The sequence below is a fragment of the Rattus rattus genome, chromosome 8 (genome assembly GCF_011064425.1).
Source record: "Rattus rattus isolate New Zealand chromosome 8, Rrattus_CSIRO_v1, whole genome shotgun sequence".
Classification (NCBI taxonomy): Eukaryota; Metazoa; Chordata; class Mammalia; order Rodentia; family Muridae; genus Rattus; species Rattus rattus.
In genome coordinates, this window is record NC_046161.1 from 29,438,634 (window position 1) to 29,510,722 (window position 72,089).

A 72,089-nucleotide genomic window follows, 5' to 3' on the forward strand; every position below is an offset into this window, starting at 1 on the left:
TGACCCTAAACAAAGGAAATTAAAATTGCCCCAAGGGTTGGCATACGATGTCTTAACTTTTAATTTTATTGTGGTTGTCCTCAAAATAATTTAATACAGTCCCATGAATGTTTTTCTACAGATTTCAAAACTGTATTAGGCATTAGTGATGCCAATCTGTGAATTTCAAACACAGACTATGAGCACAGATTCTTAAAATAGATCGTTGTGGGGACTGAGATGATGGCTCAGGCAGGGGAGTTCGTGATAATAAGCACAGAGAACTGATTTCAGATCCTCAGCACTGAGAAGAAAAAGTTGTGCATACTGCCTCCATGTGTCTGAGACCCTGAACTGATGGACCACCGGGGCTCACTGGGCAGCTAGCCTGACCAAGTCAGCCAGCTCCAGGTTCTGTTAGAGACACTGTCTCAGAAAAGAAACTGTAGAGAGATCAATGAGGATACCCAACCTATGTATTCCATATACACACACATATGTGTACATGCACTCACTCTCACATGTGCATAAGTCCATATGCACATAGACTTACCCCACCCGATACATCACTATTAGTTAATACAGCACTTTCATAAATGGAAATTTCTATAAAAATATATTTTGTTAATTGTGTGTCACTTAGCAAAAGCCATTTTAGAATGTGAACTTCAGTAAAGAGTAAACACTATGTCCTGGGTCCATCTAAGAAAATATCTTTTTGGCCATTCCTGGAAAGTTTTGCATATCGTCTAGGAAGAGTTTTATCTCTGCCTGCAGTGTAAACCAGTGTGTATGTTATTGAAAGTTGCACTATAACCTCTATTTACTTTGAGGGCACATTTCTCGACATAAGAAAGGAGAACGTGTGGGGTAAAGTTTCTACAGAATTACAATTTGGAAGTCTTTGATTGAAGGGGAATAATAGATACTATAAAGTATATATCAATGAAGCCCGTTTGAAAACGACTCTTTGTTAGCTGCATAAAATTATGCAGTGTGGGCAGGGCGATGGAAATAGCAGTCAGAAGTGTTGAACAGTCAGCTGTTTCTTGTCTATTCCGCTGTAGCAACACAGAGATTAACTAAGATTAACTTGTGGCAAAGAAATTATCTACATTGCATTAAGCACTCTAAGAGGACCTGTTCAGGATGCAAGCACAGTCCCGGATGGTCAGATTCAAAAACCTTTGAACTGGCTTCAGAAGTAGACAAAGTGGACAGAGGCTTTCTTTGTCAAAGGGAACAAATGGTCAGATACAAGGATAAAACAAACTCCAAGCAGTGGAAATGGTATCATAGAGTTAGACCAGAATTTGCTGGTGAGCACCTCAACTACCACAGGAAATAGATATCAATAACTGAGATAGAAAACCTATAAACAACTCAAGGCAATTCTTCAGAAGCTGGCTAAGGGGCTGGGGAGATGGCCTAGTGGTTAACAGCACTGACTGCTATTACAGAGGACTCAGGTTCCTAGTCCCAGCGCCTACGTGGCATCTCACAACTGCCTGCATCTCCTGCTTCATGGGATCTGACATCCTCACATAGTCAGGCAAAATACCAATGCGCATAAAATAAAATTTCCCACAATCCAGCTGTACTGTTTGAAGGAAAGAAATAATGCATTATGGGTCCTATCTTGAATTATAACGAATATTTTACTTAGTAAAACTTTTTTGAAATATCCAGAAAGCCAGCATGAAGGTTCAAGAGCACTCCCCAAAATTTTCCTTTTAAAACTGGAAATAAAGAAGCTAAGTAAGAAGCACTCAGATGTCCAAGACATCAAGGGCTGCATGGCAGAGAACACCAAAGCCCGTGATTGTATAGTATGCTCATAGCTTTGACCACAGAGGGGACTTCACCTTTCCACTGAATGGACAAAGCAAATGTAAATGTGTTCTCCATCACAATGCATTCAGTATTAAATTTAGTAGGAGAAAATTGCAGTAAGAGCTGAATTTTAGACTTGCCTCTCTGATACTTTTTTCCCTCTTTCACCCCCTGGAATTGATCAGCTCAAAGTGAGAGCTCATGACTGGGAAAATGACAGAGTCTGCTGTTGCCTTGTTTCCAATTTTAATGGTGCCCGGAGCCCACTCTGACACTAATTTTACAGTCACTGTTCCTTCTGATTGCCTAGCAGGAACCAGCATTCTTCTATTGCTTCCCTGTGAGCAAGGCAGCTGTTATGCAGCACCATTTAGTGTTACTCATCACGCTTTTCAAGCTAGTCACATACATATGAAATAGACTGTCCACAGAATGAGGAATACTGATTATTTTGGAAAATATGAAAATGTAGAACATCTCCTGTAGAGGCTCTTTCTAATATTCTAACATCTTCCACCTCTTCCTCTTGCTCCTCCTCCTCCTGTTCCTCCTTCTTCCCTCTCTCTTTCCTTTTCTTCCTCCCTGTCCTCCTCCTCTTCACTATGGAAACAGAATTATAAGGATGAGACTAATAATACTTTTTTCCATACCGATCACAAAATACTTCAGGAACATAGTGAGCTTGATACAGTGTACTTGAAATGGCTTCCTAGACATTAATCAGGCTTAAGACATGTAGTTAACTGTCCTGTTGTGTGATTGTCTCTGATAGACTCCTGGTGGTGACAGAGAACAAACATGACAATCTGAGTCAGGATGTGCACATACCCCAGATCTACATCAGCTCAGTGATTCTGCAAAAGGCCCCAGCTCATATCTTCCCTCTAGAAAGGACGTGCAAGGACTGGACATGTATTGGGGGTTACTACTTGTACAAGTGTTCCCTGAAGAACAGACTTTTGTCTTTCCTGTCTTAAAGCGCAGATATCTGTCACAGAGTAAACCTGTAGAGGGTCCAGAGAACACATGTGAAAATTCAAAGCAGTGTTTGGAAACTCAGGACAGCTCTTCTTTTACCTCACACAAAACCAGCAGCAGGGGTGGGAGGTACTTTAAAGATAACAATAAAAAGCCCAGCTGCCAGGGGAGATGAAGGTTGAGTCATAGATGTTCTGATTTTTCTAGTGGATACTCAGAGGTTTGACATTTGTTTTACCTCAGAGTAAAGAAGGCCCGGATGCTCTGGGGTTGCCAGGGATCTCTAGTCACAACAGCCATTATGCTAGCAAAGACTATCAAAAGGAATCACACAACCTTTTGGTAGCAGATGAGTAAGGGTCTCCTATGTAATATTAACCTGTGAAAGATGGAAGGCAGTTTAGGTTTGTTTTCCCGATGAATAAATATCAACACAGAATCAAGGAAAAGAAGCGAGACAGGACTCAAACAAGCCAGAGTGGATATCCAATAATCAATGCATATGACATGAAGGTATTTTAATTACATGTTGAGATTTTTTTTAGATACCCTGTATGAAAACATGAAAGGAGCACAGGGACACAGTGAGTTTCTGTGGTAAGAACTTCGCTCGGAAGGAAATCTCAAGAGGAGCCACTTAAGTCTTACCACAATAAAGTACATGCATTAAGGAAAGTCTTATTACAAGTACATGCACTAAATGGAAGAGCTAAAAAGAGGCCAAACAGCATGCTCTGTCAGAGAGGAGACAGTCCATTTGCTCAGAGCCTGGTCATTTGAGATGATCCTGACAGTTTAGCTAGAAAGGAACAATAAAGAATAAAGGTAACTTCTGTATCCTTGGGTGTTATCAAGTAGACCAATACATACATCATGGGAATTCCAGAAAGAAACAATAAAAAAGGTGAAACAGTTTTTCCAATTAATAATAGAAAAAAGCTCCACAAATCTGGATAAGGAAAAGGACCTTCAGACAGAGGAATTCTCACCTTCACCCCAAAACCCTGCAAACCAGATGAATGTAAAGCCATCACCATAAAAATGGGTGGTAAATATCATACAGGAAAGAATACTAGTTAGTCATAAAAACGACAGGCACCCATTATTCATAACAATGTAAATGAAAATGGAGATCATTGAATTCACTGAAATAGGCTAGCAACAGAAAGGCAAGCACAGCGTGATTTGCTTCCCTCATGGACACCTAAAATACAAAGATACAAAGAGCCTGACAAGAGGAGTGACAGGGTGGAGCATGGTTCATTAATTCTTGGATGGGTAGAGTCACCATTACATAGGAAGCCTGGTGTGGGATTGCATAGTAGACTGTTTCATGGTGTGTTATATGTTTCTAAGAGAAAGGAGGTTTCTACCATGAATAAATGATTGGTGCATGACGCATGGTGTGTTTTAAATACACAAGGTTCCAGGTGTGACTCCTGGTGCCCACAGAACAAAGGTGCTCTGAAGAGACCCTTACCCATATCCGTAAGATCCAGGCAGACACTGGACCTAACACCAGAGCTGAGAAGACTTGTAGCCTCTTGTGTCTCTTCAGGATGGTCTTCACACAGACTGCAGTCGTCACACTGTTCAAAATTATTATGTTGACTAGCTGACTTGAACTGGAGGGACTGATTGTTGTAAGTATTAAATGAGAGACAAGCCAAGAGACTATTTGTGTAAATCACAAATGCTTAAACGTCTCTTTAGAGCAACTCCGTGCTCATGGAAATTGGCTGATTGATTGATCTTCCTGTTATTTTCCTGTGATATCCTTCAGTTCTTACAGAGAATCTAACTCTCTCATACATCTGGCATTGTGTGTGTGTGTGTGTGTGTGTGTGTGTGTGTGTGTGTGTGTGTGTGTGTGTAGAAATTTTAAAAATAATGAGGCTCACAATTCGTTTCTGAGAAGCCGTTAATCCTCACAGATGTTAGATGCAGCTTTCCTTCAGCAATGTGTAATTGAGTGGCGCTCATCACCAGATCTCAAGGGTTAGTTTAATATTTAACCCCCAGCAACATTTTCAATGCCACTGACTTCGACAGATTTACAGTGTCTAAAATATAAAAGCCTATGTGGAGAGCTTGAAATTTATCCTGTTGGTGCATTTGATAAAGATTACATAAAAGAGAATGTAAATCCAGCCTTCACTGCAGCCTTTTCTGTAACAATGTGTTAAGAGTCTCATGGTACCATGGACTTTTTACAACATGTCTGTGCCCATAAGTCACCAGACCTTTCATCATTCCCTTGAGTTAGTAAGGAAGTTGTTTTCCTTCTGAACTGAGAAAAGAGAGGAATGAAGTCATTAATTAACTTATACCACCATATTTGTCAAATAGTTACCAAGCATATTCTAAACAAGCCTATGAGTTAAATGGTTTTACTTAAATGTTACCTTTAAGAAAGAGTGAAATGATAGAACTGGGAAATATTATACTGGGTAAGGGAACACAGAAGGACAACCTAACTTGACCCCCCAAATCTGCTCAAACTTATTTTTCAATTGTGTGTGGATATTAGTTAGAGATATCTTCTGGGTTAGGGATACAGGAATATGTCCACTTCTCCTCTCAGCACTGAGACCTTATCTTGCCCAGACCTCTGCAAACCCTGTGCAGGCTACCTCAGTCTCAGTGAGTTCATACATGGGTCAGTTTAGAAGGCCTTTTTACTTGGGATCCCCCATCCATGCTCAGTTTTTCAATCTTTCCATCTTATCCTCTGCTGGATTCCCTGATCTCTGAAGGGAGGGGATTCGATGTAGACATCCCATTTAGGACAAAGTATTCCAATGTCTCTCACTCTCTGTACATTGTTCATTTATAGGTCTCTGTGTTTGTTCCAATTTAATGCAGGAGGAAGCTTCTCTGATGATGGTGTGCATCTATGAGCATAGAAGAAGGGCATCGGGAACCATATTGTTACTACAATTCTTCAGCAGAATGGTAGTCTTTCATTTTTTCCTAGGTTCATAGCCTATTTAGTTTCAAGACTTGGCCATCTAAGCAGTGTCAGCGATGGATTTCATCTCATAGTGTGCATATGCCATATATGCATACAAGTAATATTATACAGATAGAGCAAGTGGTATTTATATTTTAAGGAATACACACATGTACAAGCATCTGTGCATGAACACACACACGCTGGCCGACATGCATGGACATATGTAACAAAAATTAAAAAGGAGACATAAATTTGAAAGAGAGCATGAGGGCTTAGATGCAGAAAAGGGAAAATGAAATGGTTATCATTATAATGTAATCAAAAATGTAAAACTTATTTTTAATAAAATCATTGCAGCAGAGAGGGAAAGATGGAAATGATATAGAGTACTTGTGTTCAATGTTCTCAAAAAATAATTTAAAAAATAAATTTTAATAATGAAATGAGGTTGAGGTGGGAGATGGATTAATGAGTAAAGAAAAACTCTTGTGTTGTAAATTAAAGACCTAATGTAAAGGTCAGCATGGGAGATCTCAGACATAATCTCAGTGTTTTCGCAGTGATATGAAAGTCAGAGACAGGAGGATTCCTGAAAGCTCGTGAGCCAGACAGTGTGACATATATACTATGGCAAATAGGAAGGAGATTTGTCTCTAAAAACATAAGAAGCAAAGACTGAACGATGTGGTTGTCTTTTGACTTCCACATATGTGTCTGTGCACAGACACCCACACAGAGACACACACCCACCACCACACCCACACACAAAGACACCTACTGACACAGACACACATGCACATACACACACATGTGCACATATATGCCCACACACACTATACAAGAACTCACTATGCATGAGAAGACCTTTGTATTGTAAAACTACCCTGAGAAGAATATTATATGTGAGCCTCAATTTCTCTGCAAAATTGAACTGCAGTTAGAAGTCGGCGAGAGTCCATGGAGTTTGAGTATTTTTGTTTGCAGCCTGCTCTTCCCATTTATGGTCTCACTAATCTTGATCTTGTCCCTGAACTCTTTGTATTTCTTCCTCAGAAAAAGGAGAAAGTGGTACCATGTCATAGCTATCTGGGGTTTTAATGAACTAAAGCTGTGCCATTCTTGTTGCCTACGATACCAGGAAGCATTATTTGCCATCATTATTGTAACTATTAATAGCATATTTGGAAACACACACACACAAAAGGTTTGACTGACATGAAGACACTGAGTAGGTTTGAACAACGGTTTGAGGTTTGATTGGCATGGAGAGAGAACAAGGCAAGACTTGAAATAAAAGACACACTTGAGCACTAAGCCACCACTGCAGGGACTCAGATGCTGTCAGCAAGGAAACTGAACAGTATTTAATTGGAATAATATCAAGGACCTTTGATGGTCGATTAGGAGAGTATAGTTAACATGGCAGATATCCAGGAATCTCTGGTGAATTCTCACCAACAATTACTATTGTTAGAATCTAGAAGTGTGCAAAATGATTCATGCACAGTTATACTTGTGGTTTTATTTTTTCTCACTTTCCAATGAAGTTAGGAAAGTTTTTAGATATAGATTTTACATATATATTTTCTATATAGATTTTACATATAGATTGTCAATATCCTTATAACCTGCTATAGTGATTTGAATATGAAAGACCCAATAAGCATTTTAAAATGATTTGATTTCATTTTTTTTTTGTGTATTTGTATTTTCTCTGCCTGGATGTATACCATATGTGTTTGGTATACAGAGGCCAGAAAAGGACATTAGATCCCCTGAAACTGGAATTAGAGGTGCTCGTGAAGCACCATGTGGGTGCTGTGACTCAAAGGTGGGTCCTCTAGAAGAGCAGTGAGCACTTTTAATCACTAAGTCACCTCTTCACACAGACTCAACCTTAGTAAGCAGCTACTGACTAAATTAGTAAGTAGATGAGTCCTAGATGTGTTCCTCATCCACAGCATCAAAAGCTCTTCTAATTGTCACATACAGAAATACTGTCTGTGCTGCTTAAGCCAATGTGTCAGAGAGAGAATCTCATGCCCAAATCTATAACAAGGGAGCACAGGAGGTGAAACCATGGCGCAGAGAATTCAGCTGTGCATATGGAAGTCATCAGAAAGAAGATAGAAGTTGTCACTGAAGTTGTAGTGATCAGCCCTCTTTTCTGGTTCCAGAGTCACAGGACACTCACCTAAGGTTACTAGAGTCTCTTAGAATCCTAACCAATTTCATGTTCAGAAAAAAAGTCTTAAATATTACAGGCAATCTAAAAATAAAATTTGACTATATGCTGAACAAGCAGTTAGAGGTATAAGCTGCCACTGTTAAGTTCTAGGATTTAGGAAATGGGGGAATGTTCTATTTCTCCTACCAATCCAAAATGGGATGATCCCAGGAAAGCAACCTGAAGGTTAATATTGATGCACCACTCTGCTCAAATGGAAAGCCTCAAACAGGCCTATATTCCCATCAAGTATGCATTTATGACTTCAAATTACACTGAAGATTTAAGAGAGCTAATGCCTCTCTAAACATTTTACTTAATGATCTTCTTGTCTCTTGCCTCTCTCCTTTCAGTTCTTCTTTACTATGAGTTTAATTAACTGACTGGGGAGAACGCAGTGCATTAGAAGTGAGCTTTAAGTGATTGGGTGTGGAAGGGGAATATACCAGCTTATATAAAACCTCACCCAAACAAAATTTCATAATGTAAGCTAATTGAATGAGTTTAAGTTATTTAAGGACATTTGCAAAAGTAATAATTTTATTTCATAGTGAACTATCATTTAAAAATTTGTTCTTTGTGTACATTTATGCTTATCTGTGCTTATATATGTAGTGCGTGTGCATATATGAGTGTGCATGTGCATGATGTGTGTGTGTGTGTGTGTGTGTGTGTGTGTGTGTGTGTCTGTGTGTCTGTGTCTGCAGAGACAAGAAGAGTGTAGAGGATTCCCTGGAGCAATAGTTACAGGGACTTGAGAACCCTGATATAAATGCTGAGAACCAAACTCAGGTCCTCTGGTAGAAAAGCAAGTGGTCTTGACCACTGAGTCACCTTCCAATCTCTGAATTATTTTTTTAAGAATTTTATTTCATTACATCATACACTTTCTTCTATATATGAACATAGGTTAAAGAACATGTGATTTTACTCTAATTCACCCTGTCATAGCAAAGAATGCATTTACTGTTGGGATGACTGCCTGCTGTCTAGAGAACCTCAGGCCTCTCCATCTTATGCATCCATCTCCTGATCAATTCAAGAGGCAAGGGATTATTTCTTAACCACCATTACCTCAAAGTCAGCAGTTGGTGTATGTTATATATAAGGTTGTCTATTACCTCCACCTATCAATTTGATAGTCTATATTGCCTAGAAAAATGTCTGATCCAGAGTAGGTGATCAATAAATATTTAATAAATGCCCTGTAGCCACAATCTCAATCTCACTTGGAAGATTTTATGGCCAAAGGAAGAATAGTTTAGACATGCAAGATGTGGAAGTCTGCTTTACTGGTTATGTCACTGTGTGTGTAATCACCACACGTTTCCTGGGAGTCACACCTCCACATCTCCCAACCAGGTGGCCAAAAAGAGAGGCAGTGGGGCAGAATGTGGCATATGGGGTTGATGGGATGGCTCAGCAAGTAAGCAGCTTAATGATCTGTGTTCAATCCCTGGAACCCACATTGTGAAAGAACTCTTAAAATATCCTCTGACCTCCACACATACCCTGTATCATATAGGTGCCTACATACATACACACACACACACACACACACACACACACACACACACACACACAAAACACACAAAGACTATGCTCATGCATACCCACACACATGATGATGACGATGACGATGATGATAATCAGAATAATAGTAACAACAATAATAATAAATTCATAGAAAAGAATTAAGAGATGTGCCTGGGGGTTGGGGATTTAGCTCAGTGGTAGAGCACTTGCCTAGCAAGCGCAAGGCCCTGGGTTCGGTCCCCAGCTCCGAAAAATAGAAAAGAAAAAAAAAAGAGATGTGCCTGACTGGTGGAAGTGAATATTGGCCTGCTGATCACAAGCTGAGAAGACAGACCTCATGTTGGGGGGTAAGTACCTAAAACATCTGTGTAGATTCATTTGAAAAGACTTCCTTTGGAATTTGGGGAAATTTGGGTTAATTTAATTGAAGCAAATATTGGTCTTCTACGAACAAATTTACTTTTTTGTTTATGTTGCCTTCCTGGAATCTTGTGTGGAACAATTTTCTCCTAACTGAAACATTCCATTAGGAGGGAATTTCATTAATATATGGAAAGTAAAGAACTCAGAAGTCTCAGGAAGATCTTGAAACTTACAGGATTTACATGACCCTTCCCTTTTCCAGGTTATATTAGCAGTAAGTACTGCTGAAAAGAAGAAATTCTCCAATTTGAGGAGCTTCCTCCCAACCATGCAGAGAGTTTTAGTGTTCCTAAATTCATGTACACTAATGTTACTGATTTGAAGTCCTCCATGCTCCTATAAAGCAAACCCTAACTTATATATTTGTACATAGTCCCAGTATACTCATTTGTTCACCAAACTGAGCTTTGTGGTTATCTTTACTTGGGTTTGTTGCCAGATCTCAATCTAGGGTAAGTAGATATTTGTTTATATCTTTTCAGAAATACATCATATTGCAAGACCCTGTAAATTAGGCTGAAAAGCTCCCATTTAATCCTCCAAAGATCAATCTAAACATGAACTGAATTCATAGAGGATCTTCTCCCATCATAGGGTCCCAATACATTCTCCCAATTTTTATTCTTTGATACATAATAATCACATGTCATGATGTGAGGTCAATAAATTCAGGTGAAATATTATACTTAAACACAGATTTATTTATAATCCAATTCTCCAAACTGCCATCCCCCAGTTGGCTCATAGTTACTATGACCTTAGAAGCATCAATGCTCGTAGAGCAGATATACCACTTTAGAATATCATTTCACTGCTGGTGTGGTTGGATCCTCCACTAAATAATCAAAATCAATGTACTCCATACATAACACATCTCGTGTATGTCCAACATTCATGTATAAGAAAGACTTTAACTAAGAACATATGCTTGTGTTGTATTTTTGTTAATTTGATTAAAATTAGTTTTAGAAAATATTTTTAAATAAGGTAAATAAGATATTTTTAATTCTATATACCATCTTCAAATTAAAATTTCTGTATTATACCCTAGCAAATGACCACAGATTTCATAATTAGATGAAAGTAAGATACCAAAAATTGTTGAAAAATCCTTGATAATAGATGCAAAAAAATTTAAAAAAAATTAAAAAAAAACTTTCTGAAAGAATAGCAAGAGTTCATGAGAGGAAGAGCCTAGCAAGAAGAGACCTCACTGCTACTTGTGTGTGGTGACCCTCCTGAATTGTTTACTTTCAGCTCCCTCTGAAGGAGTCTGGCCACGCCAGGCCCATGCCAAGTCATCATCAATGGCCAGATGAAGGGCAGGATAACAAAGATAAAAGCTATAAGAGCAACAGCCACCTACTTTTATGTCCAACACCTAAATAAGCCATAGTTTTGTGATTTTTGTTACCTGGAGATTTACTTGTTATGACTGAAATTCTCATAGTCATATCTGATATAAATGAAAACAGTACAATGCTTCTATAAGTCTATTTCTCATCAAAATATTTACATCTGAGTATACATAAAATGAGTTGGGAGATATAAAAATGAACACATGAATCTATTGAGATATGTCATGTATATTTTTAGCCCCTATACAAAACAGGTATTTAATCATTTTAATTACAAAGAAGGAAAGGCCCCAAAATGTTGTCTGATTTCAAGAACACTGAAAAAGCCTCCAATGTTGTCAATCACACCTACATGTCCTATTCCATGAAAAGAAGGAAGATTAGATAAATTTCATAGTTTGAATGTAAGGCATATATTGCTACCATCAGTTCCACCCCCACAGCATTAGTTGTGTTGGAAATGATATTCACACTGAGTTGATGAACATCTTTATGCCCGAGTGAGGCTATCTTTGTAAAGCAAACCATACCAAGGTGAGTGTCTCCTAAAGACTTGTGTGTTAATATCTTGACTCTTGTCCCTGGAAATGGTATAATTTTTAAGAGGCAGAATTTTGTAGGTAAATTTTCTTTTAGTCTTTGTGGAAGACTGGGTGAATACAAAGGGAATTCTGGGACTGGTCTCTTCATAAACCTTCATATCACCTTCTCACCTGCCACAGGAAATGTCTTGTTCTGGAATGTGCTCCCTTCAACCCCCAGAGGTGTCTTCTCACCAACTCCCAAAAACACTGGACCAAATGACAATTGTGATTGTCTAAAACTGAAAGCCAAACTAAGCCTTTCCTCTTGATAGAGTTAGGAGATGCTCCCAAGTTTGTGTGTACAATCAAGGCAAGTCACTTAAGCTCAGTCAGAATTATCCACAGAAATCACAATGTCTGTATACTTAAGTAATGGTGGGAGTATTATAAACAATGACTTATTCAATGATATGGAATAAACACGACCTACTATAGTGCCTGACATTTGACAAATAACCACTATCATCTGACTGTGATTATTTCTATTACTGTTGATGATATATGTAGAAGATGGTCCACAGAGTAACACTAAAGAAACTGAGTAAGGTACTCTGGGATGAAAGATAAAAAATATCTTTTTAATGTGTAGATTTAGTGAGGATGACATGGAGAAAAGGTGGACACTAATTCTTACTAAGTTTCACGAGGACATGAAGACAACATGCTACAATTCGTGTGATAAGAATAGACTCCTTTTCAGATTGAAAAGTGGCACAGCTTAAAAAATAGAGACTGACTTTAAAAAAAAAAGAGGCAGCGTAGAGGATCTAGGAGATGAGAGAAATTGACACATTTATGGATGCTCGGTGACACAGCCTGTATTTAGCCCCTCTGCTGCCTTGTGCCAGTTGATTAAGGCTGGGAACATTTTCCCAAGTTGTGTGAGAGAAGTACAGCTGTCGTGTTCAGGAACTTGAGCGAGGAACGTCTGCTTCCTGCCAAGCTTTCACTGGGTAAAAGCTCACGGCTTCACAAAAACAGAACGGTTTCAAAAATGATTGGAAAGATTCACTCGCACTGACAGATGGAAAGTATCAGAGATTAAGGAAGTGTGTCTGTGTATGCATGCACATATGTGTAAATGTGTGTGAGTTCACCCACACTCCCACACATGCATTCGCAAAGGGAGCTGTCAATAAAACTCATAAATTCAATTAAGCAGGTTGGGCTCTTCTGTTACCAACGTGTTTTCTCAGAAATCAATTTTCTCTAATGAATAATAATTTCAGCTATTTTCTTACCATCCTATGTGTTTCAGGACAAGGATTTCCCTTGGTTTTGGCAAATATATAGTGTAAGGGTTTGAAAAACCTGCGTCAAATATTTATCTGTGTCTCTGTGTGTGCACAAAAGCATGTGTGCCTCTACACACACACACACACACACACACACACACACACACACACACACACACCCCACATGTGTATGGGTGTCCATGGAGACCAGAAGAGTGACAGATTCTCTGGAGCAAGAGCTGGAAGCCACCCAACATGGGTATTTAAACCTAACTCCATCCCTCTGTAAGAGCAGCAAGTACTATTAACTACTGAGCCAGTTCCTGTTTCAAACATTTCATACACACACACACACACACACACACACACACACACACACACACACACATTTGTCCTCTTCTCATTAGAAACTCATAAAATGGCATACACTAAACCAAGGAAAGGGGAACTAGTTGGTGGCTCTAAAAGATAATTAGGAATTTATCATTTAAAATGGAAACAGATGGTTTTTCTCCATGTTTTGCTAGTCTTTGGATATTTTAATCTCACCTCCCATTGTGGGATCATTGGAACTATCAAGTAACTACAGCAACAGTCAAGAGCTATACGCTTGCCCGAATGCTGACCAATAGCAGAATATACCCCTGCCCTCCTGCCTGTTTGCACAGATAGAACCAGGTAATATAGAGTTACAGGTTTGACATGTCTACTATGATTGAGGACCCTTCCAAAGGAGAGTATTCACTTTATTGAAAATTTGGAACTAAGTCAGAGAGCAGAATATTAGCGTTCCTGAAGTCAGAAACTGCAAGTACATGTGTGATCTTATCATCAATCACCTTTGAATAAATTTTCTGGCAGCCTGGTAGATGCTAGAGCATCAGTGACTGCATGTCAATGACGAGACGCAGTACCTATTATCAGTCTAATAAAACTGTAAAGAGCTGAAATAGGGTGTGTTGGTGGTTATAAGCATCGTCCTCTTGCCTGTGAAGCTAAACATACCACTTGCGTTAGTGGGATTAAAACTGTCACTTTGGCTTTTCAAAGAGCTAATGAGAAGAAGAATAAATTTATATGGCCTATGAAGAAGGAATATTTCAGATTTGAAAACTTGGATTTGATCCTCCAACCCTAGGGCAAAAAGATATGGACAAGAAAATCATAATGATTTATGGCTGTCAATGGTAGGCACAGTCCTCTATCTCTCTCACCTCTGCAGATGACAGCTCCAAAGAGATGAGAAATAGCCGAACACAAGTAGACTGATAGTAGCTAAAACTTAAACCTACCAGTCCTCTACATATTAAGATATTATATATATATATGTATATGTATATATACATATATAATATATATGTGTGTGTGTGTGTGTGTGTGTGTGTGTGTGTGTGTGTGTGTGAGAGAGAGAGAGAGAGAGATGTTATTCAAGAAAGGGGCACATGAGAGGGGCCAGAAAAAGAGAAATGAAAGGAGAAATGATGTAATTATATTTTAATTTGAATTAAATTTAAAGAGGCTCAACTTTCATTCTGTCTGCTTAGTAGGAGAGAAAAACAACTCCTCATGAATATAATTATTTGATATCTGTACAGTTCTTTTTAAATATAAAAGTCAAGTTTAGACACTGCAGATGCAGCAGTGAATAAGGTCATTTTCTCTGGAAACACGAGAATGTGAGTTCAAATCCACGCATACCAATGTAAAAACTCGACCCAGTTATATGTGCCCACAAGGCCAGCATTGTAGGCAGAGACAGACAGATTCCAACAGGTCACAGACAAGTTGGTCTAACTGAAATCGACCTGTTTGGAGGACTTTCTGTTTAATGACAGATCCCATCTTGAGGCAATAAGGTGGGGCATGGCAATGGAAGACACCAGAAATCTTCATCTGGCATATGCACGTGCACACACTTACATACATAAAACACACACACATACACCCACCACATATAAACACACACAAAATATACATAATATACTAATAACTAAAAACAGGAAAGCTGAGATTAAAGTGAAATTACCAGGCTAGGTATGCAGCTCAGTGGGGGAGTAGTTGCCTTGCAAAAATACAAGTCTCTGTTTGTAATCCTTAGCACTGAGGTTCAAAAAAATAAGCTGAGGTATAAAGATATTTATAATCAAAAGTTAAAAAATGAGATAAAATATATTTGGCTTCTCAGTGGTCCAGATGTTATTAGTTATCTGAAAAGCCACTCTTGTTTTTTTTTAATAGTTTAAGAATAACAACAAATGGTGGTGTGCATAGATGAATATTAATGGTGGAGTTCATTGAAACGTAATGAAAACATAAAACCTATTCCAAAACTAAAGCTAACACTGCTGCTGTAAGTCAAGAGGATAGTATACTTATTTTGTTTTGCTTTTGTACGTCAATGCACGCAAAGGAGAGAAGAATAGATGAAAGAGTCATTATATTATATATAATAAATTTTCAATGATAAATAACTAGGTATTTTGAATTATAGTTCAAGTATATAAGTAAGATGACATAGAATATGTGATATTTCTAAGAAGGGAAAGTCACTGATACCAATATGATCAGTGTTCTCCAGGGACTGTGTGTCTATAGCATGACAATTTGTATATTAAACTTGTCACTGCTGGATCAGTACATAGCATTTGTCACTATCATATGATCACCTGAGACATCTGAACTAGAACAATAAAATTAAAGTAGCTTTTCAAGAAGCCACAGAATATAGAAAATGAAGAAATCAATGATATTAATGTCTCTGCAACAGCCCTTGCTCTGTCTCAAATTCATGACTCCTTTTTTTTTGTTGTACACATACACACAAAATGCACACACAAAACGCACACACACACACACACACACACACACGCAATGCACACATACACACTCCTAAATACATAAATGCAACCTATTCTGTTCTTATAATGTTATCTGTATGCGTATTATCTCAGGGCTGAACACTTTGTATTAGATAGTCCATTGGCGGTCCTACCATGGAGAAGACCTTCTTTGAATCTCAGTATTCCCCAGTTGCCCACAGTTATTTGTCTTAGGGTTAGAACTACACTTCTCTATGAGTATAAGGATAAATATTTAGAGTGTGGTTAGTAATTTTGCTACTTTAGTGTAGTGGCAGTCATAGGCTCACCTTCCTTGTGCATATAAGAAATAGTTAACATGCTGTATTCCTCTGACTGACTAAAGATTTCTGCGTCACAAAATGTGTCAAGATAGAAGACAACTTTTAGACCAATGAGAACATTTGCCCCAAGACACAACTCATGAAGGACAGTCCTGTAGGGTATATAGAGAATGTTCAACACTCAACAGTAAGAAACCAAATAACTAAGCTGCAAATGGGCATAAGACCTTTATAGGAACAGACACTTCATCAAAGAATACAATCATAGGACAAATAAACACACAAAAGTTACTTAACAAGCCATAAAGAAATAAATTGGAAGTGTAAAGAGCAAAAAGTGTGTTATGCTCATTTCTTTAGAATTGAAACAATTCCCCCCATAGAGGTAAAAGAAGCTCCTACAATTTACTAGGCTAAGAAAAGCCAGAATGCTGTGAGACTCCCAAGACTCCTCTCCAATATTATATAAGCAGCAACAGTTGCTTAGGAGAAAAGATTCTCCAGTCAGCTGAGCAGTCTGTAAGAAGCACATGGAGTACCAGGGTTGCTGCTTTCAGGATTCCTTGTGAAAGCCTGGATTTCCAAGTGATGTGACTGCCTTAGTCATCATGATCCTGCAAGAGCAATATAGACTCTGGTTCACTAGGACAGATTTGGGAGAATAGTTTAATTGGTCTATTGTCCTTATTCACGTGTCCCAAGAAAGTCGGGCCACAGTGAGATAATGCTGTAAACATTTTTAAATAGCCAAATTTCAGACACTGACAACACCAAGAATGGGGAATTCATACATTCAATTAAATTCACCGCTGAGATGAACATAAAGTGGCATAGCCACTTTGGAACAGACATGGGTATTTCCCAAATTTTCTCACAAAATAAAAATATTCTTACGGGGGGTTGGGTATTTAGCTCAGGGGTAGAGCACTTGCCTAGTAAGCGCAAGGCCCAGGGTTCGGTCCCCAGCTCCGGAAAAAAAAAATATTCTTACAGTATGCACCAGCAACTGTATTCTATAGAATCCATTCACACAAATAAAAAGCATGTCTACACATAATCCTGCACCTGAACGCTTACAGTCATTTGTTCATAATTGCCAAAACCAGAATCCAACCAAGTTGAGAGTCTATAAAGAAATAGGTAAGTAAAGTGGTAATCTAGACTGTGGGCTATTGCCCAGTACTATAAAGAAATGAACTGTCACCCATGAAAAAACATGGAGGAAACGTTATTGTCACCAAGCAAAAGAAGCCCTTCTGGAAGGACTATGACCTGCTACTGCAGGTTTTCAGTTGTACCGCATTGTAAAAATGGATGGTGAAGACAGGTGCTGTCAGGAGTTAGTAAGGGTGATTAGATGGCTTCTTAAGAGGCATGATAAGGAAGCACAGAGAATTCTTGGATGAGTGAAACTATGAGAATTAGATTGGTAGGTGCATACCATATTCTATTAGATGTGCAGCACCAAGAGTGTTCCCTAAAGCAGAATTTGATAATATGGACAAAGGGAGTGGGTTAGTTAATTGTTACCAATATGGTCACTACAGCACATGAGACTGATGATCGTTAATAAGTGAGTGACAATAAGGGAGGAATATGTGGCAATATTTGCCTTTCTGAGCAAATACTTGTTTTTGAAATTTTTCATAAAAACAAAGGAGGTACTCTTGCTTAAGTGTAAGACAGAAGCTCTCCAACAAACACATTATAGAAGAGATGGGGATGAGGAGATGAGAGAGAGAGAGAGAGAGAGAGATGGTCAGAAAAATATTTGTGAAAATACCAGTTAAACTATGGACATTTGATGAGAAACATTATCCTACACATCCAAGAAGCTAAAAATTCTCCCACAGGATAGTTGCAAAGAGATTCACACCCACTCACACAAAATGATGAGAGCCAAGGAGAAAAAGAACATCTTGTAGGCTGTAAGAGAGAAATGACTCATTATACACAAGTGACTCCAACAGGAGTAACAGCTAACTTCTCATAAACAAAGAGAAAGATAAAAAGGAAGAAAGAGTTGACATACGCAACACTGAACACATGAGCCCTTCAACAAAGAACTTTATATTTGGAAAAACTAACTTCCTTGGAAAGAAAAGACAATTAGCATTGAATGGAGGCTCAAAAATTAAAAATGAAACTATCGTATGTTTAGTTCAAACTTGCCATGAGATATCTACCCAGAGGAAGTGCAATCTGAGTTAAGATACATTTGCCTGTCTATGTTATGGCAGTGGTCTTCACAAGAGTTACAAAATGGAAACAACCAATATGTCCATAAGTGGATGAATGGATAAAGAATGTCTGGTGTTTGTATACAAAGAAATACTGCGCAACCTTTAAAACGATGAAATCCTGTTATTTGCAACAGTGTGACTGGGTCAAGAAATCATTTTAATTTGTGAACTAAGTCAAGCACAGGAAGGCAAAACATGTAATCTCATTATACATCATTATACATAGAACTGAAACAAGTTGGTGATGACTGAACCATGGTTATGCGAGGTAAGTAACAGCTCAGAGAGGGAGAGGACGGCCAGTGTGTGGTACCTTATACACAAGAGAGCTATTACTACTGTCCTACTCTGTTGTGAATACTGAAAAGGGATGTGTGTGTGTGTGTGTGTGTGTGTGTGTGTGTGTGTGTGTGTGTGTGTGTGTGTAATTGAAATTATATTGAAGTCTTGTGCATCCTGGACAGTGTCTCTCTCTTAGATATGTGCCAGTTAAATGAAAATATTGACTGTTTCCACCTAAAAGGTGTGATGAATGTTTGAGAGGCAGCTACCCTTACCATCACATAAACATTGTCTATGTGAATTTAAGCATCACTTAGGACTCCCACACATAAACATGATTGCTATAAATTGGCTGAAAATTTATAAATAAACACACTCTCAGATATAAGTAAGATAAGTCACTGAGGACAGAGTACCTTACTCATTTTCTGAAATGAACTTCTTAACATTAGAATGAATCATGTGAGATCATAATTCAAATGTATAGGCTAAAACAGAAAGGCTCAGTGAGAGTAACTGTGCAGAGAATTAGTAAAGATAACAAAGCAGCTCATTGTTAACACTAAACTTTGACTGATTTATAAAGTAGTATATTGTACTGTTCTGTGTTGCATGTCTTCTGTAAGGTACTCAGAAACAATATTCTCAAGGCAGCAAGTGAGCTCAAGGTTAAGTATTCAAAGAAGAAATGAGGACAGACAGAGCATTCAAGGGTTTCTAAGCTATATGAATTTATAGTTGTTCTCTTTGCTTAAAGTTGTTTCTTAAAGGACAAATTATATCATGAATTTCTGCCTCTCATATACAGACAATGCACATATAACAATAGTGGAATTAAAAAGAGAGAGCAATATATAAAGGTAAAATCATTGTATATCACTGGGACCAAATATTAACGAAAACCAACTTCAGCAATTTAAGATACATTCTGGATAACTGGAGGAATCCTTAGGAAAATAACTCTGAAATACCAATAGAATGACTAAGGGAGTTAATGTATTCTATCTAAAAAGTACCAGATACAATGTGTAAGATAAAAAGTATAAAGGACATAAACCCAAGGGAAATAAGAAATACAATGGCAGCTGTAAATTAATATCATAATTTAACATGATAAGATGGAACGATTGAGTCAATAGGTGAAAGTCTTCAGGGTGGGGATTTTAAAATCGAGCATGTTGGGACTCAATGATAGAGAGAGAAAACAAAAGAATGGGCAAACCAGATATAAACAATAGTCAGAAATGAAAAGACTAGCAGATAGGGTGGCTACCATTACCTTGCTTAAATTATAAAATAAAAGCTTTTATATATAAAGTAGAAATTTTCATGATAAAAGAGTCTATTCATCAGTGTTATTAATGTTTACAAAGTTTAACAAAAAGTATCCTAAGGTGAAGAGAAGATAAGAATATCAAAATTAAAGACAGAACCAGAAACTGCATTAATTGAAAGATTAATGCCCTTGTTTCAATAATGGGTCATGAAACTAGCCATAACATGAACGAGGAAATGGAAAAAGTGAACACTATAAAAAATAACCCAAACACCTGTGCCCTATGCCACTTCATAGCAGTAGACACCCTTTCTTTTACAGTACAAATGGAACAAGATCTGCTTACACCATATGCTAGGCAAGAAAAACCAAGCATTTCTAATTAAAAAAAGAAAAAGCAATCACAGAAAGCATATTTTCTGATTATAATTTAATGGATTAAATTAGAAAGCAGTAATTCATATCTGGGAAATAATGTAGTTGTGTGGAAATCAAACAGCATTTTTTTTCTGAATAACCAATGAACTAAAAAAAAGAAAACAAAATTTAAAAATAGCTTAAGATATAGAAAATGCACAACAAACCATGCACGTGAAAATGTGTGCTCACTTGCCAGGTGTGATGGAGGACACTTTTAATGACAGCACAAGGAATGCAGAAGCAAGCTGATCTTTGTGAGTGTAAGGTCAGCTTGGTCACATTGTGATTTCCAGGCCAGACTTTGGCTAAAAGACAAAACAGAACATGAAATCAAACAAAATATGAAAAGAAAATGAAAACCAAAGACTCACCAGATATTTTGTAGCTATAAAAACTTCAATTAAGAAAAGTTGGGACCTGTGATAGTTGGTATAACACATTCCTGACATGTACAGGGTGCTGTGTTCAGTTCCCAAAAGTTAAAGGTTATCCTTAGAAGCAAAATTAGTTTGAAGATATTGTCTAAAGAGTTAAGAATCCAAATATCAGTAAACTAATTAAGAGGATCAACCAAATCCCAAAGTAAAACATAAGCAAGGAAAAAAATCACTTGGATTGAAATAAAGACAATAGATAAAAATCAATGAAATTCATAGACTTATTCTCCAAAGGATTGAAAAGAAAATTGATAAACTTTCTGTAGAATGATGAATGAAAAGAGAAACAATACCTTGTTTACATAACTATAATACATAGAAATTCAGCAGGAACAGTATATATGGAACAAAGGAAGTCAGTGGAAACAAAGCTGCATTCAAGAGTTGAAATAGTCATATGTAACGGATAAAAAAAAGAAAGTTAATACAAAAATGTATAAATTTGAAGTTGTTCTTTTTTCTCTTAGAGCTATTTTAAAGCACATTAAGTATTTACTAAGTTATTAAAGTCTAGAATTACAGAGAAAATATCACTCGTCGAAATGTACAGATGTATAGATAGATACATAGATAGATAGATAGATAGATAGATAGATAGATAGATAGATAGATAGACAGACAGACACAGTGATTATGCTGTGAATAGAGCTGCCAGTCAGAGTAGATGAAATTGACAAATACAAAAGATAACTCCTAAAACTGATAATTCCTAAACTCAGAAAATCTTAATCAAGCTGTAATATGCAAAAATATTGTTATTAATTTTGTACTCCCTAGAAGGGAAGAAATAAAGGCTTACATGTGTTTAGTGGTGGTTTTAACACCATTCAAAAATTACCAAATCTTGAAAACCTGTCCACACATAGTTTCAAATTGTCTTAGGAGGCTATACTAACCCTATACTAAGAGAAAGAAATCACCCAAACTTACAAATGATATACAACCAAGCATGAACAATAAAGTATTTTTAATTAGAAAACACACAGCAATATTTAGAAAGTATTATAGACTTTTTTTTAAAAAAATGCAAAAGCCTCAATCCTTCCCCTAACTCTTCCATATGGGTTCCTGACCTCAGTCCAATGGTTGACTGTAAGTATCTGCATCCATCTCAATCAGCTGCTGGTAGAGCCTCTCAGAGAACAGGAGCTGAAGGGGATGGCAACCCTATAGAAAGGCCAACAATTTCAACTAACTTGGACCCCTGGGAGCTCCCAGAGACTAAGCCACTAACCAAAAGGCATACACAGGCATGCCAAGGCCCCCAGCACATGGCATATTGTAGCAGAGGATTTCCTTGCCTGGCATCAGTGGGAGAGGATGTACCTAAATCTGTAGAGATTTGATGCCCCAGTGATGGCAATGCCCAGGGATGGGTGAGTACCCTCTTTGAGATGGAAAGAAGCAGGGAGATAGTGTGGAGAACTTGGGGAAGGTGGACTAGGGGGGCAGCATTTGGGATGCAAATAAGTAAAATAATAAATTAAAAACTGTTTTTAAAAAGTAAGACCAAAGGTAATGTATTACTGGTTGAAACAGTGTTTCCAGGCATAAGAAGAGCATGAACTCACAGTGGCTATGACTGCATGCACAAGACGTCCATGAGACAAAGCCAGCATGGACTGGTGGTAGGGCATCTCAGAAAGAACCACTCTTAGCCAAGGAGGTATAGTGACATTTGATGACTGCTGCGAAAAGGAAAATCACTTTTCTTCAGGGGTGCAATGCTTGAAAGACTACCTGTGCTCCAGTGTATGGTCCTACACCTATATAGATACTGGCAACACTATGGGCACTCAGCGGGACTAAAACATCATATGGCTGGAAGGATGGATCAGAGATGGATAAAGGTTTAAGAGTGAATATTGCTTTTAAAAAGACTCCTAGTTCAATTCTCACCACTCATGTCTGGCAGCTTACATCCCCCTGTTACAATAGGGGCACTCTGAAGAAGTATACACTCCATATGCATCTGCATTTAAGTGCCCACACCTTCATGCACACAAATACACATATGATTATAATAAAATGAAGTAATTCTGAAAACAAAACAGAGGGAAAGAAATGTGATAGTGGGGGTTGGCAAGAATGGAGGAGATAAAAATAAAGGCTATATTTGCTAAAAACACATTATAGGTATGTATTAAATTTTCAAACAATAAATCCTAAATAAGCTATGTCCCAAGAAGGTAAGGTTGGTTTGACCTTGAGAAATAATTTACAAATCATGTATAATAATGGAATAATAAACAAAAGCTATGTGTGATGCTTTATATATGGTTGGCCCAAAAAGTGTCACTAGTAGGAGGTGTGGCCCTGTTGGAGTAGGTGTGGCAATGTGGGCAGCAGCTTTATGACCCTCACCTTAGCTGCCTGGAAGCCAATATTCTCCTAGAAGCCTTCAGATGAAAATGTAGAACTCTTAGCTCTTTCTGTACCCTATCTGCATGGATGCTGCCATGTTCCCAACGTGATGATACTGGACTGAACCTGTAAGCCAACCCCAAGTAAATGTCCTTATAGGTGTTGCCATGGTCATGGAATCTGTTCACAGTGGTAAAACTTCAACTAAGACACTATGTGATCATATTAGACAAAGAATAAAAGTGTTTAACAAATACGGGAAAAAAGTCAAGTAACATATAAAGGCAGACCTATCAGAATCACACCAGACTTCTCACCAGAGACTATGAAAGCCAGAAGAACCTGGACAGATGTCATACAGACACTAAGAGAACAAAAATGCCAGCTCAGGTTACTGTATCCTGCAAAACTCTCATTTAACATAGATGGAGAAACCAAGATATTCCATGACAAAACCAAATTTACACAATATCTTTCTACAAATCCAGTCCTACAAAGGATAATAAATGGTAAAGCCCAACATAAGGAGGCAAGCTACACCCTAGAAAAAGCAAGAAACTAATCGTCTTGGCAACAAAACAAAGAGAAGAAAAGCACACAAACATAATCTCACATCCAAATATGAATATAACAGGAAGCAATAATCACTATTCCTTAATATCTCTCAACATCAATGGTCTCAACTTCCCAATAAAAAGACATAGATTAACAAACTGGATAAGCAATGAGGACCCTGCATTCTCATGCCTACAGGAAACACACCTCAGAGACAAAGACAGACACTACCTCAGAGTGAAAGGCTGGAAAACAATTTGCCAAACAAGTGGTCTGAAGAAGCAAGCTGGAGTAGCCATTCTAATATAGAATAAAATCGATTTTCAACTAAAGGTCATCATAAAAGATAAGGAAGGACACTTCATATTCATCAAAGGAAAAATCCACCAAGATGAACTCTCAATCCTAAATATCTATGCTCCAAATACAAGGGCACCTACATACATAAAAGAAACCTTACTAAAGCTCAAAGCACACATTGCACCTCACACAAAAATAGTAGGAGAATTCAACACCCCACTCTCATCAATGGACAGATCATGGAAACAGAATTTAAACAGAGACATAGACAGAATAAGAGAAGTCATGAACCTAATGGACTTAACAGATATTTATAGAACATTCTATCCTAAAACAAAAGGATATACCTTCTTCTCACCACCTCATGGTACTTTCTCCAAAATTGACCATATAATAGGTCATAAAACAGGCCTCAATAGATACAGAAAGATAGAAATAATCCCATGCGTCCTATCAGACCACCATGGACTAAAGCTGGTCTTCAATAACAATAAGGAAAGAACGCGCACACATACAAGGAAGTTGAACAATGCTCTACTCAATGATAACCTGGTCAAGGAAGAAATAAAGAAAGAAATTAAGGGGTTGGGGATTTAGCTCAGTGGTAGAACACTTGCCTAGGAAGCGCAAGGCCCTGGGTTCGGTTCCCAGCTCCGAAAAAAAAAAAAAAAGAAAGAAATTAAAGACATCCTAGAATTTAATGAAAATGAAGGTACAACATACCCAAACTTATGGGACACAATGAAAGCTGTACAAACAGGAAAACTCATAGCGCTGAGTGCCTGCAGAAAGAAACAGGAGAGAGCATATGTCACCAGCTTGACAGCATACCTAAAAGCTCTAGAACAAAAGAAGCAAATACACCCAGGAGGAGTAGAAGGCAGGAAATAATCAAACTCAGAGAAGAAATCAACCAAGTAGAAACAAAAAGACCATAGAAAGAATCAACAGAAACAAAAGTTGGTTCTTTGAGAAAGTCAACAAGATAGATAAACCCTTAGCCAGACTAACGAGAGGACACAGAGAGTGTGTCCAAATTAACAAAATCAGAAATGAAAAGGGAGACATAACTACAGAATCAGAGGAAATTAAAAAGTCATCAGATCCTACTACAAAAGCCTATATTCAACAAAACTTGAAAATCTGCAGGAAATGGACAATTTCCTAGACAGATACCAGGTACCGAAGTTAAATCAGGAACAGATAAACCATTTAAACAACCCCATAACTCCTAACGAAATAGAAGCAGTCATTAAAGGTCTCTCAACCAAAAAGAGCCCAGGTCCAGACAGCTTTAGTGCAGAATTCTATCAGACCTTCATAGAAGACCTCATATCAATACTATCCAAACTATTCCACAAAATTGAAACAGATGGAGCACTACCGAATTCCTTCTATGAAGCCACAATTACTCTTATACCTAAACCACACAAAAACCCAACAAAGAAAGAGAACTTCAGACTAATTTCCCTTATGAATATCGACACAAAAATACTCAATAAAATTCTGGCAAACCGAATCCAAGAGCACATCAAAACACGCATCCACCATGATCAAGTAGGCTTCATCCTAGGCATGCAGGGATGGTTTAATATACGGAAAACCATCAACACAATCCATTATATAAACAAACTGAAAGAACAAAACCACATGATCATTTCATTAGATGCTGAGAAAGCATTTGACAAAATTCAACACCCCTTCATGATAAAAGTCCTGGAAAGAATAGGAATTCAAGGTCCATACCTAAACATAGTAAAAGCCATATACAGCAAACCAGTGGCTAACATTAAACTAAATGGAGAGAAACTTGAAGCAATCCCACTAAAATCAGGGACTAGACAAGGCTGCCCACTCTCTCCCTACTTATTCAATATAGTTCTTGAAGTTCTAGCTAGAGCAATCAGACAACAAAAGCAGATCAAGGGGATATAGATTGGAAAAGAAGAAGGCAAAATATCACTATTTGCAGATGATATGACAGTATATATAAATGATCGCAAAAGTTCCACCAGAGAACTACTAAATCTGATAAACACCTTCAACAAAGTGGCTGGGTATAAAATTACTCAAATAAATCAGTAGCCTTCCTCTACACAAAAGAGAAACAAGCCGAGAAAGAAATTAGGGAAATGACACCCTTCATAATAGTCCCAAATAATAGAAAATACCTCAGTGTGACTTTAACCAAGCAAATAAAAGATCTGTATGGTAAGAACTTCAAGCCTCTGAAGAAAGAAATTGAAGAAGACCTCAGAAGATGGAAAGATCTCCCATGCTCATGGACTGGCAGGACTAATATAGAAAAATGGCCATTTTACCAAAAGCAATCTACAGATTCAATGCAATCCCCATCAAAATACCAATCCAATTCTTCAGAGTGTTAGACAGAACAATTTGTAAATTCATCTGGAATAACAAAAAAGCCAGGATAGCTAAAACTATCCTCAACAATAAAAGGACTTCTGGGGGAATCACTATCCCTGAACTCAAGCAGTATTACAGAGCAATAGTGATAAAAACTGCATGGTATTGGTACAGAGACAGACAGGTAGACCGGAGGAATAGAACTGAAGACTCAGAAATGAACCCCCACACTTATGGTCACTTGATTTTTGACAAAGGAGCCAAAACCATCCAATGGAAAAAAGATAGCATTTTCAGCAAATGGTGCTGGTTCAACTGGAGGTCAACATGTAGAAGAATGCAGATCGATCCATGCTTATCAACCTGTACAAAGCTTAAGTCCAAGTGGATCAACGATCTCCCCATCAAACCAGATACACTCAAACTAATAGAAGAAAAAGTGGGGAAGCATCTCGAACACATGCGCAAATTTCCTGAACAAAACACCAATGACTTACGCTCTAAGATCAAGAATTGACAAATGGGATCTCATAAAACTGCAAAGCTTCTGTAAGGCAAAGGACACTGTGGTTAGGACAAAACGACAACCAACAGATTGGGAAAAGATCTTTACCAATCCTACAACAGATAAAGGGTTTATATCCAAAGTATACAAAGAATTCAAGAAGTTAGACTGCAGGGACACAAATAACCCTATTAAAAAAATGGGGTTCAGAGCTAAACAAAGAATTCACTGCTGAGGAATGCCAAATGGCTGAGAAATACCTAAAGAAATGTTCAACATCTTTAGTCATAAGGGAAATGCAAACCAAAACAACCCTGAGATTTCACCTCACACCAGTGAGAATGGCTAAGCCACTCAGGTGACAGCAAATGCTGGCGATGATGTGGAGAAAGAGGAACACTCCTCCATTTTTGGTGGGATTGCAGACTGGTACAACAATTCTGGAAATCAGTCTGGAGGCTCCTCAGAAAATTGGACATTGAACTGCCTGAGGATCCAGCTATACCTCTCTTGGGCATATACCCAAAAGATGCCCCAACATATAACAAAGACACGTGCTCCACTATGTTCATAGCAGCCTTATTTATAATAGCCATCAGCTGGAAAGAACCCAGATGCCCTTCAACAGAGGAATGGATACAGAAAATATGGTATATCTACACAATGGAATACTACTCAGCTATCAATGACTTTATGAAATTCATAGGCAAATGGATGGAACTGGAAAATATCATCCTCAGTGAGGTAACCCAATCACAGAAAAACACACATGGTATGCACTCATTGATAAGTGGCTATTAGCTCAAATGCTTGAATTACCCTAGATGCACAAAAACACATGAAACTCAAGAAGGATGACCAAAATGCCAATGCTTCACTCCTTCTTTAAAAGGGGAACAAGAATACCCTTGGCAGGGAATAGGGAGGCAAAGTTTAGAACAGAGGTAGAAGGAACACCCATTCAAACCCTGCCCCACATGTGGCCCATACATATACAGCCTCCAAACTAGATAAGATAGATGAAGTAAAGAAGTGCAGGCCGACAGGAACCGGATGTAGATCTCTCCTGAGAGACACACCCAGAATGCAGCAAATACGTAGGCGAATGCCAGCAGCAAACCACTGAACTGAGAACGGGACCCCCGTCGAAGGAATCAGAGAAAGGACTGGAAGAGCTTGAAGGGCCTTGAGACCCCTTATGAACAACAATGCCAACCAACCAGAGCTTCCAGGGACTAAGCCACTATTCAAAGACTATACATGGACTGACCCTGGGCTCCAACCTCACAGGGAGCAACGAATAGCCTAGTAAGAGCACCAGTGGAAGGGGAAGTCCTTGGTCCTGCCAAGACTGAACACCTAGTTAACGTGATTGTTGGGGGAGGGTGGTAATGGGGGGAGGATGGGGAGGGGAAACACATATAGAAAGGGAGGGGGAGAGGTTAGGGGGATGTTGGCCTGGAAACCGGGAAGGGGAATAACAATTGAAATGTAAATAAGAAATACTCAAGTTAATAAAGACAAAAGAAATATTCAACCAACAAGAACAAAAAGAATATCTTCAGATTACTTTAGGACACTTTTTAATAAAGGAAAAAGTAAATGCAAACTGACCATGAAATTTATTTTTGAAAGAATTTTTCTTGAAACTAGCATATTTATTAAAATCAGTTATACACAGGCAAGATAAAAGTGATTTCCATTTATATTCTGAAATATCCTGGAAGTCGGAGGTAGGTTCTATGTGGTTAATATTAGACAAGAAAAGCAAATAAATATCCTCGGTTTTGGAAAGGTAAAAATAAGATATTCATTTTCAATGACAAATTTCCATAGAAATCCATTGAAAAAACCTAATAAAAATAAAGAAAACATGCTCTTCATCTTGATTTTATGACCAAAATCAATATAAAAGATCAATGACATTGCTTATAAACTAAAAAATGAACTCTCATGTAAATATTAGAAAACAACCCACTTAGATATTTTCAAAATGTAAGATACTTAAGAATAACAAAAGAAGCAAAAGGTTTGAACACCAATACCAAGAAAAGAGGGTTGAAATTTTATGGAAGATAGATATAAATAAAAATATACCTCATGAACATAGATCACATATATACATAGACTTAATACTGTTGAAATTACAATAATACCCAACCTAATCAACCAAGTGTCTGTAGTCTTCATTGAATTCTACCAAGTAGAGATTGATGAGATGAACCTAAGTTTTACTTGGAATTATAAGAACTCACTAATACTTAAAACTGAGTGATAACCAGGAAAGCTGAAAGACTTACCTTTGTCACTCCAGAATTCATCATAAATCACAGCAATCAGCAGTGTGGCTGGTCCTTAAGAACAGAGAGGCAGAACAGTGAAATAATATAGAGGATCTAACATTAAAGCATTGCACACATGGTTAATTAACTGTGATGTTAAAAGTAGAAGTCAACGGGGAGATAATCATTTCTTCAATTAACAGTGGTGGAAAAACTAGACAATCATGTGCAAACAATAGATATGAACTCTATGAACAGCCTATGCAAAAGTTAATTCAAACTGCAGGAAAGGATTAATTTAAATGTTTAAACTATAAGATGAAGGCAAGTTTAAAATTATCTTTACAGCCCTAGTAAGATTTTTTACATATGCTACCAATCACAAAACAACAAAAATGTACATGAATTGGGCTACAACAAATTAAAAACATATTTTGCAAATCACATTAGTTAATTGATACCCAACCCATAGAATTAAAGTAAATGTGTGATAAAAGACTTATTACATGAATATGTAAAAATATCTTTAAAATTCCATGGTATGAGATCCCAAAGAACTACCTTTAAAATAAACATCAGAACTTTCCTGGGTATAGGAAGCTGTCCTTTAGTTATTTTCTGAGGAAGATGAATAAATGATTAAAAAAAGCAAAGCATAGAAAACAAAATTTTGTCATGAGAAAATGCAGATCAAATGCTGGGTGATATAGCACTTCATGTAATTTAGGATGGCAATAACTAAGAAGATAGACCAAAACAAGTATGTGGAAGAATATGGAAGAACCAATCCTTGTATTGGTTGGTTATGTTTGTCAACATGACACAAGCAAGAGTCATCTGAGAGAAAGAGACACAGTTGAGGAAATGCCTCCATTAGATACAGCTGTAAGGCATTTTCTCAATTAGTGATCAATTAGGGAGGGCTCAGCCAACTGTCAGTGGTGTTATCCCTGTGATGGTGGTCCTGGGTTAAATAAGAAAGCAGGCTGAGGAAACCAAGGGAAGCAAACCAGTAGACAGCACTACTCCATGGCCTATACATTAGCTTCTGCCTCCAGTCTCCAGCCTTGCATGAATTCATGTCCTGACTTTCTCCTATTATGGACTATGATTGGAATATATAAGCCAAATAAACCCTTTCCTCCTCAACTTGTCCTGTGACCATGGTGTTTCATTGCAGCAATAAAAGCCCTAACAAAGACAGTCCTCATGCGTTTCTGTTCAAGGTGTAAAGTGGCACAACCATATTAGAGTAGATATTGGGCTCCTGGGACAGAGGATGGGTGGCAACATGTGTATTTAATACTTTAAATACATGGTACATGAGACTTTGAAGGGGTTGGAAATGTACCGTAATTAGATTTCAAGCCTAAATTTCATTAATAAACTAAGACAATATGCAATTGACCTGCATACTTTAAATTGGTGAGCTGAATGGAATACAAGTTACACTTCAATAAAGTGCAAGAAAAAGTAACAATACTTTCTAGCCTACTTATGGAAGTTACTTTCTATCAAATTTTCCTTATTCTATTGGTTGGAAGTAGGTCAGATCATCTCACCCATACTGAAGGACAGCAAGATTCACTGGAGCCTGAATGGCCTTAGTTAAATAACACTTTGGCTGTCTTCAAAGTCTACTTGCTACAAAATAATTTTCTATATGTCAGAAAAACATTGATAATAGTCAAAAAATATCTGTTGAAAATTTTCCCGCATACATTTCCCAAAACAAGTAAATTTTATTATTTGTTAGAAAATGTGCATGAAATAATTACTAAGCAGAAACTAATTTTATTTCTACTTTAAGGAGATATTTAATATAAAACTTTAAACACATTCTAAGTTAGTACAAGTAGTATAATATAGTTAGGAATTCATGTGGATGAAATTATATGAAAAATACAATGGATAAAATCTTTATTAAATTATTATTAAAAAAGTTTTGGGGCTGGGGATTTAGCTCAGCGGTAGAGCGCTTTACCTAGGAAGGCGCAAGGCCCTGGGTTCGGTCCCCAGCTCCGAAAAAAAGAACCAAAAAAAAAAAAAAAAAAGTTTTGGTGGAGACCTAAGTAAATGAGTAGTTGCCAGGGAGAAGCTAAAAACTAGTAGGTGATCTTCCAGAGATGGTTGTGCCATGGACTATAAATTTAGTAAGGATGTGCTTCTCTAGGCAAGGCCAAGGAGATTACATCAGAGGGATGATTCCTGCTATTAATATACATTCTTATATTATATATATATATATATATATATATATATATATATATGCACTAGGTATACCCTTTTGAACAGATTCTGCAGAACAACAAAGATGTACTGTCTTGTAGTGATGCTTTATAGACAAATAGATGATTTCTTAATTATTAATGATTCCAAAAGAATTCATAAAATTATATTACTAATTATTAAGTTCTTTTGTAATAGGACTGCTATTAAGCCCTCTCTGACAATCAAAACTTCAATGAGAACCCTGCCTATCTACAAATGTCATGAGTTAATTGCTTCTGAGATAGCAAGCAGGTATCTGTAACTTAAAGCACATTTCAACAGGTTGTAAAATGATTAACCAAAGGTGATAGAAGGGGAAATAACAATTTACTATAGGTACACAGACTGAAGATAAAATATTGACTGGGTTCATCTATATGAAACTTCATTAATCACTTAGTCACAAAAATTATGGTTTTTAACTTTCAACGAACTTGTAGAGCTGGTAACCTGGAATGAATGTTTAGGTAGATAATTACTTGGAATGGATATGCGTGTAAACATTCTGCTGTAAACTTCTTATTCGGTTTGTGATTTGAATTTATGTTTGAGCATCTAGGGAACTTTTGTATAAAATGGGGGATGCTTGGATAAATCATGTGATCGATTCTTCTAGAAAAGGTAAAAAAGACTAGGAAAGATTACATTAGAAGGCATAGCATTGGGCGTAATGGCATTGGGAGTAAGGGCATTGGGAGTAAGGGCATTATGATTGTTACATCAGAACAGAGAGAAAGAGCAAGATTAGGCGAGAGCAGAGAGAACTGTTCAGGGAACAAAGGAACTTACTTTGAGAATTTTTGGAGAACATTTTGGAAAAAATCCTTTCATAGAAACTTTTTGGAGAACAGGAGAACTTAGAAATAAAGGCTAAAGTCAGTTTTAAAAATGTCCCTTTTTGTTCCTGAAATTTCAACTAGCAGGCTGGAAGTAAGAGCACACAGTTCCTACAGAGATAGAACAAAGTACTTTACTTAATCGCCCCCTGTTTTACCATGAGGTGCTAAACATCTGAGACTACATCTTCTGGCTTCATAAGACAGGCAGAACAGCTACTAAGGCAAAGTGATTAACATTTAAAATAGGCAAATATTTTGTTATTATAGGGCAACCCTAATGTCCCATCAATGCTCTTCCTTCTTGTTTTACCTCAAGAGAGAATCAAATGTTGAGGCTGGCTCCCAGCAAATAGTCTTTGTACACAGATCAATATTTAAAAGATTCCAAGTTCCATAGCCTTTGACCATCAATCATTTACTGTTTACAAACACATAGATAACATACTTAGCTCCTTTAAGTATCAAGGGTTATTTTAAAGTAATATTAATTAAGATAGTGCTAGTACAGAAGTAGACTATAGGGCAATGAACAGAAAAGAGTGCTAGAAAATGATCCAGGGATAGAAAGATGACTATTTGCAGAAGAATGGGTATTGTTATATCAATGGGAAAGGATTCTTATAAATCTTATTTAATGAAATGGATATCCTCACTGGAGGATTTAAATGAGAGAAGAAAGAAACAGAAGGTGAGACAAGGATGTGGGAGGGACAAAAGAAGATAGTGAATAAAGTCTTCAAATATATGATAGTGAGAAATAGTACCAGCAACATACATAAAAGAATAATCTATAATCTGCACAGTGGGCCAGGCATTCATCCAAACAAGGGAAAAGCAGAATATACAATGTGAAATAAGAAATAGATGTATACTGACATTTGTCAAAAGTACTAAAAAAAATGCTTACTCCATTAGTGGTGGGAGATGCAAATTAAACCCAAATAAACACCCATTAAACCACAGGGACATAGCCACCAAAGTGCCACAAATTAGAATATAATTGTTTTTCTGGAGGATCTCAATGGGAAAGGTCCCAGAAATGTCCTCTTTATTGTTTTCTTTTTCTGTCTAAGAAATAAACATAGATATTGGTTTTATAATTACATGTTAAACTATGCATATGCTTTATTTTTCTTCGCCTGTAGTAGAAAACTAAAAGTGCTTAGACACGAAATTTATTTCTTTGTGTGGAGACCAGTGACCACAAAATTATTCCCAACTTAATCTGCTATTAGGTACACATTTTCTCATTTTAATATTATGTTATGACTTTCATTTCTTAAGTATGTAGCTTTGTAGGGATTACTTTTCACTAATCTTTAGAGAGTCCAACCTAGAAAAGTCAAGTGTACAGCCTAAAGCACCATGGAATACAAGGGTTAGTAGGCAAGTTTTAACTGTTATAATGAATTGGAAGCTCAAAATGATTTGACTCTGTAAAGAAAGGGTCAGCAAATTACAGCTTGGGGGCCATTTCTGACCAGCCACCTGCTAAACTACTGGTCGACAGCTAGGAGTAGATTTTAAGTTTAACACAGTTGGACAAGATCTGGGGATGATGCTTAGTGGTACAGTGCTTGCTCAAAATGAGTAAGACTTTTTAATTCCAGAAATTAAATTAATTTATTTTCTAATTAAGTTTTAAATATAATGTTATGTTTTATGAAAGTTACATAGAGTTCAAATCCCAGAAACTAAACTAATTAATTAATTAATTAATTTTCTAATTAAATTTAAAGGATGTTATGTTATATGAAAGCTACATGGAGTTCGAACTTTGATCCCTACAAAGTTTTATTGTGACACAAACAGAGGTTCATCCGTCAATTTCAAACCAAGGCGTGAAATAACCCTGAGAATCAATGGCATTATATGTTTATTTGTATTAAAATCCATGATAATTGGGATAAAATGAGAGTTTTTACTTCTTGATAACTTTTATTTTTCTTGATAATTAAGACACGCTGCACACAGCTTCTAAACTGGCAAACCACTATGGTCCTGACACAGAGCACAATGGAATCACTACTGCTCTTCTAAGAAACAGGAGCCTGCTCTATAACAGTCTGCCTTCCTGGACTGCCCTCTGTATTGAGAAGCCAGTCTACTTCTGTCAGCTTGCCGAGTGTGGGGCCATGAACTTTCACCTTCTAAACAGTAGTATAAATACTCCCCACACCGATCATCAATCTGCCACCTTCCCTTGTAACAGCAAGAAGAGCTTTCAGAGAACTAGGCATGTCCTTAATGGTTTCAGAAGCTCTGATTGGTGCTGGGAAGGCTCATATTAAAAGATGTGGGCTTCACTGAGTTGTGAGGGAAGAGCAGAGCGTCTAGGTTTGGAATTGTGAGTGATCAGCTATCCCAGGATAGAGATGTGTATAGATTCTTTGTCCACAAAATGGGACTACTAAAACCTACTTGGAAGAATCTTTTGGAGAATTAATAGTACTCCACACAAAATTTCTGCAAATAGCCACCATTCCATTAAAATAACCCAGCAGTATTCATAATTATCCATCCCTATGGCATCAGAGCAAAGGGAACAAATTGCAACTGGCATCTGTACTATTATTAGACTTCATCTCTAAGTTCCTGAGATCTTAGGAGGGAAGACATAATGTAGAAGCATAATTAATTAATTCAGAAAGACAGACTAAGGAAGTCCCCTATCAGCTCTTCAATCTTGCTAAATGATTTATCAGCCCCTTGTCCCAACTCTGCTCAGAATTCAGTTTTATAGCAACCCTCCCAACCACTGAGACACCTCTGACTTAGCTATCTCAGTTCACTTTACAATTTCATAGCGTCTAGAACACAAGAGCCAAGGACTTGGAAAATTAGCACGAAAATATAAAACTCTTAAATGGCCTCGGTACAAGGGTTTTCGCCGGCAAGGGTTCACCCATTAGGGCCATTTAAGAAGAAAGACAGTTTTCAGCCAAGGTGTGAAAGAACCAAAAGAGTAAGTTCCTGGTATTAACTGTTTATTCATAGGAAAATACTTGATAATTAGGACAAAGCATGACTCTCTGAGAGTGAGAATGACTGCAATTAAGGGAAAACTGAATTGAGTTAGCTTTCAATTTAACTAGGTATAAAATTAGATTAATAATGTATTGAAACATGACACAGCGAATTATGCCTGTTGCTAATTCTCGGTATCCTACATTAGGAATCCTGTTTAAAAAGAATAGAAAGGTAAGTGAGAAAATTAGTTAAACATTATTTTCAAAAAAGAAGGACATCATGCAGAGAAAAATTAAAAGTCTTCATTTCTGTGGTGGCAGAGGGGAAGAAGGAGGGGAATTCACATCTTTGGAAGGGCTGTCTCAACCCTGTCATACCTATGACTGAGTGCTTCCCACAGGACTACAGGACTAAGGTTTTACTGTGTCCCCCGTGCCTGAGTCTAGTTATGGAGTCTGTGGAAAACATGTCTAAATCTTCTTTGCCTTGGAGCAGCCAAGAAAGAAATTCAGACATCCACATGAACTTCTAACTGATTTAAAGATCAAGGTAGAGCTGGTAGCCTGGAAAGAGCTCTCAAACGTTAAAGATAGACAGTCAAGATGAGGACAGCACTCAGCGGTTTCCAGAGTTTCCCACTGCCAGGACACAGAACGGTTTTCATTTAAAGTGTAAAACAGCACATGGTCTCCTCCCATTCATCTTCAAGGAAACTGGGGCTCAGCTAAATGAAATGCCCTCAGGTCCCACAACCAGAAAATGACAGCAACTTTAACAGTCTGTCTCCAAAAATTCAAGCTCTAGGTCTGTCTACCAGTTTGTGTTAGAAGAGTTCTTACTTTCTTCATGCACATTCAGTCTTCTCCTACTGGTACATGGTAGGTTTTATTTTTTAAAATGCATTTTGAATGAAGAATTGAAGACTTTCAATTTTCATGGTTCTGCTATCTTTCTTTGTTTCTCTGCATGATCTGTGCCCATAGTGTTTGCTAGATAGGCTATTTACTTCTGAGTTCGTAGAGAGCATGGCTTGCATTTTAGGAGTTTTCCTTCTGTACTGTTTAGCATAGTATCACACACTGAGAAATAAGCAGAATATGTTCTAGCCTGAAGGAGGTGTCTATGGTGTATTGAACTCAACACAACATGTTGCAAGAAGAAGAGACGAAGGCTAGAGAAATTTTACATTGCCCAAGTGACATATGATAACTGCCTCTTCTGAGGACACCCCGATCCCCATATAAATAGGATCACTCTGTTGAGGTTCGAGGTATGAATAACCTCCAAAGACTGCTGCGTTAAAGGATTGGTTGGTAGCTTATGGGTTTGGAAGAGGTCATTGGATCATATGTAGTTTCTTTTATCCCTGAATGAATCCCTAGCTAAATGGGCTATTGTTGGAGTCTGGCAGGAAGAAGTAGGCCATCAGCCTCTTCTTGGGTCTCTCACTGTCTGCAGTCTGTTTACTACAGCAAGGGCATCGGCTTTACTTTCCCACACCCTTCTGACCTGGTGCTCTACCTTACTACCGACGCAGGAGCAAGGAGCCAAATGATCATGAACTGAAACCTTTTAAAAAGCAAACATTCTCCTGTATGTTATTTTTGGGAGATGTTTTGTCATGAAGATAAAATACTCATTGAAATAAGCTCTCACCGAAGAATGGAGATCCTCTGTGTCTATTAGACCCAGCCAAGGTAACAACACAGACCAATTTAGATTTGGCTTACAGTTTCAACATGTGCTACATATATAATAATCTAGTCTACTCAGCTGCAGTGTTCTCATTTTGAAAACTGTGTTCTACTGGGGATTGTATGCCCTGTTAATTGGCTCGGGCTCAGTCTAGAGCTGTTAGACCACTGCAGCTGATTGAGTCCCACTATAACCTTGGTACTGAAGGTATTTTTGAGCTTTGACCACATATTTTATTTTGCTTAGAATCAAGGACAAATCCTCATAATGGAGAACTGATAGGTATGTTCCTCGGCCAGCTCCATCAAGGAGCTGGTTTTGCAATCCTCTGCTTCCCCTAATATATATATATATATATATATATATATATATATATATATATATATATATATATATATATATAGTGTGTGTGTGTGTGTGTGTGTGTTTTTGTGTGTGTGTGTGTGTGTGTTTGTGTGTATGTGTGTGTGTGTGTGTGTGTGTGTGTGTGTGTGTGTGTGTGTGTGTGTGTGTGTGTGTGTGTGTGTGTGTGTGATTGCACATGAGGGATCTTTGTAGGCCTGGGAGAAGCATGGGAAGGGGAATTCAAGAATTGTCTCTTTGTAGGCTGCATTTCCATGCCACTCTTGTTGAACGGATTCTGTGTGTTAATACAGTAGCTTTCTCCAAACTATGGGCCATGAGAAGCCTAGAGACTCATAGAAATTAGAAGACAGATTAAGATGCTCAGCTAGCATTCCCCAGCTCTTGTCAGTAGAGAAAGAACTCTTGGAGAAAACAAGGAATGTAATTGGGAGGGAGTTTATCATAGAGCAAAAGTTCATATTCAAAGGATGAATTAGGATTTCGTGAGAAAGTCACTTCTTCTAGGATTTTTTGATAGCATCTTGTGAGCCAACTTTAGCAAAGGGGAGGGTCATTCAAGAGTTAAGGTAAAGGGAGGATTTCAGAGACAGACCAAGATTGCCCAGTAATTAGATTGACTCCTATTTCCTCCTGAACATTTATAAGATTTGAGAAAATAACGTGGCATCAGACACCTGATGGGAGCAGACAATTGTAAAATTCTAATGTCATGAGCATTACAGTAAAACTAAGAGTAGTTATTTGGTTTTGTGGGGCCCAGTCAGTTTTTGGTGGTCTGGCATTTTTCATTTGAAGAGGACAGTTATGCTGTAATTTCTATGGTTACATTAGTCACTAGTCACTGTGTAATTTGTCTCTTTTCCCCTCTTCCTTTCAATCTTACTCCTTATCCTCCCAAATCTGTCACTCCAGGTCTTCCTCTGCAGTAGGCGATTCAATGACTGACCCTGTCCACACTGCTGTTCATATCCTCCTTTGATGCTGGAAAGGCGTCCTTTCCCCAGTCCTTGATGAGACAGCCTCTCCTAAACCATGCCTTCTTCATCAATCGGTGGCTCTTTCCTCAAACTTCCCAAAGGCCAGTGGCAGAGGAAGAGCTGGGAATATAACTGAAAAGGGATGGAGTATTATGAGAAAAATTAATATTTCAAAAATATTATTATATAAATTTGCATGAGATGACCATGGCAACTCAGGCTCTACTCTTGGTTCACAAAGAAACAGATTGTAAAACCAACACTGTGGAGAAAGAGGCCTAGGGGTAAATCACTGACCAGGGATAGCTTAAGCTATATAGTGAAACAGACACAGGAGCACACGCGCGCGCGCGCGCACACACACACACACACACACACACACACACACACACACACACACACGGGTGGGGTGGGGTTGGGACTTAAGCCTAGGATATCTAAGTCTCTGTTTATACTCAGATATTGGTCTCTGTTTTTCTAGATACAGAGACGCAGCTTCTGCTTCGCAGCATGATCTTACATAGTTGAAGATGCTAAGGCAGGGTCCTCATACACCATCATACGGTTTTGTTCTGGTGATTAAACCATTAGCTAGGAATTTGAACTCAGTGATATGAGTGCTTTTGGGGCTAAAATTCAATGACTGTGTGTTTCTGCCTGATGTTATGTGTGTTTCAAGATCCCAGTGACTCCTTTTCCTTTCTCATCCCCCATTCAAACAGTGTCTGAAAAAGCTGAAATAAGTGAATTGAGCCCCCTTTAAAGCTCTCTGAAGGACCCTCCGATTGCATCAGAGTAGCTACATAATAGTCCTGAGAGGAGGGTTTCTCCATAATTCACTCAGAGCACAGGAGCTGGACAAGAGATACATAATTTATACAGGCAATTACACATCAATTGGTTATTAAAAGTGCCCTCATTGAGATGTACTATATTGAGGACACAGAGATAAATCTGGTTCCCCAGGTAACCAGCTAGAGCTCACAGAGAGAAGGCAAATTTTCTGATTTTTTAGATTGGCGTTACTTCTCTTGACCCTGCTATTCTTTCTGCCTGCAGTGTGGCACTCTGTCTGTGCGTGGGTGGCTGAAGATGGAGAACGGTGGCGAGAAAGCCACAGGATGAATGTTAGCTCCACACTTTTCTTGGAGCGCTCTCCTCCTGGGAAAAATAATTATTCTCCTAATTAATTACACATTCACCCAGGATTTCTCTTCATTCATCAGTCTATCCACTTAAATAATAAGATTCGATACTGACAGCTGAGCTCAACGCTGGAGAAGTTATAGGACCTTGAATGATGTCATCTTTCCCTTTGACTCATGACTGTTTAGTGAGGACAAACATGAGCAAACAAATAACTGTAAATGTTTTTGAAATGTGAAAAATAGGAAAGGAGATACAAATGAAAATGTGGATTGGGTCATTGGTTCTCCCCAGGACAACTCGAAAGGGCTTCGCTCAAGAGGTTAAAGATAAGCAGAGGCCTATGAAAATAAACATGAGTCTACCAGATAGAGGCGAAAGGCATCTACAAACAGGGACATGGATGTACAATAACACACAGATTTTTAACTAATTTAAATATCCCTGTGTCTGTAAGAAAGATGTTTATGAGATCCTCTCATTCTTGCACAATTCTAGTCAATAGTGGGTAGGAAATAAGATTTCCTCTGGTATTGGAAGGCAAGGATAAAAGCTCCTAAGGGAGAAGATGGCTGTTGATGCTGTTAAGAGTTTTACCTTACCTTTCAAGTTTTATGTTGTTTTTAACTGTCCCATAATGAAGGTACGATTTAGCCATATATATCGTGATTCTTTTGAATACATGACACGGCGCTTTAAATACTTACCATTTCCTTTAGAAATTGTTTTATTTAAATTCAGAAACGTGCATGCAGCAAAACTAGAGCTGGACCCAGAAACATTAACAGAAACGTTAACAGCCCTCTAGGTAAGAATTTTGAAAATGGGACTCAGACAACACCCAAGAAAAACTGGGTTAATGTCTATGCTGTTTTGGGAACTTGCTCTCTCTCTCTCTCTCTCTCTCTCTCTCTCTCTCTCTCTCTCTTCTTTTTTTAAATGCCTGGGTTGGATCCTTGAGGGCTCATTTAGTCATCCACATCCAAGCAGTTTAGTGAATGTCCTCTGGTCAATTGTTTCCCCAGAAGAGCCCATGGTTTTCTAGTTGTGTTTAAAAGTTGGGAAAATGCCCAGATACTCGGACAGTCCTTTGGCACCAGCTCTCAGTTCACTTCCTTAGAAATGTAGAGAAGTAGGTCCAAAGACAAGGTACTTACTGCCGCAGTGCAGAACAGCCAGCTGTGTCACCGCTGTGTGATCAAACCCTGAGACTCCCATGATGGTCAAGGAAGAGTGTGGGTATTGGAGGGGAGCTATGATTTTTAAGGTTTATTAAAATGCTATAGGTCACTCATTATACATAACATACAACATAACACTGAACACTTCTGAGTAACACCTAATGTGAGGCATTGTGGGAAATACAGGTCATTATTAATCATCTGGTGGACGGTGGGCATGTCATCTCTACCTAGAGATGATTTCTACAGTAGGTTCATAATAAAATAATCTCAGTGCCCTTAATGACTGAGGTTAGTGGCCTGAAAAAAACACTTGTGACAGTATCTTTTCTTTACTCGGAAGAAAAAAACTATCAAAAATTCACAAAAGAGATAATATTTATTCTCCAGGAGTTATTGCTATGGAAAATGCATTTCTTTATAGTTTGTTCACCACTTGATTTTACTGCTCATCAAAGAGGAGAATTAACATTTGCTGATGCACAATATGAAAGAAGAAACTAAGGTGTTGGTTGCATGTATTATTTCATTTTAATTTCTCAAGGATCTAGTGAAGTATCATCATGATTTGTTAGTGATAAGAAACCTGAAATTCAAGGGATATACACATCTTATCCAGGGAACCAGTGAGAGCTGGAAATACCACCAAATATTTCCCTGACATTCTGCTTTCTTCATTTATGGTAGTCCTGGCTAGTGTCATCAGTGTAGCTCAGAGGTTATCAACCTTCCTAATGCTAAGACCCTTTCTCACAGGTGACCCCCAACCATCAAATTATTTTCACTGCTGGTAAGTTTGCTAATGTTGAATTGTAATGTAAACGTTTTGGCGATTGAGGTTTGCAAAAGGGGTTGTGACCCACAGGTTGTGAACCACTGCTCTAGGTGATCTAGGTAAGTAAACAGGTTTGAAGAATCCTGGGTCCTGTGTAGTCATTCTGTGATGAGAACAGGGCAGGGGACAGAGTGGACACTCTTTACAAATCACTGGCTTGAATTGAAAGGGTCTGTGATAAGCGCCCTTTCACTCACTGATTTCAGGACTGTGAGCGGAAGGAATGAGCAAAATGTTTGCAGCGGCTCTGTGCTTATGTTCTTTCTAGTCTGAAGTTTGTGTCTATAGAATATTCTCTTTTTAAGTCCATACTTTAATACCTGAGAAGAGAAAAAATGTTATAGACAAAGGAACAGTAGTGATGCAAAAATATCACAATAGATTCAGATGACCAGGTTGTCCACATTGGGCCAGTTTAGTATCAAGGAGTAGAGGAGACACAGACATTTCCATTCACCTGACACCTTCTTGATAAAATTAATATTTCCATGAATGATAAAAATTGCTCATAGACCATTATATGAATCATTACACTGGGAGTCATTTGCTTGTTAGTATTTGTTTTCTCTACCTGCAATTATTAAAACTTCAAGAGAACCCTATATAGAAACATGAAAAAATAGTAGGAGGGAGAAAAGCAAAAAAGAAAACATGAAATGGCTGCGAAATGTGTCCCTGAAAGAAGCTTGGCCATTCACTGAAGCTGTGTTGTACTTCCTCCACCACGACTTTAAAATGACCAAGATGTTATGCCATATGTGCAAAATGCGGAAGGGGGCTGCTCTGTCGAGACTCTCACCAAAACAGTGCACTCACTGAGGTATGCCAAGGACATGTTACAGTTAGCCCAGTAGCCTCTGAGCTTATGAAATCTTCAACAGACAAAATAGAGTTAACTCTAGTCACTGGGTTTCTACCCAAATGTAGGGGGAGCCCAGGAGGTCCCGCAGCCAGAGATCCTGTCCAGAGATTCTTAGAGGCTTCAGAGAAGCAAGAGTCTTCTTATAGAAAGATGTTAAGAAAGAGGATCAAAATGAGAAAATGAATCTGATGAACCCTTAGGTCTGGAGTTTTTCCTTCAAGACAGAAAACACAGTTGTTTTTTTCTCAGTCTGGGGGAGAAGGATTGGGTTCCTTCTTCCCCAGTGCCTGGAGGACTCTCAGCCTAATTCGTCCATGAAACCTATCCTTTCTCCAGAGAATTCTTCTAAGGATGCTTAAAAGAATATAGAATGAGATCTCAAAAACTAGACTCAATATGAAAGGAAAGAAATAAACCGGATTTCTGCCCCTAAAAATCTCCTGTGGCTGTGGAGTGACCCAATTAACATGAGGAGATAAATCAGAATAATGTAGCCTTCATCCCGATTTCCCCGTGGACATCCTCCTAGGACTGTTTGTCACCTGGCATTTTGGAAGAGCAGGTCCCCCTTGGATTCAAATCCCTTTCATCCCTCCCATGCTACGTGAGGTTTGCTAAACATGATGGGCGGCTGACAGACAGGTATCTCAACCTGGGACTTCACAGGAGACGCAGGGCCACATGGCAGATTTGCAGTAGCCTGTATCTGCAAACTTCTTCTTCCAGTCTGATATCTTCTCACTTCTATAATGTTAATAAGACTGAACACAGCTTTTCTTCATCTTGAATTAATAACTAATTACTTTAGTCTCTTCAAACCCCCCACCCACCGCCCTCTGAACCCTGCTTCTTCTTACCTGTCTCTTTTAATCTTCTGCTATACTCACTAGGATGCACATTTCTACATTACAATTTGTGAGTGGTTTATTTTTGGGGGGGTGTGGAACATTGGAAGTTGAACCCAGGCTCCTGAACATGCCATGCTGTATCTAAGCTACTCTTTCCTGATCTTTTTAAAAGACTCCTAAAGAGACAACCAGGCTCCATAAATGACCAGAGGTTAGGAATGCAAGGATTACAGTCAGAAACTGAAGCCAACTAATTTTCTACACAATCAAGGCATCACAGGGGTGCCTCTGAATGTATGTATGTAACTAATTCTGAATTCCTGGTGCGTTTCAAAAATGACTTCAAGCAGTACATTCTTTTCAACAAATCTTGCACTACTTCTCTCCTTATTTTCTCCCACCAGTATAAGGTTCATAGCCAGTATTAACGGTAACAGTTAATCTATTAAGGTATTGACCCTTTGTGGCAAAGTCTCTACACTCGCTGACCTGGTGATACTGTGAGTTTTAACAAATAGGAACACAAAACAGTCCTGTGTATTCCCACCCACTCCTGTACCCATGCCTGGGTCTGTGTCTGTGCTATGAGACACCTGGTCATGTCACAAGACCCAAGAGGAAAAGCTCAAATTCTCGAGCATCATTTTGCCCTCTGGAGCTCCACGTGCCAAGGACTCTTATTTGCTCACCCTCACTCAGGACTATGAGAAACTACTGAGGTCGGAAGAGGACAAAGACAGAAACGATGAAAAGTATTCAAGACGGCAAATTCACCTCTATCCTTTGCTGTCAAAGGCTACCCTCTAACTTCAAATGCGAGTGGATAAATAAAAGCCATAGGCAGGGGTTTTGCTTTGCTGACCTTCATGGCTGAGTACCTAGCAGAAAAGCTGCTATTAAATGCTGCCCTTAAATCACTGCAAATGTGGCCTTGTGCTGGAGCCTTTACCTCAAAGTATAATCATTTCTTGTGTCTTGTGTTTCCTCTGACCATCACTGTCTCCTCTTACTCCTTGCCCCCTGAGAGCTGTGCCTCTTAGAAGAGGAAGAAGACCCAAATTTGGGCGTGGAGCTGTTTGGAATAATGCAGCATAGATTTAAACCTGGGTCGACAGCACATTTAGCAAAACTATAAAACAGCCCCATAAATTTCCAAGGAGAATTCATGGAAGATGTTGCGATGTAAGACCTACTAAGATTCAGGAAGGCTACTATTTTGCCCTATACTTTAATAATGTTTTTTGGTTTTTTGTTGTTGTTCATAAGCTCATTCCCTATTACTTCGGCTTAATTATTAGTTCATCTAATACAGGTGCCATAACCATTTACTTTTAGATAAAGAAAACACGCTGCACGAGATGGGGTGGGAGTGATTGAGATTTCATACCAGCTGATGGGAGTGGAGGTACAATTGCCAGGGATGCCATGAGAGTTGAAAACTTGGGGATCCTTATTTTTAAAAACAAACGAGAGCAAAATAAAAACCAAACTAAGAATTGCAAGGTAGCAACTGCAGCGCGTCACAACAAATGCGATGTCTCGAACATGGAGCCTCGTGACACTTGCCAAGCAGACGATGCTGTTGCCTACAAGCAGAGCCAGGACTCCCATGAAAACCCCCTCAGCTTTAAGAGTGTCTTTCTTATTCCTCTCTAGGTGGGTCAGAATTCCATTACAGTAACTCCTTCTAAGCTGTTATGCACTATTTAATCAGTATATATACTGGCTTCACTTTTAGAATGCATGACAGCAGAACAAATAAGGACTGAGGTCTACTCCTAGCTCTCGAGCATTTTATACTCTATCTCCTCCTCCATCCCTGTGTGCTACCAAACAACTTTGTCTACAACGCTTCTGAGAAGAAAGGAGCCCATATTTAGGTTGGAAATAAGGGAGAGAGGGAAGGGAAAGAGGGAGGAGGAGAGAGCAGGATGTATGAGAGATACAAAGCTCTGGCCGTGCAGATGGCTACAGACCCCCGCTTCTGCTCTGTCATCAGCAGACTTCACTCCAGGGCTGACGTACTCTGCAATTTGTACAGTCAAGACACATTTGTGAAACCAAACTGGTTATTATCGTGGAGGCTCCTGCCTCAAGCAACCATTGGAAAGTTTTTCTCTCTGAAATCTGAACATATTCATCACACTGTGTTGTGCTCCTGGACTTGCAATTAATCACAGCTCATTTCGAGCTTTATTAATTAATACCAAGGCCAGGGATCCAGTAGAGGCCCCTAATTTCATCTGCAGTATTTTCAAATGATTATTATCTTCTGGAGGAAGAATCATCGAAATTAAATGAATTATGTTTAGATCCCAACCGTGCATTGCTAAGAATTAAAGGAAATATTAAGATTGCCCTGATGAAGGAATCCTTGGAAAAGCATCTTCCTGTCGTGGCGAAGAGACATTTGGCCAGCAGAGGAGCAGGACGGGAGCGGGATTTTAGGCTAAGTAGATGGTGAGAGATAAATGGAGCCCAACAGGCGTCTTTAGTAGAGACAAAACCAATACAGGAGAGCTGCAAGATCCCAGGTAGTATGGTATGGTGGTTCTGTGTGTGTGTGGGGGGGGGTATTTTATGTCTCTATTCCTCAATCTAAAGATTTCAATGCTAAGAATCCTGCTGTGATTACAACCAGGAAAAGAGACCACTGATAACACAAAGTGATTCCCACGGCATAAGGAAATCACCAATCTACAGTTACCACAGAGGCTAGTGGTTGATGTCACTGGGCTGAGATTGTTACTACCAGGCCTGCTTTTAAATCATTTGTTTCCTACATTGGACCAGGCAGGCCCATCTCTGTGTTTGAGGAATACTCTTTTTTTTTTTTTTCCGCAACTTAATCACTTACAGCATCATTGCTTAGCCATAATTTGTGTACGCACTGTTTCCTGCCAGTATGTCACCTGTTAGATCAACTACTAGAAACTTTTGAATTTGAAATGAACTATAGGATGGAAACTGGGGTTGAGTTATTAATAGAGCAACATCAACATATGGAATACTTTGTGCATAAATCAGTATTTGTTATCATAAAGGCATTAAAGGGAGGATTGTGTAAAATTTCATTCTCAGTTCCTGGAAGCAACAGGTATGTTGATTTCTGTGAGTGTGTTGCCCTCCTAGTCTACATACTGGGTTCCAGGACAGCAAAGGCTACATAAAAAGATGTTGCCTTGAAACAAATAACAACAAAGCAATTAAAAATTCTAACATTTAAATTATAACATATCAGAGTGTACAATGCTCTGTTAATCATATCTTTGATGGGACCACTTTTCTCACACTACCTGACCCACTTTGGCCATCTCCATCACTGGATGCCTTCACTGCTGTGTCTCTAAGTCTTTTCATAGGAGCCAATGTTCCAGTGGGTCTCAACCCGTGGGTCCTGTGTCCCCATATCAGATATTTATGTTGCGATTCATAACAGCAGCAAAATTACAGTTATGAAGCAGCAACAAAATACTTTTATGGTTTGGAGACATTGTAATATGAGGAACAGTATTAAAGGGTTGTAGAGTTAGGAAGTTTAAGGACCTCTGCTCTATTCATTGTTCTGGACTCTCACAAGATACAGTGCTGTTCTGAAACCTTCTTTGAATCTTGGAAGTATTCGCGTACAATGATGACTTATATTCTGGTGCTTGTCACATATTCAGATCACACAGCTCTAAATAATGCGTACATGTTTTGTTATCCTATGTGTATGGCTATTTTATTCTTACATCACACTTAGCGAACGGCCCCAGTAGTGCATGGTACAAGTTTTGAACTATAAGGCGAATTGCCACTGTCTTAACAACAAAGAGTGCATTTATTCAAACCTAAGTAGTATGGGTACTCACGTACTGTAACCTCTTGATGAAAACATGAGAAGATGAAAATATTAGATGGGCATGGCTGCTGACAATGTAAGCTATTCTGTTTCACAGTAAAATAACAATGAAAGTATGTTAAAGTAATGCAAAATACGAAGGAATGTACACTAATGGTAAAAGCTTTAGCAGAGTAAACGCAGAAGCCAGAAATATAACTCTTATTATTACTATAAGAACTATGCACTATGCATAATGACTTGTTGAATCTCCATTGTACTAGCAATTCAGAAGATCTGTTTACTCCAGCGTTACCAGGAATATATATGCATGGTATTTGGTACTGATACGATGTGACGACTACAGCAGTGTCTGTAGGAGACACAAATGTTTTGGCTTCATCGTGACCTTACAGGAACACTGTTGTATATGCAATTCATCATTGAGCAAAATACATTATATGCACAGGACTGCAAAGAAGGGTAATAGATAATAAACAGATAAATGCATACTAACATATAGGGCTCTTCTTTCAGACTTTAAAATGCCCAGGGGCAGTGCCACTGTCTTTTCTGTCATTTCTATATCAGCTCCTAGGGCAGCGTCTGTCACATGCTAGGTATTTGATACTTATTCCATGAATGAATCACTTGAATGAGTAAGGAGAGGTCATGCTGGGTCGAGTCTTATTTTATAAAAGGAAACTGAAGCACTCACAGAGCAAATTACTTGTCTAAAGTCACACAATTAATTATCAAACATGTTTGGCACAATGCCAAGCCACACAGTGCTGGTTTCCTTGGGTAGACAGCCTCAGACAAACGTCTGTTCCTCAGAGTGGCTACATCTGCACTCAGCCACACAGTTCCATGCCACACAGGACATGACAACAGTGTTAGTAAGAAAGACTCGAAATGGCTCCTCCAGAGGGATAGGTAGAGCCTCCAGTGAAGTCCAACGTCAAACACTCTGGGGAAGGGTGCAGGACAATTTAAGAGCTGCCAGGGAAGTCAGGGATATGGAGTCTTACCTTTGCATCCCCAGTTCCGTTTATGTGACTTAAGGAGAATAATTTAGAGATTTCAGTGAAGAAAAAAAATATACAAAGTCAGGTTTTAAAGATCTGTAATATCAAGGTCTTATTTCTACAAGCAAATGACTACAGATATTTCCCTGATCGGGAGACGGACTTCCTCCATTACACCATGGCTTTTCACTATCCAAATCAGGAAAGCCCCATTTACTACAGTGGGGGAACGGCTCTCAAGACCATGAAGGAAACATGAAAGGGAAGATTTGGGCAGGAGTGCAGAGCATAAAGGAATATGATTCTGATGGCAGTTGGCATCTAGCTTTGCCTCAATGTCAAACGTGCAATGTGGACTCAGGGGAGCCGGGGAGCCCAGGAGCGCTGTCAAGTCCCAAGGAAGTAGCATGGGATGATGGGACTCATTGTTGCCACATTTTTCTATTGCAGAGAAGAAGCTAAACACTCAGAAATGTATGTCTTCTTTTGCTTATTTAAAAATAGTCAGTGACTATTACTGTGTGTGGTGCTAACTCAGGAAGAAATATGACTACAGGCTGTGACTCACAGAAGTATGAGCCCTGGCTGAAATCTACACATCCTAGTGGAATGCATGGAAAGTGAGAAAGACAATGATGTGTCCAGGCAATGTTTACTTCAGTACAGATAGTTGGGGCATGGAATGGAATATAGGTACTTTTCCTTAAATAGCTTAAAAACCAACTGAATTTCTTCATTTTCTGTCCCTAGATCATATATTTCAAGGCAATAGACTCAATCATAAATGCTACAATATTTTTAGCCAACTTACTTTCTTTTACTTAAGTCAAGTAATTGGCCTTACTTGAGTCTCTCAGAGGTCAGAGCACTGTGCCATTGTGGTTTCCCACAGGGGCTCATGGCAAGGGACAGACCCAAGTTTCATATTGCTGACAACTGGAGAGTGTGGCTGAGAGAGAAGCTAGTTACTGGCAAGGGGAGCTTTCCACTATCCACAAGAAGGCTAAAGGGCAGCAGTGGCCTGCAGTGGGAGCAGGGCTGAACAGATCTCTCTCTACAGAGTTTGCTTGTCTCTCAAGTGTCCTCACATAGTAACTCAACTTCTCGTCATCCGTGTGGCATTCTGTTCAGCACTGTCTCCTGGTCTCTCGTGAGCCCTTCCATTTTTCATTTTGACATAGTCTACTCACCCACTAACCCTGGTACATAAGGAAGATGCAGAAAGAGCCCCCTTTGATCTCTTAAATGACCCATGCATTTCCTTCAGAAATATTCAGTCCAGTCAATGCTTATGCTTTCCAAACACCAGAATAATCTGCTTCATAGTTTGAGCATTCAGAACCCTTGAAACTTACAGGCATGTTCCCTGTTAAAACCTCTCCCAGGTATGATGTGACTACATTTATTATCTTCTTGAGGGTATATGTTTCCATGGAGTGGAGGGCAGGTAATGGACAGAGAGGAGTCTACAGAAAGCAAAGTGCTGTATAATTTCATTGTATTATCAAAATATCATCTTGTGTAACATCCTAGGAAGAAAAAGGAGAAATTAAACCTCAAATTAAACCTAGTGTTTACTTGTGAACACAAAGTTATGTGTAGACTCCAGATGGTCTTTTCTCTCAGATACAGGCAAGCCTCACACCCATCGCATGGATAAAGCAGGTCCTGAGGTCTCCAGACTTCCTTCGCAAGTCTACAAATGAGATTTGATTGGGTCTGTCTCTGAACAGCCAAGAAGAAAGTTTGTTCCCAACCAGCAGCATGAGGGAGGTGCAGTGGGAGGGAAATGGGACAAAGGCTTCTCTGAGTCAGGCAAAGCCTCTGCAGGGATGGGTGAGGAAGGCCACTGTTTTCTCATCCTAACTGGCCCCCTTCGGTTGTAAAGGCCATGTACAGATCCCACTTTCTTTTCTAAGCCCCTTTATTCCTGGTGCCTCATGCAGTGTCAAGAGAAAAAAAATAAAAGCAACCACTGTGTCAAGGAAGCAAGGAAGCCTGAGGGAAGGGAGCTCAGAGCAGCTGGCTTTGAGAACACATTAAAGACCTGAGCAAGCACAGCATCACCTTTTCAACCCTTCTCAGCCCCTTCCCCTCCCCAAGCAAATGGAGAGAAGGCAAAGCTGCAGAGGACTCTGAGCATACACCTCAACCTCAGTGTGAAGGATTAACAAAGGTGCCGATCACCACTAAGGACAAGCATCACGAGGGCTTTAGTCTGGCATGAGGTGAGCTCATTGATCTCTGTTGGAATGAATGTACATCTCGGCAGTACGTGTGTGTGTGTGTGTGTGTGTGTGTGTGTGTGTGTAAATGTTAGATATACATATAATAAATGTATATGTTTATATGCATTATGTAATGTATATGTGTTCACACACATACATATGATGTTCTGAGATGAATAACACATGGAAAACAAACATTGCTTCTTCTGGAATTTTAAAATCTTCGACAGCAAGCACATTTTTGTAATGTCATGTGTTTTATGCAAAAGTGTGGATATTATACTGTAGGATTTCATAATACAGTTAAAAAAGATCTAGATTTAGAATCAGAAGAGCTAAGTCTGCATTTCAGTTCTGTCACATGTTATTTAATAGCTGTCAAGCTTACATCACTCACTTGGTGTTCCTGAAACTTTTGGAAGAGTCTCTGACAGACAATGAACATTTAAAAATTTTAGTTATTTCTTTTACTTACTGGTATCACCATCATTATTTTAATTGCAAATAGATTTTTTAATCATATAGTATATTCTGATTATGGTTCCCCTTCTTCTTCTAGTTCCTCCCCTCCCCTCTTGATCTTTTCCATTTCTGTCTCTCATGAGAAAATAGTCTTCTAAGACCTAATGACCAAACATGACAAAATAAGATATAAGATAAAACAAAAATACTTTCCTTTTTTTCAAATTTTATTGGATATTTTTATATACATTTCAAATGTTATCCCCTTTCCCAGTTTCCTGTCCAACCCCCCCATTCCATTTCCTCTCCCCTTTCTTCTATGAGGGTGTTCCCATACCCCTCCACCCACGCCTTAAAACTGTATACAGAAACACAACACGAGGAAAAGAATCCCAAGAGCAGGCAAAAGAGTCAGAGATCCACTCGTTCTCATTGTCAGGAGTCCCATATAATTATTAAGCCAACAGCTACAAAATATACACAGAAGACCTGGTATAGATCCATGTAGGCCCCGTGCTTGAAGCTTCAGTCTCTGTGAGCTCATTTGTGCCTCGCTAAGTTGATTTAAGAGGACCTTGTTCTCCTGGTGTCTTCTATTCCCTCTGATCCTTACAATCTTTTGGCCTTTTCTTCAGGATTCCCTGAGCTTTGAGGGGAAGAGTTGATGGAGACATCCAATTTAGATTCCCTGTTCACATAATGGCTGCTGTGGGTTGCTGCACCTGTTTCCATCTGCTTCCAGAAGAAGCCTCTCTGATAATGACTGGATGAGGCATATGTGTATGGGTATAGTGAATTATCATTAGGATTCATTTTATTATTTTTTGACCAGCCATATTTGGTTTTACCATAGGTCCCTGGACTATCTAGTCTCCAGTTCTTAGACTAAATAAGATAAAAGATAAAACAATAACTTTCATATTGAAAGCCGTTTTGGACATGGCTTCCTGCTCATGCAGTGGGCCTTAAGTCAAATCAGGCACTGGTTATGCTCACAAGATTTGTGCCACCATTGCCTAATGTAGTTTGTAGGCAGGATGGATTGTGAGCCAAGGGTGGTGTGGCTGGATTAGTGTCCATATCCATGTTTCTCTTCCTTTAACCTGCAGAGTTCCTTTCCTTGCTAAAGAGACTAGATAGTAGTGAAGGTCCCATGTAGACACCAGATCAACTTCTCCATGGTCAATGAGTTGGGTGGATATTGTCCTCTACAATGCTGTCACTCTGTCAGTTTGCAGAGAGGAAGCCACACTGTCAGTTTAGAGATTTCCATTGAACTCCCATTAGCCAACAAGTCAATTGAGTGCAACCCAATCCCTCCGATAGAAGCTTTGCCTGGTTACAAAATATGGCCAGTGAGACCCAGTGTGCCTCCTTACTAGAAGTCCTCATTAGGAACACCCTCACAGGTTCCAGGAATTTCTCACTACATTAGACACCTCCAAGTGCTCCATACTTCCAGCAGTGTCTTTCCTGAACTTTCTCCTTCCATTCCTTCTCATCTGCCACCTGATCCCTCTTGTAATCCCCACTTCCTCCCAGTTAACTCATAATATATAAATTTTATTTCCCCTTCAATGCATATTTCTGCTTGGAAACCCCCTCTTCATCTAAGCTTTCTGAGTCTATGGATTGTAGTTTAATTATCATTTACTTAATGGCTAATATGTTCTTACAATTGAATATATACCCTATTTGATATTCTGGGTCTGGGTTTCCTCACTCAGGATGAGTTTTTCTAGTTCTATCAATTTGCCTTCAAATTTCATGATTTCATTTTTTTTAACAACTCAAAGTAAGACTCAGTTGTGTTAATGTACCATATTTTTCTTTATCCATTCTTTGGCTGAGGAAAATCTAAATTGCTTTCAGTCTTTGGCTATTACAAATAAAGACACAATGAACATGACTGAGCAAGTGTCCTTGTGGAATGATATTCCTTGGGTATATGGTCAAGAGTAGAATAGTTGAGTCATGATGTAGATTGATTCTCGACTTTCTGAGAAACCACCTAGTGATTTCTATAGGGGTTGTTCAAGTTTGCACTCCCACAAGCAAGAGAAAATGCGTTGCCCTTACTCTACATCCTAGCCAGCATGGGCTGTCACTTGTGTTTTTGACTGTACTCATTCTGACAGGTATACGATGAAATCTCAAAATAGTTTGAATTTGCATTTCCCTGATGACTAAGGACTTTAAACATTTCAAGGCTTTCTTAGTTATTCTAAATTCCTCTACTGAGAATTCTTTGCTTAGATCTGTAACCCATTTTTTATTGAATTATTTGATCTTTCGATAGCTTGTTCGTTGAGTTCTTTATATATCTTTGATATTAGTCTTTATTGGATATAGAGTTGGTAAACATCTTTCCCATTCTGCAGACTGCTGATTTGTCCTATTGACTGTGTCCTTTGTGTCATAGAAGCTTTTCAGTTACATGAGGTCCCATTTATTAACTGTTGAACATATGCCTTCGTACTATTGGTGTTATTTTCAGAATGCTGTCTCTTAGGCCAATGTGATCTATCATGGCCTTTTCTTTTCTATCAGGTTCAATGTATCTGGATTTATTTTGAGGTCCTTGATCCCCTTGGACTTGAATTTTGTACAGAGTGATAAATATAGATCTAGGTGCTTTCTTCTATATGTATCTATCCAGTTTGACCAGCACTATTTGTTGAAGCTGTTGTCTTTTTTCCAGTGTATATTCCTGGCTTCTTTATCAAATCTGGTGTCTATATGTGATTGGATTTATGTCTGGGTCTTTGATTTGATCCATTGATCAAAGCATCTATTTTTATGCTAATACCATGTAGGTTTTATTGCTATATCTCTGTAGCACAAGTTGAAATCAGAACTGGACATACTTCCAGCAATTATTGTAGAAGATTATTTTAAGCTCTCTTGGATATTTTGTTCTTCCATATAAAATTGATGACTGTCCTTTTAAGGTCTGTAAAGAATTATGTTGAGGTTTTGATGAGAGTTGCTCTGAATCTATCATTTGCTTTTGGTAGGATGACCATTTTTACCATGTTGATCCTACTCATCCATGAGCATGGGGAATCTTTCTATCATCTGATATCTTCTTTAACTTGTTCTTCAAAGACTCAAAGTTTTTTTATCATAGAATCCTTTCACTTGCTAGGTTAGAGGTACCCCAAGATATTTTATATCGGCTCTAGGACTTTCAAAGTGAAAGTTTTAGGGTCACATATGTGTTTTACATCATCTGCACATAAGGATACTTTAACTTCTTTTTTTCCAATGAGTATTCCCTTGCTATCCTTTAGTTGTCTTATTGCTGGAGCTAAAACTTCAAGTATTATATTGAATAGCTATGGAGAGAGTAGACAAGCTTGTCTTGGTCCTGATTTTAGTAAAATTGCATTAGTGAATTTCCATATAATAAAAGGTTGCCTATAGGTTTGCAGTAATTTACCATTATTGTGTTTAAGCATGGCCCTTCTATACCTTATCTTTCCAAGACTTTTATTATTAAGGGGTGTTTGATTTTCTCCAAGGTCCTTTCTGAGTGTAAAAAGATGATCACGTGGTCTCTTTCAGTCTGTTTATATAGTAGATTACATTAACTGAATTTTGTACATTTAACCATCTTTGCAGCTTTGGGATGTAGCCTACTTGATCATATCATGATGCATGTTTTGATGTGTTTTTGCATTTACTTTGTAAATATTTTATTGAGCATTTTTGCAACTATGTTTGTAAGGAAAATTTCTTTCTATGTTGAGGCTTTATATGATTTGGGTATCGGGATGATGTTTGCTTCAGAACAATTAGGCAATGTTCCTTCTGTTTCTATGTTGAATAATTTGAGGAATATTGGCATTAACTATTCTTTGAAAGTCTGATAGAACTCTGCACTAAAACCATCTGGTCCTAGGCTTTTGTGGTTGGGAGAATTTTAATGACTGCTTCTACTTCATGAGGGGGATATAGGTCTATTTAAATTGTTTATCTGATCTTGATTTAAATTTAGTAAGTTGTGCCTGATGGGAAAATTGTCCACTTCTTTTAGCTTGTCCAATTTGAGAGCATACAAGTTTTTTAAATATGCCTTTATGATTCTCTTGGTTTCCTTGGTGTCTTTTTTTAATGTCAGTTGATGTTCCCAGTTGACTTTAGTTTGTGTCAAGTTGCCAAAACTAACCGGCATACATGGCAGTGAAATTCTAACTGGGTTCTAGGCTTTTCTATCAGTTGCTTTCAAAAGCTGCAGTCTTTCCAAAGCAGAAAGTCTCCCAATGCACTTCATTCTTATAGCATAAATTCTAAGCTTCATGGTGATGCAAAACATTACATAATCTACAAATGAGAATTTTTAAAGGCAGAATCCATTTCAGCTTTTTGTTTATATCTTCAAATCATTGAGAGTTATTATTAATTATTTGGTGTTAAGGGAAATAATGAATTAAGGGTGCCACAAAAGACTTTAGTCATTCGATATTTTGTGTCTATATATATATCTGCATGTGTGTTTCTGTATCTATTTGTATATTTGTGTCCTTAGGTATGTATATATGTGGTTGTAGATGTGTGCATTTGTGTGTAGAGAACAAAAGTCAGCCTTAGCTGTGTTTCTCAATCAATGTTTATCTTATGTTTTGAGACAGAGTGTCCTGATTGGCAAGATCTGGCCTGCAAAGCTCAGGGATCCTTCTATCTCTACCTACCTAGTGTTGGAATTATAGATACACACTGCCACTACTGATTTTTACATGAATGATGAAGACTGAATTCACATTCTTTTGCTTGCAAAGCAAGTATGCTATGTAATGAACTGTGGGGCAGTGAAAGATGCCCCGGTTCCCAGTGAAGAAGGTTTGAATCCCAGAGACCTTGAAAGGTTCAGTAAGGGCTTTGCCTGACTCCCAGGAAACCAGGCCTGTCACTAGCCTGCAGCCTTCCATAGACTTGTCACCATCAGTCACGAAAGGGTAACGCCCCAAACCCCTCCACAAGTAGATGACCTGAACCCAGGTCACTTAGGCTCAAGACCTATCTTCATTATAATGAGGTACCTAAAACCCTTTTTAGCTATTGAAGCTTCGATTCCCAGACACTCCTTCCTGCAAAAGGTATTTAATCTCAGGCCCACTCTGAGAAGGGGGTACGGTTTTACTCATCCACTTTCCTCCGTGACAATAAATGCCTTGAAACCATGGACTGCCTCTTTTCATGGGATCTGCCGTGGAGAGCCGTAGAGAAGTCCTTTACCTACAGAGCCTCCACCTAGTCAACCACAGAACGCCTTCCTGCACTCCCAGTGAGAGCCGACACCAAGCTCAAGCCCACTGCCCACCAGCCAAAGACTCACCCAGCAAGACCAGCTGGAGCTCCTCCTCCTTTCCCCTTCCACCCTAGGCTAAATCCAGCCCAGAGGACCCCCCACGCTGTTCTCAGCTCTTCCATGGCATCTGAGCAGCGCCTGGATGCCCATGAGCCTGAGAACCTATGGCCGGCTTCGTTGCAGTCCTGAGGACCCCTGAGCCTGGCTGAGTCCCACACTCAGACCGCACTTCCTCATCCCAGGGGAAGTGTCCCTCGGCTTCTCACAGCCGGAGAGCCGGACACCCATACCTGCGGTGACATGGGTTAAGTGTAGTCAAATTTCCCGTGTCTGCCTATGCGAGCGCGAACAGCCTGAGCCCTGTGGCAGAGTGGACGTGAGACCCCACATTACTCCTACACTGAAGCATCTCTCAAGCCCCTGATATTATGAAAACCTCAACCGGGGCTTTGTATGCTATATATACAACATAAAAATGATCAAAGATGCCATTTTCAGGGAACTCACATTCTGCTGGGAGAGACATAAATAGATATATAGAGAGACAAGAGAGAAGTAAATGATCACAGACTGAGTTAAAGGTTCTGGTAAGAAGGCACTGCCAATGGATACAGGCGTTGAACCAAGGGAACATAAGCAGTAAGATGTATTTTTTTATGTTTTACCCTAGTTGTTTTTTATCTCCTACAGTGTCCATACCAAGTATCTGAGCCGGATCTGATTCCCTGAAATATAGTGTGTGTGTGTGTGTGTGTGTGTGTGTGTGTGTGTGTGTTCACACAAGTATATGGCTGTGTTAATAGGAATGCACTTCTGAAAATGGGAACTGTAACTAAATTGGCAAAACAAACAAACAAACAAACCTGTAGCTAAGCTGCCCAGGTCCTGAAAGCACAGTCTTCTAGAGATAGCATATCCCCAAGTTTCTACACTAGTAAATCTCTCTCATTTTCCCTTCAAATCACTTAAACTTTCTGCCTCAAGCCATAGTTTCTTAAATCTTCCCTTAATTAACTGTCTGGAATGTTTTTTCAGGCCTCAAGAATGCCTGTCTCATTGACAGACTTGCAGCAATTCCTCCTATAAGGCAAGTGGCAGCCATTCTCTTCAGAGGTCCTGGATTCTACAACCAATCCATTACAAAATAACAAGACCTGGTAGGACTTGAGTGGCCTCTCTTGCCCACTTACCAAACCCTCCTCCATGAAGCTTTCCCCAAGCCCCAGAGTGTAGCTATGAATCTGCATCAGTGGGTTGTTACCATTGAATTCTGAGTCTTGGCTCTTCCTCATAGCTGACAAGATGCTCAAATGTGAAGATACCTCTATTTCCATGGGTATCATGGCAGCATCCCTAAGCCAGGGCAACCAGGTGTCTTTTCTCTTCTTCTCCTTCTTCTCCTTCTTCTCCTTCTTCTCCTTCTTCTCCTTCTTCTCCTTCTTCTCCTTCTTCTCCTTCTTCTCCTTCTTCTCCTTCTTCTCCTTCTTCTCCTCCTCCTTCTCCTCCTTCTTCTTCTTCTTCTTCTTCTTCTTCTTCTTCTTCTTCTTCTTCTTCTTCTTCTTCTTCTTCTTCTTCTTCTTCTTCTTCTTCTTCTTCTTCCTTCTTCTTCTTCTTCTTCTTCTTCTTCTTCTTCTTCTTCTTCTTCTTCTTCTTCTTTCTTCTTCTTCTCTTCTCTCTCTCTCTCTCTCTCTCTCTCTCTCTCTCTCTCGCATCCAGCAACCACAGTCAAGGTGTGAAGGTGTGTTAGGTACCAGCTGGAGTATCAAAGCAGTTCCAATATCGCTAGACATTGCACATAGATCATCAATAATCACTTTCAAGCTACCTAGACAAAGTGTGATTCACTCCCACTTTCTAGATGGCAGCACTGAGGCTGGCATCTAATGATTATTCCGAAGCATCACAGTTGACAGCATTGAAGGGACTAGAATTTAAGAATGTATTGATATGAGAGAATTACAATGCCAGTGCTTTAACCACTGAAGATGATGCCATGCAGAGATAGGGGAGGCCCTTCTTGCCTGTCTCCCAGAAGTTACCCTTAGGGCTTAGATCCCTGATCTACTTTGTAGTTACCTAAACTGGGGTCAACTAGCAGCAGTGAATTGAGAAGTAACGAGTCTAACAATTAATTGGTTACTTACTTTTCTGAGCACTTTGGCAAAATGCCACCCCTCCAAAAAAAGCAATTTAAGGACAAAAAGATTTATTTCTGCTCAGTTTGAGGTAAAACCCACTATGGTTAAGAGATCTGGCAACAGGATAATGTGATGGCTGGTCACATCATGTTTACAGTCAGGAATCATACCTTAATGCTCATCCCCAACTCATTTTATTCTTTTTCATTCAGTCCAGGTCCTCAGCCTGTAAAACCTCACCAACGACACTCAGGAGGAGTCTTACCAGCTGAATTAAGCCAATCTGGACACTCACCCAGACAAGCCTAGAGGTTTTGTCTCCTAGGCCATCCTATAGTGATGATTGCTTCACAGAGGATCTGCAGTAAGCTTCCTTGCAGATCCCAGTTAAATAAAATTCTTAGCACACTGATGAGAATATGTTAGGGACTGCATGTGGCCTATAATAGCTATTAGTAATGCCTTTGCAATGGTTAATTTTCTTTCCAATTTTCAGACCTATATTTTATATCATGTCTTTCATATTAAAGTCCGAGGAAGCATCCTGCATTTCAGAGACCCTAGCATGTCTTGCTATGTAGCAACCTAAAGCCTAAACTAGGCGTGCAAATCCCTTGTGGGACACTATATAACCTCACCTAGTCCAGGCTGACTTTTTCCCCTTGAATGTCTCAGCTTCCTTCTGCACTGTGGTTGATGGAGTCTCGCTAGTTCCATCATCACAGTTTCCTCATTGCCTGAAATATTTTAAAGCATCACACATTTTCACATCCTGCTATTTGACTTTTCAAGAAAGAAGTGTTTTCAAACCATCTAATTACTTAAATTTCTTTTAGATTTTTTAATTTCTTCTGTGGGGAAAAAGCACACCATAATACACTTGAGGTCATAAGGCTACTTGTGGCAATCAGTTCTTTGCTTTCCCATGTGGGATCAAATTAGGGTTTTCAGGCTTGGCGGCAGGCCTGTTTACTCACTGAGCCATCTTGCCCGCTCTCCATTAATCTAGTTCCTACCCAACTTTTAAGCACACATTCTGCTAAGAATCCATCATTGTGCACATATTGGGAACTTTTCTCCCATCCAGTCATTGTCTTAAACCATCTTATTATGAGTACCTTGTCTCTCTCCGAAATGGACCCATTTATGTTGAATTTCTTTCCAAAACCTGTCTAGTCCTGTCTACCAAATGCTACATAGTGAGATGATGTAAAAGGAAAACATGTAGCTCATGGGGCTTTAGCTGAGCTTCAGACAAACCTGGCCACTGTATTAACTCCACTGATGACGTTAGTTTGGCCTACATGGAATTGGCAAACAGTAAATACTTAACCTGTTGGTTTTTGTCCACATCCCCTAGGTTTTTCTAGAGGTGTTAGGTGTATGAGGCAGACTTATATGATACAAAGTCGAAGGGAGGAACGCTTGAGAAGAGCATTTGATGAAATATTTCACTTTGTAATACAGAAGGATATACATCACACAAAAATTAAGATTTGTATTAGATGGCAGTGGTACAAACATGGTTCATTCATTGGCAACCGATATATTTGGAAAGTTCCCTCTAAAATGTGATTCTGCCTTGCGTAATTTTAAAAAAAGACATTCATGATGATGTAACCTAAAATTTCCCCATAAATATGTCACGACAGTGGGGTCTGTGTGTTTTGCAGCACTCATGTAGAGCTCCGTATAATCTTCTTTTATTGCAGACGTTTTGCCTGTGCCTCATATTTCCTATTTAATTTTAAGCTCCTGGAAGCCAGGGCTCATGCCTTCCTTACATTTACCAAATATCACAGGAACCACTCAAGTACTGCACAAATTAGCCATATAGGTCATGGATTTAAACAACTGCTGAAAGTTAATGACTGCATCATGCACTTTGAAATGAGCACACTTAAGGTGTGGTTTGACTATTATCTCCGTGGGTAATCACCTGCATCTTAACAATCCCCCTGTATAGCACCGTTGTGAAGATAAATAAAAGGAGTGTGACGATAACAACAATAACAACAGCAGCAACAACAACAACAACAACAATAACAAAACCAATTTGAGTATACATATAGTAGGTAAAGCATTAAATAACACTTTCTTTTAATTTTATGTAACAGAGTAAAATGTTAATATACCATTGACATTCCACACTGCAAAGAGAAGCAAATGTGTCACCCTCTTATTTCCTATTTCTCAGTTTTCTGAGTAGACTTATGCCTTGTCACAATCATCCTTCAAATCTTCTTAGTGGAAACGAAAGAAAAGTGGAGGGGGAGGATTGTAAAAGCCTCTAATCTAAGATGGGGACATCAAAATGTAGCCATCAGAATCAAAGAAAGCTGATAGGAGGAAGACATAAGTTGGGAGTTATTTCTGTATCCTCAGTCTGACCATGTGCTCCCTTCTAAAGGGAGTTATTTTAAAAGCAAATTTTGGAGGGCTTTTGTCTGAAAACCTATAGGTCACAAAATTACGAACCTTAACATAATCTAGTGATGATGTCTATCTACCACGTTCTCAGATTCCATAATACAATCCACAGTCTACTAAAGAAGAACCAAACTAAAGCAACACTTAGTCTTAAAAATGAGTGCTTTCCCAGGCCATGTGCATCCACAAAGTAAGGAATGACAGATAACGCTACCCTCCAGTGGGGCTCATTTGTGACTGATAGACACTTTAAAAGGAAGTATCTTTGAGGTCACAACATGTTGCAAGCCTTCTTTATTGGTCAACATTCCACCATGTTGGCTTTTGACAGTTTGGGCCCGAAGCTTGTGGGATGGAGAGATGGCTCAGTGGATAATGGTATATTCTTTATTGTTATCTCTACAAAATGACAGGAGGAAAGCATCCGGGCATGTGTAGGTGAGTTTCTAGTCATGTTAGTTGGATTGGAATTTAGCAGGGGACCTGAGTTTGATTACCATTATGCACATAGAAGAGTTCATATTCATCCACAACTCCCACTCCAGGGGATTTTAATCCCTCTATTGGCCTCTGCGAGGCACCTGCACAAGTGTGGCACGAACCCCAGAGACTCACAGATATGTGTGTAAACAGTAATAATAAATCTCAAAAAAAAGAAAAGCCTAAAAACCGACCTGTGAAATATTTACTGAGGTCTTCAGAAGGGAGCAGGTTCGGAGTATCTTTAGTATTTTGTGATTCTGAAGTGATTTTTCTTCTGAGCTTTCAACATTAATAGTTGTATGGACATCCTGGGACCCTATGAGATGACTGTCTGTGTCCATTTATTCACCAGCTCTTGAAGACAAGTTTGCTTTTAGCAGTTGCTAAACTAATTGGTGTGGGTGCCTTGTTACGCTAAAATCTCCACTCTCCGGAGCTATAGGATAGATGACATACACATGTCTTCTCAAGATCAAGAAACAGAGGCTCATATAGAAGCACCAACTCACCCAAGTCAACTATAGGTAAATGATTAAGGAGCACATACACAGACTACAAGCTTCTGCCCCACGGTGGTAAGTGGCCCCTGAGAGGTATCACCATGGTGCTGAGACAGGGGCCTACGTGATTCCATACAAGACTGATTAAGTTGCAAGAACGTTCACCCAGGGAAAAGTGAAAATGTGAGAGCCTCGTTCATGAATAATGTATTTCACAGTAGCAGTAACAGTATCAGACAGAGGAGTCTCTACTAAGTGTGAGAACCTTTATGTGACTTCAATGTTCCTGTGTAGGAAGCTAGCTGAGGTTTTCTGATTTAGTCATCCAGGATTTAGCCCATGGATTTGGCAAGCTCAAGACTGAGAGACCTTCCAGAGTCTAGATCAGGGCCCTCCCACTGAGTAAAGAATGGCCCATATGGTAAAGTCTCAATTCCAGCTTGCTGCTTCTGGGGAGTAGTGGGAACTTAAGGAACAGGCTCTGGAAAAAGCTCTTCAATATCTTCCCTCTCCTCTGATTTTTGCTCACAGCTATGAGGCAAATTATTTGTCTTTAACCCCATGGCACGCTGCCTCACTTCAGCACCAAAAGGGATGGGGGAAACTGATCACGGATTTCTTCCTTATAAGCTGGTTGTTTCTGGCATTGGTTGTAGTGACAGAAGGCAGACTGGCAAAAACTCCTGGTGATGGGGCCCGAGTTCATTGAAAATTAAATATTCTCAATTTTTAGTGGTTTCCTTTTCATCCTTGAGTTGGAGAAAGGAAGGCACATCTAAATATTAAACTGAAAAAAAAATTGGACCCCTACCTAGGACACAGGGAAAGTTTGACTCTTAGAGTAAATACAATTACATGACCTTTAGTGTAACAGTCATGTAAACAAACTTCCCTTTGGGAGCAAAAACGTTGTAAAAGAAGAAAAACATAAAGATGAAAATAGAAAAGCCTTCTCCGCAGAGGGATAATAGCCCTTCTGAACTGTACAAAATGCTGTTGGCTGTCTAAGCTGGCTGGTGTCCTGCACAGCCAACTGAGGTGGCAATCTTGGAGCGCACACTCCGTGCCTCTGACAGCCATTGAAGTTGTTCTGCATTATCGTGCGAGCAATACATCTGATGCACAGTGGGGCGGTGCTTTGAGCTGAGCCATCCAGGCTGATTGAAGATTGTGCGGGTCTAGCACACTTGTCTCTATTGTCTTTACTCATTTATTTGCCAGGATACTTTTCCTGAGCGCCCCTTGCTACGGCAGCTGGAAGCTCTTACAAAATTTAAGGGACACATATATTATCTATAGCTGCCTGCGACTATTGGCATTAAAACTCTAGTGACTGCCACACCACAAGACATTCTCCTGCTGCGTTTATTGGAAGCCAGGTTAGTTATTCAATCATTTCCTCCTGGCCTCTGCTTCCCCAATGCTTTCCTGATGCTGAGATTCTGGCCAGCCAAGAAGTCCACAGGACCCATTAGGGCATAAATCTTAGTGCAGAAAGCATCATGACAATCAATATGATTTGTCAGGTCCTATCATATATCAAAGAATGTAGAAAACAGGAAAGACGTAGCCGTCACCCTCAGTGACTTTACACCATAGTTCATTCACTTGTCACTCAAGGAAGTCTCTAGTCAGGAAATGTTCTCGCCTCATTCTTAGAGTAACTATATATTATGGGTTTTCTGGAATAGTCTCAATTTCAAATATTCTGTCCTGCTGTCCCCATAATAGTACCTGAACTTGTCAGAATTGTGTCTTGATTTGGGAATTTGTAAAGTACCTTCACTCTGATTTTTTTCTTATTATCACCATGGTGAAATTGAGTTGTGTACACCTCTATGGAGTGTAATATCCACTTGGGTTTCAATGTGTCTTATATTGAAAATAAGAAAGGCAGGAGTGTAGACAACTAAGCCTATTATTGTTTTAGTTTGTCTTCACAACAGAGCACATTTTTTAGGTTTTTAATGTTTTATTTCGGGGTTGGGGATTTAGCTCAGTGGTAGAGCGCTTGCCTAGGAAGCGCAAGGCCCTGGGTTCGGTCCCCAGCTCTGGAAAAAAAAAAAAAAGAGAGACTTAATGTTTTATTTCTAATATTGTTTTTAGTGTAAAACTGTAGTTCTATTCAATAGGACACGATAAATGTAAACAAGGAGTCGTGATTAAGCTATTAGCTTACCTACCAGGTTTTATACACAGAACCTTAATATTAATCCTTAATGTTTTAAAATATGCCTTACTATTGACTTTTGCCACAATTCTCTGATCTTAAAACCTATTCCTCTATCTACCTAAAATTTTGTATATTTTAATCAACATTTCTCCATTTTCCCCTTCAGTATTTATTCCCAGTTTCTGGTAACCACCATTTGACTCCCTATCCCTGTGTGCTCAACATTGTTAGAACCCATGTCCTTAGGTTCTCCTGCGTTATTTTCCGTTCTTTGCCCAGTTTATTTCACACAGCATAACCACCTCCAAATTGACCCATATTCTCAAAAGTGACTGGGCTTCTCCCTTTCTGTCACTGGACATTGTTCCATTGTGCATATGGTATGTGATCTATTATCCGTTCTCCCTCTGATGAACATTTAAGCTTTTGGTATTTTGCTTTTGTAAATTATATTTCAGTGAACCTGGGGAATACAGGTGTCTCTTCCACATATTGATTTTAGCTCCTTTGTCTATATTCCCAAAAGTAAGTTTTCTAAATCATATGGTAGTTCTATTCTTAGCAGTTTGGTTTTTTTTTTTTTTTTGAGGATTTACATATCATTTTACATAATGACTCTACTCATTTTCTTTCTCACCAATGATCAGTCTTTTATCTGCATCCTCTCCTACTATGTCTTTCATCTTTTAATAAAAGATTATTCTAAAAAACATTTTAAAATAGTGCCTGACATGTAACCACAGCGTATAATAGCAATTAAAGTAGTTATGTTCTAATTACATTGGGCAATTCACCTAGTAGTACACCAGAAATATGGATCATCTAAAGCCTTACTTTTGAAACCTCATCTCTTAAGACACTCAGCTTAAAAGTATTTGCACTGATGATTTCGAAATTGCCTTCCAATAATAAACCTAACATTGTTAATGAGACTAGGAGGGATGACAATGGCCATTGGATATGGAGTGGCCCAAGAAAAACATGGAGTATGCCTCAGATGGCTCTTGTATACATCTGCTCCTCATGGTCCACTTTTCACTGCACTAAATCTCTAGAGAAATGATTTGTGGTTTTCTTGAGACTGGAATTAGCAATGAGTATTAATGAGGAGTTTTTTTTAAGTACTGAATTCTAGGTTTGATTATGTTCAGAATGTCTTGACAAGTCATCTAATAATATGCCTGGATTTCCATTTGAGCTATGGGATGATTCACCTGTCCCACATGATCAGAGCTCTCAATCCCCTGCCCCGAACAAGCTGGATGATCACACTGAGAAATGTGAACCATTAAGAATTCAACTCTATTTGTAAACTTACAATGAGAGATGTAACCGTTAGGAGTTCAGCTCTCATTTCTAAACCTAAGGATGGGGAAGACGTGCATGTGTTTGTTTTATTCTGCCTTCCCTCACTTTACCACAGCACAACTCGCAACTGCTTTATTACTTGCTGAATTTTGATGGTCTTTGCCCAGCTTTCAGGACCTAGACATAACTGTACTACGATACCTAGTAGTTTCACAGAGGAAAGAAAAACAGAGTTTCATTATACTTGGCTAAAAGACCTTGAAGGTAGAGCACAGGTTCAGAGTCAGATACTGCAGGCTCACAAGCCCTCCTCGTGAAGACCACACCCTGAGACCTTGGATACTGTACAAGGAGCCTTACTACTTGTACTCGCATTTAATATGCTCAAAACCAAAGAGAAAGATGTGTTGTAACGCAAAGGCAGATCCAAGAACATTACACTGCTTGCCTGCCATTTGCAAAGACTTCTATGTTACAGTTTAATTTACCATATGCTATAGTCAAAGAAAGCAAACTGCATCTTTTGGAATATCCAAGACCAAATAACAAACTATAGCACTACAATGAAGTGATTCCAGACTTTGTGACTTCATTTTGCCACTATTAGCCATGATATAGAATTACACGTGAAGAGTTCTGGCAGTAAGAATTCAAGAAAATATCAAATAACCTTTATTGTAGGACATTGGCATGATTCTGTTTTATTATTAGTTATTATTTTATCTTACTTATAATTAATGCAAATTAATTTATAAAGTAAGTGATTTCATTGGTGCATATTTAAAATTATGTATAGCAAAAAATCATATTTATATGTGTTTCTAAGTATTATCTGCAGTGTAGGGCATCCATTAGGAAACATAGAATTACATCCCCAGTGGATATTGGGCTCCCTAGTCTTATAAAGGCAGGATTCAGCTCCCTTTTCCTCCTGACCACTACTAAATAAACATATTCTTGAAAAATATTCTTGAAACACAGACACTGACATTATCCACATTCATCCCTTAGGCAACTTGTGTTCTTACTAATAAATAACAAACTCCAGGAAATAAATACAGAAGTTCACAACCGAGTCTTCCCCATGGTCATCTGCTAATAGGACATGCTATAGGTGACTGGTGATATACCTTACAGCTAAGTGTGACATTTTATACAAAAGAAACATAGCATTTCTGAATGTGTATAGAAGTAAAAGTTTGTCGAACTTTAGAATGCAGTGTCTTTTAAAATTCATACTTTCTACTCTCACCTTCCCTCCTTCCTTTTATTTGTCCTCTCTTCCCTTAGACAGCCTTGCTTATTTTGACACGATCCATGAATGAAGCTGTGGGAGGAGATTTCTAAGACCTTGTGAGAAATCTCTAAGTATACAAGACCAGAGTCTTGCAATAATCTATGTTCCTCTATAACGTGGGTTGTTCTTGGAAAGTGCTTTTATGCCCCTCCCAGATGTAGGAGAAAGGAATGAGTTTACCTGAGCTGCTGTTATTCATATGCCTCTATGTGAAAGCATGATTTTGCCATGTGCAATTTGTCCCTTTGATTGTACACTTAAATTATGTGCTTCTTCACCCTCAAAGTATAAATTATCTGATGCTTTGAATAAAGTTGGCTGTTTCATGAGACTTCCATCCGCCTTCATTTTAGGCCCACTATTAAGCGTTCATGCTACCAATGAAAGCTAGTATTCATGGTGTTGGAAAGTACTCTGCAAGCTACCAGAAGAGAAAAGTAGACATCAGTATCATCAAGTTACAGACCATGAAAACTATAAAAGTGACCTACCTGCAAGATATCCTAGTGCAATAGTGGCACAAATGTTATGGGAGTAACCAACTATTAATCATTAAGGCCCCCTCCATGATATGAAATCCATACTAGATGCAGCTAATGTGGTCAAGAACATAAGACTAGATAGATCATGGCCCTAGGGGACTACATATTACTGTTACTCTCCTAAAGCAACACAGTCATCAAATTACTTCTAATGACATAGTGCTATAGCCATAGGTCAGTGCACGGAACTTAACAGAGTCCCAGTTAGCAGCGTGCATAGAGCAAGAGATTTTAAAGCACATAGTCTTGAATATGTGTCCTTATCAAATCCCTATTCACAAGGCTCATAATTTTGTGCATAGGAGAAGGTAAAAAGCTTGTCGAGAGCCAGAGGCAGTGAATAACCCCAATGAAGCAGAATCTTTGAGATATAGCAGGACTCATGAATAGAACTGTGCAGAAGCTCAAGCCAGACAGGGTCATAGCACTGAGAGTGGGAAATTGATATGGGATTCTACTTTTTTTTTTTTTTATTAACTTGAATATTTCTTATATACATTTCGAGTGTTATTCCCTTTCCGGTTTCCGGGCAAACATATCCCCCTCCCCTTCCTTATGGGTGTTTCCCTCCCAACCCTCCCCCCCTTGCTTCCCTCTCCCCAACAGTCTAATTCACTGGGGGTTCAGTCTTAGCAGGACCCAGGGCTTCCCCTTCCACTGGTGCTCTTACTAGGATATTCATTGCTACCTATGAGGTCAGAGTCCAGGGTCAGTCCATGTATAGTCTTTAGGTAGTGGCTTAGTCCCTGGAAGCTCTGGTGGCTTGGCATTGTTGTACATATAGGGTCTCGAGCCCCTTCAAGCTCTTCCAGTTCTTTCTCTGATTCCTTCAACGGGGGTCCTATTCTCAGTTCAGTGGTTTGCTGCTGACATTCGCCTCTGTATTTGCTGTATTCTGGCTGTGTCTCTCAGGAGCGATCTACACTTCTGCACTTCTTTGCTTCATCCATCTTGTCTAATTGGGTGGCTGTATATATATGGGCCACATGTGGGGCAGGCTCTGAATGGATGTTCCTTCAGTCTCTGTTTTAATCTCTGCCCTCTCTTCCCTGCCAAGGGTATTCTTGTTCCTTTTAAAGAAGGGTGAAGCATTCACATTTTGATCATCCGTCTTGAGTTTCATTTGTTCTAGGCATCTAGGGTAATTCAGGCATTTGGGCTAATAGCCACTTATCAATGAGTGCATACCATGTATGTCTTTCTGTGATTAGGTTAGCTCACTCAGGATGATATTTTCCAGTTCAACCATTTGCCTACAAATTTCATAAAGTCGTTGTTTTTGATAGCTGAGTAATATTCCATTGTGTAGATGTACCACATTTTCTGTATCCATTCCTCTGTTGAAGGGCATCTGGGTTCTTTCCAGCTTCTGGCTATTATAAATAAGGCTGCGATGAACATAGTGGAGCACGTGTCTTTTTTATATGTTGGGGCATCTTTTGGGTATATGCCCAAGAGAGGTATAGCTGGATCCTCAGGCAGTTTAATGTCCAATTTTCTGAGGAACCTCCAGACTGATTTCCAGAATGGTTGTACCAGTCTGCAATCCCACCAACAATGGAGGAGTGTTCCTCTTTCTCCACATCCTCGCCAGCATTTGCTGTCACCTGAGTTTTTGATCTTAGCCATTCTCACTGGTGTGAGGTGAAATCTCAGGGTTGTTTTGATTTGCATTTCCTGATGACTAAAGATGTTGAACATTTCTTTAGGTGTTTCTCAGCCATTCGGCATTCCTCAGCTGTGAATTCTTTGTTTAGCTCTGAACCCCATTTTTAATAGGGTTATTTGTCTCCCCTCGGTCTAACTTTTTGAGTTCTTTGTATATTTTGGATATAAGGCCTCTATCCATTGTAGGATTGGTAAAGATCTTTTCCCAATCTGTTGGTTGCCGTTTGTCCTAACCACAGTGTCCTTTGCCTTACAGAAGCTTTGCAGTTTTATGAGATCCCATTTGTCGATTCTTGATCTTAGAGCATAAGCCATTGGTGTTTTGTTCAGGAAATTTTTTCCAGTGCCCATGTGTTCCAGATGCTTCCTAGTTTTTCTTCTATTAGTTTGAGTGTGTCTGGTTTGATGTGGAGGTCCTTGATCCACTTGGACTTAAGCTTTGTACAGGGTGATAAGCATGGATCGATCTGCATTCTTCTACATGTTGACCTCCAGTTGAACCAGCACCATTTGCTGAAAATGCTATCTTTTTCCATTGGATGGATTTGGCTCCTTTGTCAAAAATCAAGTGACCATAGGTGTGTGGGTTCATTTCTGGGTCTTCAATTCTGTTCCATTGGTCTATCTGTCTGTCTCTGTACCAATACCATGCAGTTTTATCACTATTGCTCTGTAATACTGCTTGAGTTCAGGATAGTGATTCCCCTGAACTCCTTTTATTGTTGAGGATAGTTTTAGCTATCCTGGGTTTTTTGTTATTCCAGATGAATTTGCAAATTGTTCTGTCTAACTCTTTGAAGAATTGGATTGGTATTTTGATGGGGATTGCATTGAATCTGTACATCGCTTTTGGTAAAATGGCCATTTTTACTATATTAATCCTGCCAATCCATGAGCATGGGAGATCTTTCCACCTTCTGAGGTCTTCTTCAATTTCTTTCTTCGGTGTCTTGAAGTTCTTATTGTACAGATCTTTTACTTGCTTGGTTAAAGTCACACCGAGGTATTTTATATTATTTGGGTCTATTATGAAGGGTGTCGTTTCCCTAATTTCTTTCTCGGCTTGTTTCTCTTTTGTGTAGAGGAAGGCTACTGATTTATTTGAGTTAATTTTATACCCAGCCACTTTGCTGAAGTTGTTTTCTAATCAAGAAGCTACTTGAAATTAATCCTAACTGGCAAAGGGTAAAATCAATTTTCTCCAATAGAGTGACCCTGGGTATATCAACCATATTCTATTGTAGGCCCAATGCCCAGGAATAGTTGGCCAACACAAAACAAACTCCATGATTTTTTTTGTGGGACTTTTGTTTCATTCATTTTGTTTAGACATTTTTTGTCATAAGTGTTTTTGTCCGTTTTGTTTTGATTTGTTGCTTTTGAGAGGATTTCTGAAACAGGGATAAAACAAAGTTGAGTTTTTAGGAGTGGAAAAGGATCCGGGAAGAGTTGGGTGAAGGAAAATTAGTAAATATATAAATATGGCAAAAATTAAATAATAAACAATAAGAATAAAGTACAAAATGAAAAAAGCAAATGACCAATAAACAAACTTTAAAATATCCAAATTGTTAGCCATCAGAGACTTGTGATCAGAGGGTTACAAAGAACTTTCAGTTTCTCCAGTTACTTTTGAACCTTCTGACTTCTTTGGTTGGCAGTGAGATGTCAAGGTGGAGCAATATTCCAAGCATAATATGAATGGCAATCCTATGTGGGACCTGTCATAAAGGTGATCATGACTCAGACATATAGGGAGGGAACTAAAGGTTGCATTCGTACCAAACTCTTGGTCAATGCTGACTGCTCTATATTTCATATTCTGAGAGGCAAGGCTACAAGTCTACTATATCTGAATCTGCAAGTATAAAATTCATTAACATATTGTAAAATGCTTTTTTATATGGGCTTTATACATTGACTACCTAGGTTGAAGTCTGTGATTTTTTTTCCCCACATGTCATTGATGTAATATTGGGCAAGATATCACATCTTCTCATGCATCATATCTCCTCATTGTCAAGAGGAGTGAACCTAGTACAGCAGACATTGCCCAGAACACAGGGGTGTCGCACTAAGTGGTAACAACCATATATTGGAATAGTATATATATAAGTCTATACTGACGTATAGGGAGATGGTATGAAGGGTCAGGAATCCATGGTTGAGAAAGATATCCTTATTCTTGCTACTTTATGTGGGAAATGATGTAAGGCAGCTGGTTCTTAATTGTTTTTCTCAAGTATCCATATCCATAACAGCTGGCATGAATATAAATAAATAAATACAGAAGAGAAAACAGCCAGGCATGTGTGCTGGCCAAAAGCAGATATACCCCAGGTAAAGGTTAACCTGTTAATACCGCTGACTGGATGATCTTAAAGTCATATGATATTAATTGAACTGTTTCTGACTGCATTTAACAATTCTTCCTTCTTTGGGTTCCAGTTTGGGCTAGGATTTAAAACACAATTTACTTTCATAATAAACTGGAAAGCAGACATTCACATGTGGTCTGTGTTCCAGGGACTTAATTTTTTTCTTATTAGGATCATATGAGAAATGCTGGCATGGTTCCACTGTATTCTTAATTGCAAAGAACCCCCTATGGGGTGAAATTCCAAGCCAACCATCCATTGGCCATCTGAAACTTACGGCAATTTGGGATTAAAGGGGTTGGTATAAGATCTAGATTGTCTGTGGGACACTTCAACTGTGTTCGGAATTCCTCCATAAGCAACATACAGTGAATGTGCCTTCCCTGAACAAATTTATAATTCATTTCCAGGCAGCAATACCTGGAGGCTAAAGCATAAGTCTTAGAAGCACTAAATCCCTTTACCAATCCTAAACTGATCTAAGACACAGTTACTTTTAAATCATTTCACCTCTTCAGTTCCTCATGTGCAAGGGAAAGATTAAGGATGCCCATCTCACCTCAGCAAAGCTCTGGGACGAATTAATTATGGTTTTTAAATGGCTGCAAAGGACTATCACCCAGAAATGTATATGACAACTGGATGTGTACAGAACACACATGCCCCAGTTGGAATGTAAGTAAATGCCACAGAAAATTGATGACAAATATCACAAAGCAAAGTGTTTACTCACCAGGGAGGGAGTAGTTGTATCCTGCAGGAAGATGGAGGAGGGCATAACACACGGGTAACATAAGATTCTGACTTAAGAGAAAGGATGCGAGGTATCCAGGAGCTTGGGGAAGGAGGTCTTGCTAAGGTTTCTCTTCAAATCATTGGAAGCGAAGACAGATGTCAAACATTAGTTCATTCATTCATTTTTCTTAGACAACTTTATTGAGAACAAGTAGTGTTCCACCCCTTAATACACTCTGTCACAAATGCAAAGCCCAACAAGGCATTGATTATCGCCTATGCCAAGAAGATCATGCCCTATGTTTCTAATCCA